The sequence below is a fragment of the Magnolia sinica genome, chromosome 14 (genome assembly GCF_029962835.1).
Source record: "Magnolia sinica isolate HGM2019 chromosome 14, MsV1, whole genome shotgun sequence".
Lineage (NCBI taxonomy): Eukaryota > Viridiplantae > Streptophyta > Magnoliopsida > Magnoliales > Magnoliaceae > Magnolia > Magnolia sinica.
In genome coordinates, this window is record NC_080586.1 from 73,116,151 (window position 1) to 73,188,239 (window position 72,089).

General features: G+C 40.3%; 1 protein-coding gene across 2 annotated transcripts; it reads left to right on the plus strand.

The window, feature by feature from the left end:
- The first annotated feature begins 25,225 nt into the window (after nt 1–25,225).
- LOC131226170 (alpha carbonic anhydrase 7-like) lies at nt 25,226–30,620 on the plus strand. Of its 2 annotated transcripts, none has more exons than XM_058221899.1 (7): nt 25,226–25,440; nt 27,143–27,360; nt 27,633–27,739; nt 27,967–28,069; nt 29,266–29,433; nt 29,535–29,623; nt 30,312–30,620. In XM_058221899.1, exons 1-6 carry the CDS (start codon nt 25,353–25,355, stop codon nt 29,604–29,606), a joined length of 756 nt encoding a protein of 251 aa, XP_058077882.1. In that variant the 5' UTR covers nt 25,226–25,352; the 3' UTR covers nt 29,607–29,623; nt 30,312–30,620. The 2 variants fall into 2 exon arrangements, with proteins under 2 accessions (XP_058077882.1, XP_058077881.1); XM_058221898.1 differs by having other exon boundaries at nt 25,228–25,440; nt 29,535–29,588.
- The last annotated feature ends 41,469 nt before the right edge of the window (nt 30,621–72,089 follow it).

Here is a 72,089-nt window from a genome sequence, read left to right on the forward strand (position 1 = left end):
GAGCGGGGCAAACTGAAAATTGAGCGGGGCAAACTGAAAATTGAGCGGGACAAACATGAAATTGAGTGCAAACTAGAAATTGAGCGGGGCAAACATGAAATTGAGCAGGAAAAACATGAAATTGAGCGGGGCAAACTAGAAATTGAGCGGGGCAAACATGAAATTGAGCGAGGCAAACTAGAAATTGAGCGGGGCAAACATGAAATTTATTGGGGCAAACTCGAAATTAAGTGGGGCAAACCGAAAATTGAGCGGGGCAAACATGAAATTGAGCGGGGAAAACTGAAAATTGAGCTGGGCAAACTGAAAATTGAGCGGGGTAAACTAGAAATTGAAGAATAAGACACATACCAGAACATAGATTCATTGTTAATAATGGGGCAACCACCATGTGAGTGAAGAAGAGATCGGCTCCATGCTCACCCTGTAACCTGAACCCTTGCTAGGTGGGGTGGTGTCGATGTTGTTTAAGGTAAAGGCGTGTGTCTCTTTTTTTTCCTGTATGCATTTTTTCTTTTTGGTCGGCTAACTTCTTGTTGTTCCCTCTTTGCAGGGTATCATTAGAGTTCTCACCTCCCACAAAGCTTTCCTCAAGATGAGGGGTCACGTCGAGCAGGCAGGTCGGAGGCTCGAGACAGCTAAGGCCGAGATCCAGGCCCAAGCTGCGGAGCCGGAAGTGGCTACGACAACCTGTGCTGAGGTCGAGACCTTACAGATGGCCCTAAGGGTCTCCCTCTCATTTTTGTTAATTCAGGTTTCTTTATTATTGCTTTGATTTCTTATAGCTCCATGTTATTTCACTTTTTCCCTTCAATTTGAACACTAAAAGGAAACAATTTGTTTGTCTCACATTTGATAACTTTTCAACGTAAGAGAGATGTTTAGTTCATAAAATTAGTTCTTGCATTGACTATCGGAAAATGATGTCTGTAAAGTTTCTATTCCCTCACTTATAGGTCAATTAAACATCCATTCTTTGCTAATAATGACAGTTTGCCCCACTGAATGCAAACGATTGCACAAGCAGAGAGAATGCAAACGATTTGCTATGTCTTATCCTATAAGTGAAAAGCCACCCAATTTTCAAGAGTATATTAGGTGCACCCCAGTCTCACCCAGAGTGATGCAGCCCTTACCATGAGGCATTTTCATAAACACCTGAACTACAATGGTTTTACAGGTATTTTATCAAACACCTTCTAAGTAACATAAAAATAAAAAAATAAAAAGAGAGAAAAAAGGTATTTGTTTAATGTACATGTTTGCCCCGCTCAATTTTTTGTTTGCTCCACTGAATTTCTAGTTTGCCCCGCTGAATTTCTCGTTGGCCCCGCTCAATTTCATGTTTGCCCCGCTCAATTTCATGTTTGCCTAGCTGAATTTCATGTTTACCCCGCTCAATTTCTAGTTTGCCCCACTCAATTTCATGTTTGCCCCGCTTAATTTCATGTTTGTCCTACTCAATTTCATATTTGCCCCACTGAATTTCTACTTTGCCCCTCTCAATTTAATGTTTGCCTCGCTGAATTTCATGTTTGCCCTGCTCAATTTCTAGTTTGCCCCGCTGAAATTCATGTTTGCCCCGCTGAATTTTTAGTTTGCCTTGCTCAATTTCATGTTTGCTCAACTCAATTTCATATTTGCCCTGCTGAATTTTTAGTTTGCCAGCTCAATTTAATATTTGCCTCGCTAAATTCCATGTTTGCCCAGCTCAATTTCTAATTTGACCCGCTCAATTTCATGTTTGCCTTGCTCAATTTCTTTTTTCCACCGCTGAATTTCCAGTTTGACCGCGAAGTGATTGAAATTGACCACGAAGTGAATAAAATGGATTTTCGACTATCGACCCAATAGAATCTTGGAAAATAACTAGGTTTGTAGGCTAAATTAGCTTCTCCTACCCTAAAAATCATATATGGTACGTTAAGTAAATCATTCTAGATTAGGAGATATGCTTGTTGAATAAATAGACAAAGAAATGAATTAAAAGAGCGAATTTTTTTTTTATGCTGATATATACATATTTATATAAATATGTATTAAAGAAAATTGTAGGTAGAATAAAGTTCTCCATGTAAAAAAATAAAAATAAAATAAAATAATGAAAAATAAAATATTTTTTGCATAGAGTGGCACGAACTAAAGTTATGGCTACAATTATAATCCGTAGCTATAGGTAAAATCACCTTCGATACATATCAAATACTTTTCGATATATATTGAAAATTGTAGGATTTTGGAGGCAAACTCGCTGGACAGTTCTGCACCTTTTTCGATCATATTGAAAGACTTTTGATATATCGAAGTATATATTGAAATTCCTTTGATACATATCAAAAGATATATTGAAAAAGCAAGAGCTACAGCTATAGCTACGGTTATAATCCGTAGCCAAATAAAACACAGTAGGCATAGGCTCCTATTTTTTTATTTTATTTTATTTTATTTTGTTGTTGTAATCCCCACGGCCTTTTGGGGGTCCCATCATGAGGTCTGTGTTATATCCAAATTGTCCATCTATTTGGCGAGCTCATATTAAGCTTGAGACGAAAAATAAGATAGATCTAACTATCAAGTGGACCACACTATAAAAGGCACTGGGGAATTGAACGTCTACCATTGAAACCCTTTTAGGGGTTACAGAAGTTTTGGATCATTGTGATTTATTTATTTTTTTCCTCTTCATCCAGGCCTTTGTGACCTTATGAATAGATTGGATGGAAAATAAATGTTATGATGGGCTCTACAAAATTTTTAGCGGTGAAAATCCATTTTCCCGCTGCTCTTTGTGGTGTGGTCCAGTTGATCTTTGGATATGATATTTTTCTTTTTGGATAATGCTCGGAAATGATCTCAAAATATGGATGAACATTGTGGATATAATAAATACATAGCTGTGGGGCCATGAAACTCTGATCTCTTTTGAGCCGTTCCTACAACTCTCAGTAGGAGGAGCGTCAGCGCTCGTCCTCGAAAGGAAGGGAGGGGTATTTTCTTCCCGAAATTGGGTCTCCGCACGTGCAGGTCCAAGTTCTCAAACTAAGTTTGTATTGTCTCATAAAAACAGCTGGATAAAAGGCGGGGTCCATAGTCCCGAATTTATCTAGAAGCTATTTCAGCTGACATAAAATAAGGACGGCTGCATTAAGAAATCCTGGTCTATATTCAACATGTCTCCACGTAACTAACCTTTTGAAAACATTATTTTATGTTCATTTATGGAAAGGGCTATACCAGCCAACGTGAGTCCCTCTGTATGCCAGGGCACTAGCACCTTATTTTATTTTATTTTATATTTTATATATTTATTATTATTTTTGCCATACAAGGTGTACGCTGCTTCGGTGGATCACCTGATAGGTGGGTGGATGCCTGACTGTGGGGCCACCATGATTTATTTTCCTTACATCCACGCCGTCCATCCTTTTTGACCGCTAATTTTGAGCCTTTTCATTTTATTTATTTTTTATTTTTTTTCCGTTTAGAAATGTGGTAGCACATCACTCACCTGTAAGTATGTGGATTTTGGTAAATAAGTGTACAAGCATTCAGGTGGGTACCATAAAAAGGGATCAGGCATTACATCCATGCATGGATGTCCATCCATTTTGATAGTTTATTTTAGGTCATAATCAAAAAATTAAAAATGAAGCAGATCTAAATCTTAAGTGGATCAAACCACATAAACAATGGTGATTGAATAGCCACCATTAAAAATTTATTAGGGGAAATAAGAATGTTTATTTTTCATCCAACCTGTTGATAAGGTTACAGAAAACTGGATGAAGGGATCACAGAAATATCAGCTTGATCCAAAACTTTTGTGGCCCATAAAAAGTTTTTAATGGTCAATCACCTATGTTTCCTGTGGTGTAGTACACCTGAGATTTTTATCTACTTATTTTTCGGAATTATAATCTAAAATTAGCTTTCAAAATGGATGAATGGAATGGATGTAAGCCACATACATCACTGTCGGCCCCACAGTCAGGGATCCACCGAAGCCGCGTCCCACTGTCCTCCAGCCGGACGCGGATTTTCTGCGAAAGCCTCCGCGGAAGCCAGGTGGGGCCCACTGTGATGTTTGTGAGAAATCATCTCTATCCATCCATTTTTTGAGTTCATTTTAGGATGAACCATATCCAATCTTAAGTAGGCCGAAAACATAATAATTATACATCCACAATTGAAATATTTGTGGGCCGCGGAAGTTTTGAATCATGCGAATATTTTTGTTTTCAGTTCATCCCAGTCGGAATGACGTTATTAACGGTACGATGGCAGGTAAACATCATCGTTGAATCTAGGGAGGTTTCAACGGTAGGAATTTTCCTCACCACATTTTCCTTTACTACAGCCCAATTGAGCTTTGTATACGGTTTATTCTCTGCATGATGTCCTAAAATGAACTCAAAAAACGGATGGACGGGAGTGATTTCTCATAAATATCACAGTGGGCCCCACCTAGGTTCCCAGCGCAGGAACTTCCTGCCAAAGGCTTTCCCAGGAAATCCGCGTCCCTTCCAGCCGAACGCGTGCACGACGCGGATTGCATGCAGACCTTGCCAGTAGCGACGTCTGGACGGTGCTCTGTTGGCCTCATCGTGATGTATATATATTTTTTTATCTACGCTGACCATTCATTTTCGGATAGGAGGCAGATGCAAATCTCAGGTGGACCACATTATACAGGAAAACAAAACAGTTGGTGATTGAACGCCCACAAGAGTTTTGGATCAGGCTGATATTTTAGATTTCCCTTCATCCCGGTCTGAGTGGCCTTATCAACAGGTTCGATAACAAATAAACATTGTAGTGGCCCCTAGAAACCTTTCAACGGTGGATGTCATTGTCCTCACTCTTTCCAACGGTGTGGTCCACTTGACCTTTGAATCTTCTTGTTTTTGGGTACATGCCCTAAAATGAGCTTACAAAACAGATGGACAACATAAATATAAAACACGTACATTAAGTTGGGCCCCACCGCGCCCAACGCGTGATGTTGGCAACACCATCTAATCGGCTTCCTCAATGATGGGAGTTGTTAAGTGGGCCCCGCATAAAAGTAAAATTATCAGAAGGTCAAAATCCATCGGTCGCCTTTGAAGGTTAAATAATTAGAGTTGGTAAGCCATGGCTGGCTTAAGTTGCTTTTTTTTTTTTATTCGTTGCTTTTTACTAAACACGTTGGTTGTAACTAACAACTGTATAAATATACCCATTCAATCTGAAAATTCAAACACCCATCTCAGCTTTTCTATCATCTCTTTTCCAAAAGAATCGATCGTGCGTTCCATCATTTCCTAACACATTGCTCTTCTCGTTTTGTTGGAAGCATGAAGAATCCAAACACTAGTATCTTCTTTTGTACATTTCTTCTCCTCCTCATCTTTCATTCACGCCAAACAACATCACAAGAAGTTGGTAAGTCATTCCCAAAATCTCTCTCTCTCTCTCTCTCTCTCTCTCTCTCTCTCATTGTGATATCTCCATGACATCCACCTGTCCATCAGATGGTCCCTGGCTCGTTTGTACTCCAGGGTCTCAAAACTTAGTTCAATTCAAAACTCAGGTGGGCCGCACGAAGGAAACGGTTGGAGGGGGTACACGCACCCTTGATTTCAAATGAGCCCACTGTGCTAGTGTTGAATGCCATCCAACCCATTTACCTAAAGCATCTGCTCTAAATTAATGGATCCCACAGCCATCAATCAGCTTTGACACCTGGGTGGGCCCCATTTGAAATCAATGTTGGGCGTCCCTTTTTCACTGTTCCCTAAGAGTTGGCCCACCTGAGTCACGGATCGGTATGATGGTGTTTGTATGACATCCCATCCATCCACCATGGTGCTGTGAGATGCGACGCACTAAATTAGGTCAATCCAACCATTAGATGGTACAAGGCTGTTGTGTGGCCCCACCATCCTTCCTGCTACCACCGCTCTAAATGATGGTACAAGGCTGTTGTGGGGTCCATGGACTTTGCATGACTGGACCCACCGTAGTGCATGCATGATATCCAAACCGAAAATCAGGTGTATCCCTACATGTTATGCCCATGGCCCAAATATCAGGCCAATCTGTACCTCATGTGGACCAGGCCAAGGGAAACAGTTTGTGTTTGTGGTTCCAGTCATGCTGTGTATATGAAGTCCTGGCCATTCATCCAGTTCATCTAACCTGGATCAAGAGTCAAATAAAAAACCGGGCTGTTTTATAGCGCAAATGGGCCCTAGTGCAATCAAGTGCGGACGTTCCCTCCCAATTTTTCCCCGTGTTGTGCGCCACTCGACTTACGGAATAGCTTGATTTTTGGGTTTTAAGTCTAAATTATAAGGACCCACCTGATGGTCGGATTGGATATCATCTGCACATCATGGTGGGACCCACACAGCTCAATTGAATCTTAAGCTACCATGCAGTGGACACTGCTGGATCGTATGTGTGAGTAGTGTAGTATAGTCACTGTAACATGGTTTCAACGCTCTCAATTCATGTTGCAGAGGATGAGAGTGAGTTTGATTATATTCAAGGGAGTGAAAAGGGACCTGAACATTGGGGAGAAATGCATGAGGAATGGGCCATGTGCAAGAACGGTGATATGCAGTCTCCTATTGATTTATGGCACGAAAGGGTTGAAGTGGTCCCGAATTTAGGAAGATTAAAAAGGAGTTACAAGCCCTCAAACGCAACATTGAAGAATAGAGGACATGATATTATGGTAAGAAGATATTACTAGCATTTCCTTTCACCTGTAAAATTCCTATCAATGGTCAAGAACCTATTTCCTATAGCCGAAAATCACCCATCTCGGTGGTCCACATTTAACATAGATCGTGATCATTCGGCATTGGAAAAGGGCTTGATGATTTCATTGTAATTCTTATGCTTCGTGATTTATTTATTTATTTATTTATTAATGGATGCAGTTGAAGTGGATCGACAGCGCGGGCTCGATTTACCTCAACGGAACTGAATACATCCTCCGGCAATGTCATTGGCATTCACCATCGGAGCATACAATCAATGGCCGAAGGTGAAGTGTCTCGTCTCGTCATTTCATGATTTAAGAAATATTTAGGTGCGTGACCAGCTAGATAATGCTAGAAATTGAATAGAAACATGCAACCCTTTCCGAGCATGCATTAAATGAAATGCAATATGGTAGTGCTCTTTTGATTATACAAAAGAGATCGCCACACACACACACACACACATAAGGCAATCTTAACAACATTGGTAATTTGTTTCATTGCCACAGGTATGCCTTAGAGGTGCACCTGGTACACGAGAGCTTGGACAAAAGGATTGCCGTGGTAGGAGTCATGTATAAAATTGGACGACCTGACACATTTCTTTTGGAGGTAAGGTTTCTCCACTACTCCCTGAATTTCAAATGTGACTAAAGGGAAAAACATACAAAAATATATTAATTTTTAACTTTTTAGAAATAAAATTACTTTGAATGCATAACGACAATCATTTTCTTTGTTGAATGAAATAGATATAGAGATGAAGCAAAACCCACCTGAGATGCAGATACTAAATTATAAGGAAAGAAAATACTATATACACTAGGATCTCTAGATATGGTGATTAATTAGCGTTTCTAGAATGGAAGGTATTTCTTTAGGTTTATGGCTAGAGAAGAGAGAAAAATCTCAAATCAAAGCCTTGCACTTATATATAAACCCCTGACGCAGGGAAGGATGTGATGAGGTCGAACACTGTCTTCCCCAAGGATAACTACTCCGAATCTATGTTGTTTCTCTGGACTCATCACAGAGATTCCTCGAATCCAGGAAGGAAGAAAATAGAAAATAATTTCTAATAATTATGAAAATAAATTGATTGATAATAAAAACGAGTTTAGGACATAGGAAGAAGTTTCAGAATTAAACCCTCTCTTATCTGATTGACTGAGTAAATGCTGCTCTCCATGTACATATATTCACTGACTGGGCTGGATCGGCATACCTTAGCCTCATATTCGATTATTACACTAGAATTGGGTTGTGGTTGGTAAGCTGGATCAGACCAGCCGGACGGGTCAGGTCAGGCTTGGGCTTGATAAATTTGAGTGGATTAGGTCTGGGTGAAGGGTAATGAGTCATGGGTTGGGTTAATTAGGCTACCATTTTGGGCCCATTTAATAACAAAACTGGCTCAGGCTCTTCTACGCTAGCTCGAACCCGATCCACTGCCACCCCTACTTGTCAGAATTGAAGTGGATTATACATAACATACAAAGGTTGGGGCTGCATGTCCTTGAATTCTTCTCTCTCAAGAACTTTTGATTGATTGTATTTACCACTACACTCTCGAATGAGAGTACTAAATTTATAAGATCTGTATATAATTTTCTAAACGGAATTTAAAGAGTTTTCCAAAAACAAAATCCTAAATTGAAGAAATACAGTAAATGTGCTACTTAAGATACAATTACTGATAATGAAATGAGTTATGACTGAATCTCTTGCCATATCTAGAGGATTGCTGACAAGAATACTTAACAAACATGTTGCTGATTTGTTCCTGCAGCTGATGGAGCAGATAGGATCTATTGCTGATAGCCATGATTTAGAAAGAAAAGTGGGGGTCGTTGATCCAAGGCATTTAAAGATGGGAAGCAGGAAATATTATAGGTACATGGGATCTCTCACCGTCCCTCCTTGTACGCAAGGTGTTGTTTGGACGCTTCTGAAAAAGGTCTGCTCTCTAAACCATCATCCGTTTACCTTCTCTTCTTCTCTTCCATTCTCAATTACTCCAACCAACTAAGCTCCTTCATCTTAAACTCATATCATTCACAGGTGAGGACTGTCTCAAGGGAACAAGTGAGATTGCTAAGGACGGCAGTGATGGATGTGAGTTCTTTGCATTGATACTACTCCAAAAATATGTGCAGTGCCCCCTTTTTTCTTTTAGGAACCGGGCATAGTTCAGTAATGATCTAGACCATTGGTATAATGGGCCCAACCATCTATCCTTTTCTTGGAAGAGGTCTTGATCATTTAACGATGGCCCCACTTTTACAAACTTAATATCTGGGCAGCCCGTGTATAATTTCTCTCTAGCACTTGAAAGTGGATTGCGTCCTGGGCACTATGGGGCCCACCATGATGTATGGGTTTTATCCGCACCTTTCATTAATTTTTCCAGATCATTTTACGTTAGGATACCAAAAATGAGAAAGATCCAAGGCTCAAGTGGACCACGCAGTGGGTGTTGAACACCCATCATTAAAAACTTCTTGGGGGCCACAAAAGTTTTGGATCAAGCTTAAATTTCTGTTTTCCTTTCATCCAGTTCTATGTGACCTTATGAACAGGTTGGATGAAAAGTAAACATCACAGTGGGCCCTAGGAAGGTTCCAATTGTGGGTGTCATTATCACCAATGCTTCCAATGGTGTGGTCCATTTGAAGCTTGGATCTTCCTAATTTTTCAATTCAAAAATTAAAATTATCTTTAAAAAAAGGGTGAACGGAGTGGATAAAATCTATACATCACGGTGGGCCCCATACAGACCCTGCCTGCACCGATTTCCATCCAGGCAGCGGCAGCACGCAAGCCACTTCCAAACCACTTTGATCGTACGCTTTTGATGATGAGTTAATATAACATCCACAGCTGACACGGCATTGACTCCTTGCTTGACAGTATGCAGAGAAGAATGCGAGGCCCACACAACCAATCAATACACGTGCCGTGCATCTGTACAGTCCATCGACATGAGTTCATCATGAGAAATGCTCAGTTTTGACAGAAGCGTTACTTAAAAACTCTCTTATGTTACCAAAACGAGTGAAGCGTATTGAAATGAGTTGTTTATATTCGATAGTATTTTTTATTCTTGTACCTGTTAGAACTTGAATGATATGAAAAGGCATTAGGCCTTTTGAAAGTGATCACAACCTTTAGGATCAACGTGTCCAGGAATTCTGGAAGGTATATATATATATATATATATTGGCTGATCAACTGTAACGGGTAGGATCCACCTATTCAGTGATCGAGATCATTAATCTGATGGACCCCACTGGGATGAGCCATGCCACCTAAGTGATTTCCATGGATCATAACCATCCAAGTAGTGGGGTGGAATGGATGATTCTTTTTATAGCTGGGGCTGAATGGAGAAAATCCATGCCGTCCATTGCACGTACTAAGGACAATGTGCATGTTGATTCGGACTTTTCATCAGGTGGGGCCGACTCTATGTCATGGGTCTCACTCTTTGGTTCAGACTTTTCATCAGGTGGGACCCACTCTATGTTATGGGCCTCACTCTTTGAATAGGTCATGTTGTAGTCGCAAGAAATACAATAACGTAATGTCAGCTGTGCAATGGCTGAAGCAAATTGCATGTAGAAACACAAAATAAATAAATAAATTACATGTAAGAGTTATACACCCTTGAGCCAATAAAGCAGTAGGCCAAGCAAATTATACACCGTAGATCCAATAAAACGCTCTTTAGTGCTAGGATAGAGGAATTATACAATCCAACGGATCAAACACAGATTATCACTAACCACTTGAGGCATTCCATAATTATGAAAGAAAATGAGGGATTTTTGGGCTCACAGTTTCAACCTATGGTGTGGTCCACTTGTCCTTTAGATCTCCTTCATTTTTGGGCTCATGGCCTAAAATGAGCGGCGAAATGGATGGATGACATCAATTAAACACATTTGTCATGGTGGACCCCATCGAAACTTCCACACAGCCAATATCATGCATCGTAAAAATTCGTCACAAAAGACTTTGCGACGATTATTGCTCATGGTCAATTTTGTCGCAAATATAGTGTCACAATGAATTAATTATTTGCAGCGACTTAATAATTTGTCGTAAAATATAGTTAATTAGCGACGAGTTAAGATGTGACGCAGGAGAGGACGTGAGGTCAAGCACCGTCTTCCTCAAGAGGATAACTATTCCGAATCCACGGAACTTCTCTGGACTCCTCACAGAGACTTCTCGAATCCACGAGGAAAGAAAGCAGAAAATAGAAATAAATTCTAATAAATTCGAAATTGATTAATGAATAATTAAAAACGAGTTCACAACCCTTTAAATAAGGGTATCAAGCAATGGGAAAGAAATCATAATCAAACTACAACTCAAACTCCTAGAATCCGCGACTTACTATAAATAGTAAACTTACTATTTATATACGGTCGTGATGTCTACTAGTGCGCAAGGTTTTCGGCCAAAAATAGTAAGTGTCCTATTTGGCTTCACCAAACCGTTCCCCTAATTATTCTAAGCTCTTTTCACGTTGGGCGCAACTCCTAAAGCCCGACGGATGAAGAGTTATAATCAAACTAAAACTTACTATTTATAGTAAAAACGGAATTAAAATAGGGAAACGACCATCGATCAAGGGGTTTTTCGCAATTCTGGGCTGCGCAACCCGGCATAGCGGGTTGGGTGGCTAAAGTAGCTCGTTCTACCCCAAAATCATATATTTTACATCCGATAACTCATTCCGGATTGCGAGATACACCCGATTTAAGGTCTGACAGTCTGGATCACTTCTGTCGTCGACCGGGCCTTTTCTGATCCATCTTGGCTATGAAACTGTCTGCGACCCGCTCTACATCAAGATGTCATCTTTATATATTGCAAAACAAAACACATCTCTAATAAAGCCTTTAGTGATGATTCCACTTGTCGCTAAAAATTCCAAACCCGTCACCAAAGGCGTTGCCACGAGTATTACTCATCGCCTGTTTTGTCGCAAATATGACGCCACAAGTTTCATTTAGTGACGAAAACTCCAACTCATCGCCAATGAGTTAATTATTTGCGGTGACCTAATAATTTGTTACAAAATATAGTTAATTAGCGATGAGTTAACATGTCGCCATTACATAACATAAAACATCACTAAATATGAAACTCATCGCTAATAAAGCTTTTTGCGACAAATCCACTCGTCTTTAAAAATCCCAAACTCGTTCCCAAAGACTTGCTGCAATGAGTGTTGCTCGTCACGAATTTTATTTATTTATTTATTAGCGACAAGTAAAATTCGTCACCAAAAGAAATATTTTTTTAAAATTTTTATTTTTTTAAAAATGTTTTTTCTTGTTTGAACCAATTAATCCAACAAAATAACATGTTTCAATTAATATTCATCATCATCTATTGAAATATAAAAATAATTTAATTGAATTTAAACTAAATTTATAATTATCTTAAATATAAAAATATGTATACATGTCTAAATTATCCAACAAAAATCAATTAGAAAAAAGAAACGTGCGTCCTCTATAATGCGGTGGGGCACAGGAAGATAGCACTAATATACAGGAAAATTGACAAAATAATTAAAATAAATTATGATTAGTGACTATTCTACACTACTTATATAATTTAAATGTGACGTATATTCAACTTACCACTGAGGGTATAATTGGGATAACTAGGACATCAGAGCATGCACTATCTCTTCCAATTGAGCCTATCGTGTCTGCATATCATCCATCCCCCCTTGCATGACCTGCACCTTAGTCCCAAGCCCAGTTGTCGTTGCTTCTGCCTGCTCGGCCCTCCTTGTAGTCTCATCTGCATCAGCATGGCTATGATGGGTCGATGCATGTACCTCCCCATGCCCAAGACCACAGATGTAGCTAGATTTAGAGCTAAGGACTGTAAAACATGCCTCGTCTACTATCAACAATGTCCTTTGACTCGAATTGAGTTTGGAATTGTAGCATATCATTCTGCAATATTAACAAAATATTATAAATATGAAATGAATAAGTAATAAAAAAAAAATTAAAATAAGTTAAAATGATTTTTACATATAATCCTCACAAGTATTTTATTAACTTTTTTTCAACTAATAAAACCTCATCATCTGGAGAGGAAAAAACACCCTTTAAACCTCATTTATGCTTTTCAATGATCATTGAACCACTATAGTCTTTAAAATGAATGATGGTGATTGGACAATCAAAACCATTTAAGATGGTTGTGATTTTTATACGGCTAATGTTAAAATCAATGTTTTAAGAACAATTCTTCCTACAAATGGAAAGAAAACGAATTGAACATTGACTTCAAGTAAAATCATTGTTATGGTTGAGGCGGAAAAATATAAAATAAATCACTTAAAGATATGCTTAAGGTGCGTTGCGCTGTCGCTATCTTTAAGGCAATATTCGCACCTTACTGGTGATTAAACTAATTTGTAAGAGGGTTACAGAAAATCCGCCTCCAGGATACAATAAGCCTCTTCTCCAAGATCGGAGAAATGTGAGTTTCGGCCTGCAAAACCAAAAAATCGCATCCTGAACATACTTTTACAACGTACGCCCCTAACTTCTGTATTGTTATAATTTACCCCTTGAAAACTATTTGCAATTTACTGCTTGGAAAACTATTTGCGGTTTAGCGCCTTAAACTATAACTTTTCAAAAACCATCTAAAAACGAAAATAGAGAAGAAGAAGAAGATGTAGAGGAGATTGTTGGAATTTGTTATTTCGGATTGACCCAAAGATGGGTTTATATAGAATCATAAGAGATGCTTAAAACCCTTTTCATGAAAAGACATTTTTTCCATGGTGTCTTTTCAACAATGGTGGTGTCTTTTCAACAATGGCTTCCCTCTATTTCGAATTCAAATGATGCACCCTTTACCAAGAGGCACCACCATTCACAAATGAATGGTCACCAACAATCACCAAAGCCACCACCCTTTTCCCAAAAATCCTTTAAAAATTAAAATTTCTTTTCTTCTTATTTTGAAAAAACCCAACAATCATTGGTTAACTGTACATATGTCCCTTCACCAGTGAATTTCCCATCTTTACTTACTGTTAAAATGTGCAGTTAGTCAATGAAGTCACGTACCATTAGCATTAGCAATTTTGTTTTTTATATCTTCCTGCTTTTACATATTTTCCATGGTTGGGCTTTGTATATCCACCCACTTTTATTTATTTATTTATTTATTTATCAAGGAACTGCTGGTTTTTAGAGGTTTAACTGGTAAAAAATATGTATCCATTAACAATTCTATTTTTTATATCTTCCTACTTATTGAAAAGATAGAATCTTTTAACCCATTTTGAGTTTCTTATTCTTCTTCTTCTTCTTCTTCTTCTTCTTCTTCTTCTTCTTTTTTTTGTGGTTTTGGGTACTAGAGGTTTTTTGGTTAAATGATTCGGGGGTTTGGAATGTTGCATGGATTTTCTTTGTTGGGTTATGTGGATTGGAGTTTAAGAGGTTTCAAGGAAGTATTGTTGGTAAGAGATGTGTCCTTTTGTATTGGAAAAGATGAAATCTTTTTCCCCATTTCAAGTGGTTTTTGTGTTGGGTCTGTTTTCAAATTTTATTTTATTTATTTTATTTTTTACTTTTTTAATTTTATTCTTTTAGGTATTATGAGAAATTGGTTTCTAATGTAGAATTTGCTTGGCCAGTTCGAATAGTTTAAACAAAAACATAGTTAATTGCATAAGCATACATTTGTACACATGGCCGCACATTTAAAATTAAAAAAGGAGAAAAAACACATTGCATAACACGATGTCAAAATTTCATATTCAGAAATAAACCAGCAAAGCAATTAACAAAGATTTGGTTAGGAATATAACATTAACTATTCAAAAAAATGGTAAAAAAAAATTCCTATCTATGAAAAAAAAAATCACAAATAACTCATTATTCTTTTAGAAATTCAAAGAATCATTAATTGACGTCTTAAGTCTGTAAATCAACATGTCCGTCAATGATAGTTCATTGCCATTAAGCGGGTTTTGATACCATCGAAGTCCAACTCGATGCCATCATAAAAATTCAAAATTTATCGAGTTGGTTGTTAGAAACTTTAGGTGCCCTGTTCAATACCATCGAAGGCTGGTCAATTCCATCGAAGGTTGTTTGATGACATTGAAAGCCTCCTCGGTGACATCGGTAAAATCTGAGAAAATCATGTTTAGTCATTGTAACGTTTTATCGTTAGTTCGATGCCATATATCGAAGTCGGTCCAATGTCATCAACAATTTGTCGATGCCATCGAAGTCCCATCGAAGGTTCCATCGAATAAATGCACAGAGTTACGTAGAGTTGCGATTCGTGGGATTTATTTTTTATTTTGATTATGACTCTCCTTAAGGCTATATATAGGGGTGTAATCAGAATTGGGGTGTATCTCATAGCTTTCTAATTCGTTTCTGGGATTTTGAAGGGCTTGGAAAGGGGGATTCGAGGCTTGTTCGAATCAGGTATTCTCTCTATCTCTTGTAATTTATGCTTTCATAGTGATATTTGTCAGTTTGTGCCGTACCTTTTTCCCAAAAATGATTTTTCCACATTAAATTTGGAGTCTTTGTGATTTTGCTTGATTGTGTGATTGGAATACTTTGCTTGATTCATCTCTGTGTGCTTTCACGATCCGTATGATATTCATGATATATTTTTCTTCAAAAGTGAAAACAATATACCCAAACCAAAATCAATAAGAAATAACTTCTTCTCATAGAAAAGAAATACCCAAACCAAGTAAAAAATTCTCTAGCTTCACATCTCCATGCATGTACCTAAGCATAAAAGAGAAACTACATATATACAAATCCATAGAAGTTAATGCAAAACTGAACACAATACAGGAAAAGATAGAAAATATTAATCAGAGGTACCCTTTCGAGTGAAGCTTCTCAAGAATCGATATAGCCTCCACAGCAATGCCTGCCACCATACTTGGTGACATCCTATTAATTACAGGTATTAGATAATCAATCTACCTGACATAACACACTAGAAGAAATAAATGAAATAAGATGTGTCTGTTTCTTACGCCTGGCCTACAGAATTCCAGACATCCCAAAGACTGGGCCCAAGCATGTCCATATTACCTGAAATAATCATTTCAATTAATTTAATTAGCAAAGGTAAGTTGAGGAAACCTACACAACCTTGAAAGTTGTGGTTTGATAATCTCATTCATGGTCTTGGTTTGCATCAACACAACACAATTAAATCAATCAAAAAAAAATTGGAGCTCTTTTCCATCATATAGCTTTGATACCAATTGTTGTGTGAGGCGCAAGAGCTTGGATCCTAGCTAATCACTCAGTCAACTATCTTGCAATGATGCAATATTAGTTTCATTGTGATTTCTTATCATTACTTGCAAATCCAGCTATGATTTTGGATGTAAGCACTGAGTCCAACAAATAGGCCCATGAACATCCTCTGAAGTGGAGCCGTAGGATGTATCCCGTGAAATGTGGACCATGGAACATGATTATCCTCATATGCAGAATTTCATCCAAAATAAGAATGGATTGATAATGGGTTGGACCTGTTAGCATTTCACTCTCATTCTAGGCTGTGGATGGATTCCTCTGTCCACATTTTTAGGTACACCCGAACTGGCCCTTGGCCAAGAGACATTTTTAGGCACTCGCATGTGACATAGTTGGGCCTTGTCCAAAGTTCTGCAAAATGAGAAAGTCCTCAAGTATAATTAATATAAATGTAAAATGAAAACAAGGATCATCACTAGGAGGTAAAATAATTGGTCACGTTGATAGGACTACAATACCTTAATTTTATATCCTTTGAAATCTCTCTAAAAGCAACATAGGATTTCCAAAAGGTTTTCTGGGAATCCTTACTCTTGCCCGGGTGGTAGACTCTGGGGAGTTTCAACTCCCGGTCAAGGGTTCGAGTACCCATAGGTGGTGAAATTCCACCAGCGTGAGTGTGTGGGGGTGTGTGTGCGTGTGTGTAAAAATAAATAAAAAAAATTAAAAAAAAACATAGGATTCCCAAAAGGTTTTCTATCCCCAAGTGCAAATGAGACTGCAATGCAAAACTAGAGAGAAATAAGCTTTTCACCAAGGTTTTAATGGAAAATACCTGTGACCCAAAATTAGAGAGAAAACAAAATGAGGAACAATGTGAGGATATTAGCATAGAAAGCGAAGCTTATATGGTAACTGAATTACAGTAAATCTCTTCTTCTTCTTCTTCTTTTTTTTTTTTGCAACTACACCCAATTCGTCACAAAATGTGACTATTAGTGACAGCCATTGAAACGTGTTGCAAAAAGTCTTTACCGCCATATAATTTTTTGTGAAAAAATTTGCGCAACAAGTTTTGCAATGACAACTACAGCTCGTCGTAAAAAAGTTGACTATTGGCAATGATTTAAAATACCATCGTAAATAGTCAATTTTTTGTGATGACTTAGAATATCATCATAAAAATTGACTTTCACGATGAAATTAAACTTGTTGATAAATTTTTAAAAAAAAATTGTTACAAAAAATCTAAATTGTTGTAGTGACGCCACCAATTGAAATAGGGTATAATCCTAAAAACAGCAGGTGGAGCAAATCTGAAATTTTTGCACATTCGCAGTACTTTCTGATCATGCATTGTCAATCAAAATCTATGTAGGCAGTTTTAGGTCCATAGCTCAAAGGGAGGGCAATTAATTAATGGAAAAATCCCTTTATATAAACTACAATCCCTTATTACCCAAGCCGAATTAGCGTGATTCGCGAATTAAACTCTGTGGCAAACATGTCCAATGGGGCATAATTGTTGTCCATAATCTAGAAAATCCCACACAAATGACCCTCCATTCAAATTGTCAGGTCTTTCTACTCATGAGACAGTTCTTTCATGCCAAGAATGCTATTTTAAATTATTTTAAAATAAATTAGTGTTTCAAAATATTCATTGGGACAAGCTGTGGCCATGGCTATAGGTGTGCACGTGCCCTACGAATGTGTCTTTTCAACAAGTCCAAAAGGGTTGTACCCTTTCATATTTTTTGTTTTAAAAGGTTAACTTCTTAGGCATAAAGGTCGCACCAATTAAGTTTAAACCCAATAGTTACAATCCTTTTTAAAAGAGTGTCTTCCCAACGTCTATAAATAGACTTATCCTTTTCAGTTTTAAAAAATTAGAAGGTCAGGTTTTGTTTTAAAATTGTGTTTAATTATTTCTGGTTCGAGTTAAGACCACAAATAGTTTGAGCCTGTGTACAGTGAGTGAACCGTTGGAACTAAGTCATAGTTGTTGTATCCTGGAGGTTGATTATTTTGGAAACCTGTTGCACTTGAGACGTTGTCTAAGGGAAGCAAATTCGATTTCAAGCCGAGTGACTCACGTCACGCCTACAAATTGATAAGTTTTCTAACTTTCTTATTTTAATTTTATATATTTAAATAGTTTTTCAAAATCCAATTTCCAACAAAGAACGCCTCTTCCATGCTCTGAACTCACCTATAAAAGAGAACATGGACAATTGCTTTTCCATCCCAATCTCTGGCTGGCTAGCTGCAATGGAGTCTCCTTCCTACATGCTCATTAGGCTAGTTTTAATAGCACTTACTCTTGGTGCACAAACAATGTCAACTCCTGCTCACATCCCACCCACGCAACCTGCTTTGGTTGCACATCTCGGCCATATTCCTCTACCATTCAAAGCCACGGCAAGTTGAAAAGTGCAAGCTGGTGTTCAGCCGCCTACCTCCTTCACCAAAACCAAATTAAGCCAGGCCACCAGAGACATGCCGGCCTCCTGATTTTCTAGAAGAAGAAAAAAATGAAGTTGGTTTTATGTGGAATTCTATGCGATGTTTGTGTCTTTCATGTAGCATCTTGTCGTCCTTTTCACTCTCTCACGACAAAGGTTGAAATAATGAATAAATCTTGAACTATACTATTCAAGATATTTTTGGTCATTTGTCTCCAAAATGAAGTTATTTTCTTAACGAAGTCGTTGTTTATAGGGCTGCCAAAGGGAGTGTTTAAGTCAGTATCAGCATTGCTTTGCTCTGACACAATCCAAAATCCCAATTAAAGGAATACAAATCAGGTACTTTCGATTTGGATATGGGTATTTGATGTAGAACGTGTCACAGATACGTTCCCAGCATGGTTGACCCAAAAGAAGATGGACCGTGAATTAACCATAACTTCTGATCCGGGTATCGTTATGGGGTATACAACTTATCAATCTTTACTGAAACGGGCCATCCGAGGTGAACCAACCCACAAAGTGTGTCGCATCTGTCCGTTTCATCAGAAAACGTGCGCTTTCAGCTCAAAAACGAATTTTTAGAAAAAATTTACTATTTTTAATAATTCTAATTTTTTTAATATTTTTTAGAGTTTTAGATTTCTTTCATTTTAGAAATAACTTTTAGTTATAATAGGACTCTTCTAGAGAAAGTTTATTTGCAATTTTCATTTTTAGAAATTAGGCCTTAGAAGAGTTTTATTAGAATTAGGATTTTTATTAGAGTTAGAATTTTGCTATTTTTAGTAATTACGAATTTTAGTTTATTTTTTTCTATATTAATGGTGTAAGGAGACACCTGAAAAAATTATCAATGATGAATTAATCAATTTCGAATTTCTTAGAATTTGTGTCTATTTTCTGCTTTCTTTCCTCGTGAATTCGAGAAGTCTCTATGAGGAGTCCAGAGAAGCTCCGTGGATTCAGAGTAGTTATCCTCATCAAGTTCATCCCTGCATCAATTGGTATCAAAGCGAGGATTTTCCTCGGGCCGACGGCAAACAATGAAGGTATGAATCAAAATCCTATAGACGGTGATCCAGGGATTTGTTATCTTTTAGAAAGAATGGAAGCTTTCCACCGGGAGAGTCAGTTGACCATGCAAGGGCTGCAGGTAACCTTCAACCGTATTGCGGATGCACTAATTCTGCCCCAAGCTCAAAGTGATGTTCAACCGCTTGTGGCCATTGTACGACACAACCCCAATTTCTACAAAGCACCATCAGATGATGGTAAATCACAGGTCACTACTTCGATTATGAGGAAGTCGTTATACATGCCAAAGGTAGAAATAGAATTACAGCGAGATAACATCTTTCGAATAAGGTGCACTGCATACAAAAAAGTCTGCAATGTGATCATCGATATCAGGAGCGATGAGAATTTCGTGTCGAAAATAATGGTGGAAAAGTTACAACTGAAAACAGAAAGACACCCATTCCATACATGATTGGATGGATCAAGGAGGTCAACAAAACAGAGGCTTTTGTCAAACAATCTGAGGAAACAAGACATATATATCCATTAGTTGAAAAGAAAGAATATATGGAGCCTGTGAATATCCCAAAAGATTTGAAGCCAATTTTGCAGGAATTCAATGAGATTGTACTCGATGAACCCCCCGATAAATTGCCTCCCATACGAGATATACAAAATCACATTGATCTCGTCTCAGGGGCAAGTCCGCCTAATTGCCCACATTATCAGAAAAAATATGAGATCTTGAAGACAGATGTGAAGGAACTAATCAATATTAGTCAAGTCAAGGAAAACATGAGTACATGTATTGTGTCAGCTCAAAAGCTTAATGCCAAGTACAAAAAAGGGGCAAATGAACATCGGCGTCAGTAGTTATCTCAGACTCATATGCCAAGTCTCTTGCGTAACTTGAGGACGAGTTTTTTTCAAGTGGAGGGGTCTGATGTAGAACGTGTCACAGATACGTTCCCAGCATGGTTGAGCCAAAAGAAAATGGACCGTGAATTAACCATAACTTTTGATCTGGGTATCGTTATGGGGCGTTCAATCTATCAATCTTTACTAAAACGGGCCATCCGAGGTGAACGAACCCACAAAGTGTGTCGCATCTGTCCGTTTCGTCAGAAAATGTGCGCTTTCAGCTCAAAAACGAATTTTTAGAAAAATTTTACTATTTTTAGTAATTTCGATTTTTTAAATATTTTTTAGAGTTTTAGATTTTCTTTCCTTTTAGAAATAACTTTTAGTTATATTAGGACTCTTCTAGAGAAAGTTTATTTGTAATTTTTATTTTTAGAAATTAGGTCTTAGAAGAGTTTTATTATAATTAGGATTTTTATTAAAGTTAGAATTTTGCTATTTTTGGTAATTACGAATTTTAGTTTATTTTTTTCTATATTAATGGTGTAAGGAGACACCTGAAAAAATTATCAATGATGAATTAATCAATTTCGAATTTCTTAGAATTTATTTCTATTTTCTGCTTTCTTTCCTCGTGAATTCGAGAAGTCTCTGTGAGGAGTCCAGAGAAGCTCCGTGGATTTCGAGTAGTTATTCTCATCACGTTCATCCCTGCGTCAGTATTAAGTATGAGGTACTAGATTCAAATCCTTTCTGATTCAGTGATATGTACATGGATTGTTGCATCTAGTTTGATCACAAACAAGAATTCAGAAAATGTGCTCCCCTCCAACACCTGTTTTACATATACACGGTGGGCTCACAGAGTGCATTTCATATCTAGAACATGTTGGGCCCACATAGGTTGGGTGTTCCCCTCCAACACTTGTCGGATTTAGTTGTCATGCTACAACTATTGGGGTGATTGGTCTCAAATATTCACTATGCCAAAATTTACAGACGGTTTATAACTGTCTTTAAAACAAAGGATTTTGCAGACGGTCCTGAAAATACGTCTTTTTTCCCACATTTTCACCCAGTGATTCATTTGTTGAAAGCTTACGAGAAACTGCCGACAAACACAAACTACAGAATCTATATTGCACGTTCCACGCTACTTCAGCTGACAATCGTCACAGCTCAGTGAAATAGAGGGCTCCATCAACTAATCTTGGTCTATAATCAACTTTATTTTAGTTTATTTTATTTTCTGGGTCTATAATCAACTTGTCTCTCCGTAACTAACCTCTTGAAAACATTATTTTATGTCCAATATTAATGGCAAGGGCTACCAGCCAACGTGAGCCCTTACGTATGCCAGTGCACTAGGACCTTTTTTTATTTTTTTATTTTTTATATTTATTATTTTTCCGTGCAAGGTGTACGCTGCTTCGGTGGATCACTAGAGGTGGGTGGATCCCTGACTGTGGGGCCTACCATGATGTATTTTCCTTACATCCACACCGTTCATCCATTTCGACAGCTAATTTCAAGCCTTTTCATTTTATTTTATTTTTTTCTTTTAGAAATGTGGTAGCACATCACTCACCTGTAAGTACGTTGATTTTGGTAAATAACTGTACAAGCATTCAGGTGGGTACCATAAAAGAGATCAGGAGTTACATCCATGCCATCCATCCATTTTGATAGCTGATTTTAGGCCATAATCACAAAATTGACAATGAAGAAGATCTAAACCTTAAAATGAAGGAGGTCTAAATCTTAAGTGGATCAGACCACACAAACAGTGGTGATTGAATAGCCACCACTAAAAATTTAGTTGGGGAATAAGAATGTTTATTTTTCATCCAACCTGTTGATAAGGTTATAGAAAACTGAATGAAGGGATCACAAAATTATCAGCTTGATCCAAAACTTTTGTCGCCCATAAAAAGCTTTTAATGGTCAATCACCTCTGTTTCCAGTGGTGCAGTCCTGCGATTTTTTTTTTTTTTTGGATCATGCCCTAAAATGAGCTTTCAAAATGGATGGAAATAATAGATGTAAGCCACGTACATCACTGTCAGTCCCGCAATTAGGGATCCATGGAAGCCGCGTCCCACCATCCTCCAGTCGGACGCGAATTTCCTGCCAAATCCTCTGCATAAAGTTCCTGCGCTGGGAACCAGGTAGGGCTCAGTGTAATGTTCATGAAAAATCCTCTTCATCCATCCGTTTTTTGAGTTCATTTTAGGACATGATGTCAAAATGAACCATATCCAATGCTCGAGTGGGCCGAAAATATGATAATTGAACATCCACAGTTGAAATATTCGTAGGCCACAGAAGTTTTGAATCATGCTAATATTTGTGTTTTCAGTTCATCCCAGTAAGAATGACGTTATTAACGGAATGGATGGCATGTAAACATCGCCGTCGAATCCAAGGAGGTTTCAACAATAGGAATTTCCCTAACCACGTTTTCCTTTAGTACGGCCCACTTTAGCTTTGGATACGGTTAATTTTTGACGTAATGTCTTAAATGAACTCAAAAAATAGATGGACAAGAATGATTTCTTGCAAATATCACAGTGGGCCCCACCTGGGTACCCAGCGCAGGAACTTCCTGCCATAAGCTTTGGAAGGAAATCCATGTCACCTCGGATTGTATCCCACCCTTTGGGGCCAACGGTGATGTAATTTTTTTAAATCCATGCTGCTCATCGATTTTCTCAGATCATTTAAAGTAATGATTCTAAAAATGAAGTATGTCTACGGCTCCAGTGGACCACACTAAAGGAAGCTGATGTTATAATTGCACCCACCGTTGAAACCTTTCTTAGGGACACCGTGATGTTTTTTTTTACCATCCAACCTATTAATAAGGTCATGTAGACGTGGATGAATTGAAAAAATAAATATCAGCTTGATTCGGAACTTCTCCAGCTCCCGAGAAGTTTTTAACGGTGGACGTTCAATCCCCACTCTATAGTCCACTTAAGCCATGTATCATACCATAAAATGATCTGATAAAAACTATTAACAGCGTGGATAAAATATTTACATCACGCTGGGACCCACAGAGCTCTTCCCGGACGGATTACTGTCCGGGCCGGGGGTAGGACGCAATCCGCGTCCGTCCCCTCCAGCCGAGCGCGTGCACAGTCGACGCGGACCTTGCCAGTAGCAACTAGGCTGCTGGACGGTGCTCTGTTGGCCCCGTCATGATGTATATTTTTATGCACGTGTCTATCCATTTTCACCGATCGTTTTTGAATACGAGGCAAATGCAAATCTCAGGTGGACTGCACTACAGGAAAACAAAACAGTGGTGATTGAACGCCCACGAGAGTTTTGGATCAGGCTGATAACAAATAAACATTGTAGTGGGCCCTAGAAATGCTTCAACGGTGGATATCATTATCCTTGCTCTTTCCTGTGGTGTGGTCCGTTTAACCTTTGAATATACTTCATTTTTGGTCTCATCTCATAAAATGAGCTTTCAAAATGAATGGTCAGAATAGATGTAAGCCGCATACATTACTGTCGGCCCCACAGTCAGGGATCCACGGAAGCCGCGCCCACTCTCCAGCCGGATGCGGATTTCCCGCCAAAGCCTCTGGAGGAAGTTCCTGCGCCGGGAACCCAGGTGGGGCCTAAGGTGATGTTTGCAGTGGGGTCCAATGTGATGTTTACGAGAAATCCTCCCCGTTCATCTGTTTTTTGAGTTCATTTTAGAACGTGATGCTAAAAAATGAACCATATCCAATTTTTTAAGTGGGCTGAAAATGTGATAATTGAACGTCCACAGTTGAAATATTCGTTTGCCGCATAAGTTTTGAATTATGCAAATATTTGTATTTTCAGTTTATCCCAATAAGAATGACGTTATTAACTGTATGGATGGCATTTAAATATCATTGTTGAACCCAATTGAGCTTTAGATACCGTTTATTTTTAACATAATATCCTAAAAAACTCACAGAACGGATGAACAGGCAGATTTCTCAAAAACGTCATAGTGGGCCCTGTCACAGGCTTTCGCGGAAACTTCCTGCGAAAGGCTTTCGCAGAAAATCCCCGCCACCTAGGGCGGAGCGCGTGCACAGGCGGCGCGGATTACATCCAGACGTTGCCAGTAGCAACGTAGCTGCTGGACGGTGCTCCGTTGGCCCCACCATGATGTATTTTTTTTATCCACGCTGTCCATCCATTTTGCCTGATCATTTTTGAATATGAGGCAGATGCAAATCTCAGGTGGACCACACTACAGGAAAACAAAACAGTGGTTATTGAACTCCCACAGTTACAAACTTTTTGATGCCCACAGGAGTTTTGGATCAAGCTGATATTTGTGATTTTCCTTTATCCAGGTCTGAGTGACCTTATCAACAGGTTGGATGACAAATAAACATTATGGTGGGCCCTAGAAATATTTCAACGGTAGATGTCATTATTCTCACTCCTTCTCATGATGTGGTCCACTTCACCTTTGAATCTTCTTCATTTTTTTGTTCATGCCCTAAAATGAGCTTAAAAAACAGATAGACAGCATGAATATCAAGCACATATATCAAGTTGGCCCCACAGCGCCCAACGCGTCAACACACCACCTATGGGGGTGATGCTGGCAACACCATCTAATTCGCGTCCTCAATGATGGCAGTTGTTAAGTGGGCCCCTCATAAAAGTAAAATCAGAATGTCAAAATCCAACGGTCACCTTTGAAAGTTAAATAATTAAAGTTGTAAAGCTGGCTGGGTTAAGTTGCTTTTTTAATTCGTTGCTTTTTACTAAACGCGTTGGTTAGTAACTAAAAACTGCATAAATATACCCACTCAATCAGAAAATTCAAACACACCCATCTCAGCTTTTCTATCATCTCTTTTCGAAAAGAATCGATCGTGCGTTCCATCATTTCCTAACACAGGCAAGAAAAGACGAGCACTTGCTCTTCTCGATTTGTTGGAAGCATGAAGAATCCAAACACTCATATCTTCTTTTATGCGTTTCTCCTCCTCCTCATCTTTCATTCACGCCAAACAACATCACAAGAAGTTGGTAAGTCTCTCTCTCTCTCTCTCTCTCTCTCTCTCTCTCTCTACCATAAAAATGTTTTGAGCGGGACCCATTGTGATATATCCGTGACATCCACCCGTCCATCAGATGGTCCGTTGGGCCGCATGAAGGAAATGGTTGGAAGGAGATACGCACCCTTCATTTCAAATGGGCCCGCCATACATGTTATGTTGATGTCATCCAACCCATTCACCTAAAGCATTTGCCCTAGATTAATAGATCCTACGGTCATCAGGAAGTTTTGACCCTCAGGTGGGGCCCATTTGAAATCAATGTTGGGCGTCCATTTTTCACTGTAGCCTAACATCTGGTCCACCTGAGCCATCGATCTGCATTATTTCTGGGCACATGCCCAAACAAGGGGTGACACATTTTATGGTCGGAGTTGATGCCATCGATGGATTATGGTGGGACCCATAAATGATCTAGTAAAGTTTTCATTCAATCATTCCACATGTATTTATATATGGAAGCTCACACAGAACTAGTTACTCGTCCAACAAGTTGATGTGCGGAGTCAAACGGTGGTGTTTATATGACATCCCATCCATCCACTATGATACCTCACAATGAAAATGGGACGCACTAAAAATCAGGTCAATCTAACCGTTAAATGAAACCCATTTGAATATGAAGGCTTTTCAGCAGTTGTTCGTTGTTTTTTAATGATGTGGCCCACCTGATTGCTGGATCGACCTTCTTTTTGGGCATCCTATTTTAATGGTAGGACTACGTTGCTAGATGGGTCGGATGTAATACAGATACCATGGTGGGCATCACACAACTAGTTGTGTTTGGGCATATGTCCTTACTGCAGCCACCATTATCAGTGATAGTACAAGGCTGTTGTGGGGTCCACATGGACTTTGCATGATGTCCAACCCGTCTGAAAGGTATGCCCCCCGTGATGTGAATCTAGATCTAAAACCACTCGAAGCGAATCATTATGTGGGCCAAACCATTAAACAATGATGAATGGCCTGAAAACACCAAATTTCAAGTGGTGGGGTGCATGTGGTATCTATATAGCATCAAAGCCATCGAAAAAAGGTGTTCCGTACAGTCACAATGTCACCCCCTAAAAAATCACGTCATTCCAGTCTATATGGCTACCCATGGCAGGAAAGACCGCGCAGATGACTGCTGTGCTGTGGGACCCACATTAGTGCATGCATAATATCGAAACCGAACATCAGGTGTATCCCGACATGTTAGGTCCATATCCCAAATATCAGACCAATCCGTACCTCATGTGAACCAGACGAATGGAAACAGTTTGGAAGGGACACCCACCACTGGTTATATGTGGGTCCAGTCATGCTGTGTATATGAAGCCCTGGCCATTCATCCAGTTCATCTAACCTGGATGAAGAGTCAAACCAAAACCGGGCTGTTTTATAGCGCAAGTGGGCCCTAGTGCAATCAAGTGCGGACGTTCCCTCCCAACATTTTCCCTGTGTTGTGTGCCACTCGATTACAGAATAGCTTGATTTTTGGATCCTAGGTCTAAATTATAAGGACCCACCGGATGGTCGGATTGGATATCATCTTCACATCATGGTGGGACCCACACAGCTCAATTGAATCTTAAGCTACCATGCAGTGGACACTGCTGGATCGTATGTGTGAGTAGTGTAGTATAGTCACTGTAACATGGTTTCAACGCTCTCTATTCATGATGCAGAGGATGAGAGTGAGTTTGATTATATTCAAGGGAGTGAAAGGGGACCTGAACATTGGGGAGAAATGCATGAGGAATGGGCCATGTGCAAGAACGGTGATATGCAGTCTCCTATTGATTTATGGCACGAAAGAGTTGAAGTGGTCCCGAATTTAGGAAGATTAAAAAGGAGTTACAAGCCCTCAAATGCAACATTGAAGAATAGAGGACATGATATTATGGTAAGAAGATTATACTAGTGCTGGCATTTCCTTTCAGCTGTAAAATTCCTATCAATGGGTACCTATTTCCTATAGCCGAAAATCACCCGTATGGATTCTCCAAGGCATGTGTGCATGATCCAGACCGTTCATGGACTGCAATGATTCTTAGACATTGCCTAGCGGTCCACGTTTAACATAGATCGTGATCATTCGGCATTGGAATAGGGTGCGATGATTTCATTATGATTTCTATGCTTTGTGATTTTTATTTATTTATTTTATGGATGCAGTTGAAGTGGATCAACAGTGCGGGCTCGATTTACCTCAACGGAACCGAATACATGCTCAATCAATGTCATTGGCATTCACCATCGGAGCATACCATCAATGGCCGAAGGTGAAGTGTCTCGTCTCATCCTTGCATGATATAAGAAATATTTAGGTGCACAAATATCTGCTAGATAATGCTAGAAATTGAATAGAAACATACATCCCCTCTCCGAGCATGCGCTAACAGTAGAGTCATAAATGAAATGCAATATGGTAGTGCTGTTTTGATCATGTGTGTGTGTGTGTGTGTATAGCCAATCTTAACAATATTGGTAATTTGTTTCATTGCCACAGGTATGCCTTAGAGGTGCACCTGGTACACGAGAGCTTGGACAAAAGGATTGCCGTGGTAGGAGTCATGTACAAAATTGGAAGACCTGACACATTTCTTTCGGAGGTAAGGTTTCTCCACCACTCCCTAAATTTCAAATGTGCCACCTAAAAAATAATAAATAAATAATAAATAAATAAAGATTCATTTTTAACTTTTTAGAAATAAAATTACTTTGAATGTATAATGACCACCATTTTCTTTGTTGAATGAAACAGACATAGAGATAAAGCAAAACCTACTAGAGATGCAAGGGAAGAAAATACTATATACACTAGGATCTCTAGACATGGTGATTAGGGTTTCTAGAATGGAAGGTATTTCTCTAGGTTTAAGGCAAGAGAAGAGAGAAAAATCTTAAATTAAAGCCTTACACTAATATCTATAAACCTCAGACGCAGGGAAGCACGTGGTGAGGTCAAACACCATCTTTGTCAAGGATAACTACTCCGAATCCACGGAGTTTCTCTGGACTCCTCACAAAATTCCTCAAATCCACGAGGAAAGAAAATAGAAAATAATTTCTAATAATTTCAAAAATAAATTGATTGATAATAAAAATGAGTTTACATCCTGTAAATAGTGATATCAAAGGTAAGAAGAAGTTTCAGAATCAACTCCCTCTCTTCTTCGATTGCCTGAGTAAACGCTGCTCTCCATGTACATATATTCACTGACTGGGCTGGATGGGCATACGTAGCCTCATATTTGATTATTACACTAGAATTGGGTTGTGGTTGGTACGCTGGATCAGACCAGCCCGACAGGTCAGGTCAGGCTTGGGCTTGATAAATTTAAGTGGATTAGGTCTGGGTGAGGGGTAATGAGTCATGGATTGGTTTTAGGCTACTGTTTTGGGCCCATTTAATAACAAAACCGGCTCAGGCTCTTCTACTATAACTCGAACCTGATCCACTGCATGCCACCCTTGTCAGAATTGAAGTGGATTATACATAACATACAAAGGTTGGGGCCACATGTCCTTGAATTCTTCTCTCTCAGAGAACTTTTGATTGATTGTATTCACCACTACACTTTCGAAGGAGAAGAGTACTAAATTTATAAGATCTATATATAATTTTCTAAATGAAATTTAGAGACAGTTTTCTAAAAACAAAATCTTAAATTGAAGAAATACAGTGAATGTGCTACTGAAGAGAGAATTACTGATAATGAAATGAGTTATGACTGAATCTCTTCCCATATCTAGATGATTGCTGACAACAATCCTTAACACGCATGTTGCTGATTTGTTCCCACAGCTGATGGAGCAGATAGGATCTATTGCTGATAGCCACGAATTAGAAACAAAAGTGGGGGTGGTTGATCCAAGGCATTTAAAGATGGGAAGCAGGAAATATTATAGGTACATGGGCTCTCTCACCGTCCCTCCTTGTACGCAAGGTGTTGTTTGGACACTTCTGAAAAAGGTCCGCTTTCCAAACCATCATCAGTTTACCGTCTCTTCTCTTCCATTCTCAATTACTCCAACCAACAAAAGTCCTTCATCTTAAACTCATATCATTCACAGGTGAGGACTGTTTCAAGGGAACAAGTGAGATTGCTAAGGATGGCAGTTATGGATGTGAGTTCTTTGCATTGATACTACTCCATAAATATGTGTGGCGTCCTTTTTTTTTTTTTTAAAGGAAACGGGCATAGTTCAGTGATCATCTAGACCATTGGTATAATGGGCCCAACCATCTATCCTTTTCATGGAAGAGTTCTTGATCATTGAACCATGGGACCCACTTTTACAAACTTAAGATCTGGGCAGCCCGTGTATAATTTCTCTCTAGAAGCACTTGGAAGGGGATTTCATCCTGGGCTCTATGGGGCCCACCATGATGTACGGGTTTTATCCAAACCGTTCATCAATTTTTCCAGATCATTTTAGTATATGATAAAAAAATGAAGAAGATAAAAGGCTCAAGTGGACTACGCAGTGGGGATTGAACACCCATTATTAAAAACTTCTTGTGGGCCACGAAAGTTTAACATCACAGTGGGCCCTACGAAGGTTCCAATCGTGGGTGTCATTATCACCACTGCTTCCGATGGTGTGGTCCATTTTAAGCTTGGATCTTCCTAATTTTTGGGTTAAAGCAGTAAAATGATATTTAAAAAAGGATGAACGGAGTGGATAAAACCCATACATCACAGTGGGCCCCACACATCCCCTGCTTGCACCGATTTCCTTCCCGGCAGCGGCAGCACGCAATCCGCTTCCAAACCACTTTGATCATACGCTTTTGATGAGTTAATCTAACATCCACGACTTATACGGCATTGACTCCTTGCTTGGCAGTATGCAGAGAAGAATGCGAGGCCCACACAACCAATCAATACACGTGCCGTGCTTCTGTACAGTCCATCGACTTGAGTTCATCGTGAGAAATATACAGTTTTGACAGATGCATTACTTAAAAACTCTCTTATGCTTCCAAAATGAGTGAAGGGTATTGAAATGAGTTCTTTATATTTGATAGTATTTTTTATTCTTTGTACTTGTTAGAACTCGAATGATATGAAAAGGCATCACAGCCATAATCAGTACCACTCACAGCAGGCTTGTGGGCCTAATCCTCTTTGGGTCATACCATTGCAAGTATGTAGTTTGGGCCATTTTTATATATAAAAGTAGGGCACCTCCCAATGAAATATTTGGGGCTCCCTTTATATTAGTGCTGTACACGAGCCAAGCTAGCTTGAAAAGCTTGCTTGGCTTGGCTTAACTCGACTTGAACGAATGATTCGACGCGAGCCAAGCTTCTATGACCTACCTTGTTTTGAAAACAAGCCAAGTTCAAACGTAGTAGAGCTTGGCTCGACTCGAATCGAACCCAGTTCGGCTTAAAGCACAGCTCAACTCGAATATATATTATACTATATTATATTATATTTAAAAATTAAAAATAAAAATAAAACTTAAACCATACCGTACTCGTCCGTCCCTTTTTTACAATTTTCCTTACCTAACTCGCTGCGCTCGAGCTCCTCTCTCTCTCTCTCTCTCTCTCTCTCTCTCTCTCTCTCTCTCTCTCTCTCTCTCTCTCTATATATATATATATATATATATATATATATATAAAATTTAATATTTGATTTGGGGGTTGGGTTAGTTGGGTCGGGTTGCTGGATTGAGTCAGGTGCGGATTGAGTACTGGGTTGGGTCGGATTGGGAGCAGACTCAACTAGATTCGAGGTAAGCTCGCCTCGACTCGATTCACTAGCTCGACTTGAAAGGTTTGGCAAGCAAGCCAGGCTCCAATGGTAAGCTCGAGGTTGAGCTCGAGCTTGAGCTCAAATTCAAGGAGCACACGGACAAGCCAAGCCAAGCTTGACCCACCTTGACTCGACTCAGCTCAATGTACAACCCTACTTTATATTCCTTTTTTTTTTTTTCTTGCCTAATTCTTTTCTTTAGCTTAAAAATCGTTTCTATATTTTAGAAAAGTGTATTTGTAATTTCTTATGGGAAAATTCAAAGGTCAATTGGTTAGTTGGATTAAGATTTGTAGGCCCAAACAAGGTGGATTTGGGATGATCCTTTTAGAAATTTCAACCAAAGAGCGTCTGGTTAATTAATTAAGCAATTCTTGAGGATTTTGAAAGGAATCACAACCTTTAGGATCAATGTGTCCAGGAATTCTGGCAGGTATTTTTTTTTTTTTGACTGATCAACTGTAAGGGCTAGGATTCAATCAGTGATTGAGATCATTAATCCGATGGACCCCACTGGGATGGGCCATGCCACCTTCCATGGATCATGACCATCCAAGTAGTGGGGAATGGATGATTTTTTTTTTTTTAATAGCTGAGGCTGAATGGAGAAAATCCATGCTGTCCATTGCACGTACTAAGGACAATGTGCATGTTGATTCAAAATTTTCATCAGGTGGGGCCCACTCTATGTCATGGGCCTCACTCTTTGATTCAGACTTTTCATCAGGTGGGACCCACTCTATGTCATGGGCCTCACTCTTTGAATAGGTCATGTTGTAGTGGCAAGAAATACAATAACGGGGATGATCCCTTTAGAAATTTCAAGCAAAGAGCGTCCGCTTAATTAACTAAGCAATTTTTGAGGATTTTGAAAGGGATCACAACCTTTAGGATCAATGTGTCCAGGAATTCTGGAAGGTAATTTTATTTTTTGGCTAATCAGCTGTAACGACTAGGATCCACTTATCCCGTAATCCAGATCATTAATTTGATAGGCCCTACTGGGATGGGCCATGCTACACAAGTGAGTTTCATAGATTATAACCATCTAAGTAGTGGGGTGAAATGGATGGTTTTTTAGCTGGAGCTTATAGATATCCTACTCCAGTAAAACGTGCACCTATCTTGAATCCGAATGGATGACTTTTGCACTTGGAACCCTTGGAAAGCTTATCCAACCAATCCGAAATCCAAATCCTTAATAAGGACCAAGGTTCTGAGAGCCACTGAATTTCACTTAAAAATCTAAGAGGCAAACCCTACCTAGGTGGTAATATGATCTTGCCACCTAAGGCTATTTTGACAGCTAGAGGACAACAGATTATCAAATTGTCTTAACTTGTTCCATGGACAAAAGTACATGTGGGTGACAATAATATTGTTGTCCAATACCATTTCAGCAAGCTTGAGTGTGCATAAGGTCACCCCAGGGGTCGCTGAGCTAAAAAAAATTATAAAAATTATGTAGAGCCGGCAATAATATTGGTGCTCAAATCTTTACAAATTGGAAAAGATCGTAGAATTTTGCCAAAGATCTTCATGGATAAAATAATCATTTTACCTCCCAAAGAGGTCAATTAGTTGTTTTACTACTTATAAAAGTAAATCCGTGATGTCACGTGGCCCTAGGCAATCAGATCATTCCACATGCTATGATTACCTTCCAAGTTGTTACCATTATTAAAAAATCAAGCCAACCTCTATATATAGAGGCTCACCCTTCTCATGTCACAAGATAACAAGAGCACGAACCAAACGTAGAATAGAGTAGGATTGAGTGTAGAGGGTGAGAGTAAAATTAGAGTAAGAGTAAAGCTAAGGGTGAGAGTGTGGCACATTCATCTAGACCCTCCAGCCTACTCTACACTAGCATCCAAATCATCTCTATGGTTCAAGATCAATGGAATATGATCAGGATCCGAGATCTACAATCTACTCCCAAAAGGAGTATCCTAGCTTTCATTTCCTCCAACATTTCTATCCAAGTGTCAATTTTATTTTATTCTATCGTACATTTGTATGTTCTTCCTCTCATCCACCCTCTGGCTTATAATTTAAGCAACTTTTAATTGTATGCTCTACTCATTGTTGAACTTTTGAATCCATAAGTCAAGTCTTGCTTGAATATTCTTATCTTTATTTAATTATTGGCATATCACATTTGTCCCCTTTTTTTTTTTTTCCAACAACTACTATCTCCTCAAATCCAACTCAGGTGAGACATCGCAATCTCCTTGGTGTTAGTTTGAATGAGTAATGGTTTATTGGCAAGTTGCTAACATTGTAGCAACTAACTAGTTGGTTAATAAATATATATTTTTTTAATTTTATATATATATATATATATAAGATCATTTAAAGCTATGAAAAAAAATTTAAAATCTTAAATTATGTGAAGTAGCTAGAAACTGCACGTGAGTGAAAGGTACCTAATTCCTTTCTTCTCTGTATCGAAATTCTTCTTTAGAATATCCAATCACAGACCTTATTTAGGGAACATCTTAATTGGAGAGTATCTTATTTCTTAACACAAGGAAATTCTACAAGTTTAGTTGATATATTGTAGATTATAGGCTTCTATTGGCGAACCGGGCCATAAGTATTTTAAATATACTATTCTGAGTTAACACCATACCCATACAAAAATTAAGTTGCCTATAACGAGACACATCATCTTACAAAAATCAAGTCACCAGTAGCTGGCCTACAATGATGAAAATTCCATGGCATTTGGTGGGTCCCACATATATTCAAGCTGTTCATATGGTAGGCTAATTTACCCTTGACTCGAGAGAATTTCACCGAGTCGAGTCAGCAAAGTCCCCGCGTCTTTCCATGCTCTCCCTCGCACACATGATAATATGCATTACCATTTAGACTTTTCATAGGTGGGCCCCACTCTATATCATGGGCGTCACTCTTTGAATATATTGTGTTGTAGTCGCAAGAAATACAATGTAATGTCAGTGCAATGGCCAAAGCAAATTACATATAAGAATTATACACCATTGATCCAACAAAGCAGTGGACCAAGCAAATTATACACCATAGATCCAACAAAATGCTCTTTACTGCTAGGATACAAGAATTATATAATCCAATTGATGTAGGGCGGGTTGCAAATAATTTCATGATCAAGATGAATCAAAAAGGCCCGGTCGATGACAAAAGTGATCTAGACTATCAGAACTTAAAATGAACATATCTCACAAACTAGAATTAGCCATCGGATGTATCATATATGATTTTGGGGTAGGACAAGCTACTTTATCTACCTAACCCCGCTACATTGGGTTACCCACACCAAATTTATGAAATGCCATCAGATTGACTGTTGAATTCCTATTTTAGTTTCATTTTTAGTAAGTTTTAGTTTGAGTATAACTTTCGTCCGTTGGGCGCAACATTTGGGCTCTAGGAGTTGTGCCCAACATGAAAAGTGCTTAGAATAGTTAGGGGAAAATGATGGTTCGACCAAATAGGACACTTACTATTTTTGGCAGAAAATCATGTGTACTAGTAGGAATCACGACCGTCTATAAATAGTAATTTTAGTATTTATAGTAAGTCACGGTTTCTAAGAGTTTTAGTCATAGTTTAATTCCGAAACTTCTTCCTAGGGTTTATGTTATTATTTAAAAGGTTGTAAGCTCGTTTTTCAGAATTAATCAATTTATTACGAATTTTCTAGAATTATTCTATTTTCTTATTTTTCCTCGTAGATTTGAGGCATCCCTACGAGGAGTCCAAAGAAGTTCCGTGGATTTGGAATGGTAATTCCTCCCGAGAAAGACGGTGCTCAACCTCACGTCCTTCCATGCATCACCAATGGTTCAAACACAAGTTATCACTAATTAATTGAGGCATTCCATATTTATGAAATAAAAAGAGAGATTTTTGGGCTCATTATTTCAGTGGTGGGTGTTCAATCACCATTATTTCCTCTGGTGTGGTCCACCTACACTTCAAATCTGCTTCATTTTTTGGGCTCACGATCTATAAGCTGGTAAAATGGATGGATGGCGTCCATCAAACACATACATCATAGTGGGCCCACCAAAAATTTTACATTCCTAGCATCACGTAACCTGCTGAACTGGGGTATTCTCGAAAATAGGAGGATATGAGGAGCAAACCTGACTTTTTCAAACATTTAGGGTGCGTCCCTTCATGCATCATCAGTCAAAAGCCGAAACAGCTTCTTGTTTTTTTAAACCGTATATACAAAAATAGGTGGTTTACTTTAAATATTTTAAAAGCAGTGTGTTTTAAGTCCATAGCTCAAAGTGAAGGCAGTTAAATGGTACAAGTACTGTTGCCGATTAATCTGGAAAATCCCACACAGACGACCCTTCATTCAAATTGTCAGGCCTTCCTACTCATGAAACAGTTTTCTCATGCCAAGAACACCTCTTCCATGCTCTGAGCTCTCCTATAAAACAGACCATCGACAATTGCTTTATCATCCCTTCTCTCGCTGGATGCAATGGAGTCTCCTTCCTACATGCTCATACGGCTGGTTTTGGCAGCACTTTTATTTTTTATTTTTTATTTTTTTTTGGCAGCACTTATTCTCATTTCTCAAACATGTGCAACTCATGCTCGCATTCCACCCACGCAATCTGCTTTGGTTTCCACGTCTCGGCCATATTCCTCTACCATTCAAAGCCATGGCAACAGTTGAAAAGCGCAAGCAGGTGTTCAGCTGCGTACCTCCTTCACTGAAACAAAATCAAGCTGGGCCACCAGAGACGCGGGGTCCCCCATTTTTCTATGAGAAAAGAAAATTGAAGTTAGTTTTATGTGGAGTTTCATGTGGTGTTTCTGTCTTTCACGTTGCATTTTGTCGTCCTTAGTTTTAAGTAATCAAGTTCACTCTTTCAAGTAAGGGTGTAAATAATGAATAAATCTTGAACTATATTATTGGGACTTTGACAAAGTAGTATTATGGTATTGCCAAATACCCCAAATATCGGTAGAGTTAAACTAATGCCCCAGCTAGCCACTTGATACATTTAAAAATATATATATATATTGGAATAAAATTGCCTTTGGCTGCCTTTTGCGTTGAGCCCAGCTCATGACTGTGGGAGGGATTCCGATGAGTAAATTCTGTGGGACCTCCTATGATGTTTGTGAGAAATCCACGCTGCTCACATGTTTTGCCAGATCATTTTATGACATGAGCCAAAAAATGAGGTAGATTCAAAGCTCAAGTGGGCCACACAACAAAAAATAATGGAGATCGTACTCCCATGGTTGAAACATTATACTGCAAAAGCTTTGGATTGGGCTAATATTTTTATTCTTTCACTACTACATTCCCATGGTAAGGAGTTTATAAGCATTTGGGCTACTTTATGAATAGTTTGGATTGTATATAAACATTACAGTGGAGCCTAGAAAGGTTTGAATGGTAGGCAACCACTTTCCATTATTTCCAGTCATTTGGCCTACTCAAGTTTGGGATCTATCCAATTTTTTGTCTCATGTCTCAACATGATCTTTCAAAATGGATGAATGGAGTGGATTTCCCACAAACATCATGGTGGGCCCAACATAGCTTTTAGTAGCAGCAACTGCCACGTGATGCAAATTGGGTAGTAGGACTTAGAGATGGATGGTCCCGTGGGGCCCACTCTATATATATATATATATATATATATATATATATATATATATATATATATATATATATATATATATATATATATATATATATATATATATATATATGCCATCCATCCATTTTGAAAGATCATTTTAGAGCATGAGTCCAAAAATGAGGCATATCAAAGGATCAAGTGGACCACACCACATAAAGTAATGAGATTTAAAACTTATTATTGAAAATTTCTTGGGGCATAGAATTTTCGGATGTAACTCATTCTTTGGCCCGTGACCTTAAATTAAATTCTAAATCCAATAGACGAAGCGGATTCGACACATATCCCATAATGAGCAACACAACCCTTAATACATGACAACATATACCCTTACCACATGACAACCACGACCTCAAGCGTTATAACATGACAACTATGATATAGGGCTTGACAACCTCGACCCTTAACATATGACAACTTTGACCCTTAATATATGATAACCATGACCCAGACCCTTAACACATGATAACTTCGACCCTTAAAACATGATAACCACGAACCAAACCTTTAACACACAACCTAGACCCTTAACAAATTATATACGTTCATATCTTCCAAGGTAATACATTATAAAATCTAAATAATTCTATCTCATTCATTGTCTTCCACATGACAATCACAATCATCCATCTTCACCTCAAATTTCTTCTGATAATCACTTCTCCCAACGATAACATCCATGACCATCTCTCTCTATTCACAAGCAAAAGTGACTTTCATATCTAAAAAAAGATTATTATATAATAAAATTAAATTAAAAATTCATTAAAAATGCTTTCCACCTATGAGTGGCTTCCTTCTCTAAGAAATGTGGTCATCGGAGTAAAAACAACACTCGTTTTAGGATTGTAAAAGTTATTGGTAGTGCCTATTATTGGGGGCCGTTACACAAAACCTTAGGATCTCCCAAAACACTAGAATTATGGGATAATAAAGCAATGAAATAAATCAAAGTATAAACCACACGATACAAGAGATTTTTACGTGGAAAACCCTCAAAGAGGTGAAAACCACAGGACCTCATCCAGATCAACAATCCACTATGAAGTAAATCGTTATAACCAATCATAAGCACACACTGCTTGGATCAAACTTTCTTCACTCACGTAGGAGTGGATAAACAATAAGAGAATAAAGAAAAACGGAGAGATCTCAACGATTACGATGACGTAAAAGTGCTAAGATGTCAAGTGCACAGTAGATCACCTCTACGAGCAGAACCTCCCTTTCACAAGCTTCCTCTCTCTCTTTCTCTCTTTCTCTCATACCTTTGATAGCCCTAAATCTTGTAGCAAACCCTTGCAAAGCTTTAGGAAACACCCTTATATTCCTTAGAAAAGCCCTAGGGACTCTCATTTATAGTTTAGGCAACGCCCTTTCGCACCTCTTGTGAAACCGCCTCAAATTTACGCAGTTCGCACAAAATCTGGTTATAAATCTGCATAACCTCGACTGGTTGAGCAGAGTCCTCGACCGGTCGAGCGGCCCACTCCACCGATTGAGCACCTCCCTCGACTGGTCGAGCACCACGAAAAATTTTAAACCAAACTCGCTGGAGTTCGAATCAAGCCAGTCCTCGACTGGTCGACCAGCACCCTCGACCGGTCGAGCCATGAGGAGAAATCCCCATCAAATCTCTCCCTTTTCGACTTAAAAGGAATCCGCCATCTTCAAGCTAGCCAAGTTTCTACAAACCTCAAACTTGCCCTTGAGCAATGCCTTGGTCATCATGTCTGACCCATTATCGTCCGTGTGGACCTTCTCAAGCTGTAACACCTTCTGTTCCAAAGTATCCCTGATCTAGTGATACCGAATCTCTATGTGCTTCGACTTGGAGTGTTGACTTGGATTCTTGCTCAATTGTAGAGCACTTTGACTATCGTAATAGACCATGTGCTGCTCCTGCTTCAAGCTAAGTTCCTTTAAGAACCTCTTCATCTAAAACATCTCTTTACATGCATATGTGATTGCTATGTACTCGGCGTCTGTTGTCGACAATCCTACGACCTTCTATAGCTTTGTCTGCTAAAAGACCGCTCCCCCTGCAAATGTGAACATGAACCCCAATGTTGACTTCCTGGAGTCTATGTCACCTGCCATATCTGCATCTGTGTAGCCCTCTAAGATAAGTTTTTCATCACCATAACATAGGCTTAACTTGAATGAGCCTCTTAGATACCGTAGTATCTACTTCACCGCTGTCCAATGTTCTTTGCCAAGATTGGCAAGATATCGGTTGAAGACACTAACCACATATGTTATGTCTAGGTGTGTACACACCATAGTATATGTTAAAATTCCTACTACTGACACGTAGGGTATCTTCTGCATCTCATCTACCTCTACGTTCGTCTTAGGACACTGCCTGTCACTTAATCTGAAGTGGTCATCCAGTGAAGTACTGATCGGTTTCGCTACATTCATATTGAACTGTTCTAGAACTTTCTCAATATACCACTCTAGCGATAGCCAAAGCTTCCTGCTGCTTTTGTCACAGGTTATCTCCATTCTTAGGATCGTCTTAGCTGGGCCCAAGTCTTTCATTGCGAACAACTTGCCCAACTCCTATTTCAGCCTGTCATTCTTCTTGATGTCTTTTCCCATGATGAGCATATCATCAACGTATAACAATAGAATTAACAAATCACCATCTGAGAACTTACGTGTGAACACATAGTGGTCTAAATCCGTTCTATCATATCCATGCTTCAACATGAACTAGTTGAACTTCTTGTACCATTGCCTTGGAGCTTATTTTAGCCCATACAAGCTCTTCCTCAGCCTACACACCATATGCTCTTTGCTTTTGACTTCGAACCCCTCTGGTTGGTGTATGTAAATCTCTTCTTCCATGTCACCGTGGAGAAATGTAATTTTAACATCTAACTGCTCTATCTCCAGATCCATGCTAGCCGCCAACCCAGGCAACACCCGCATGGATGTTATCTTTACCACTGGTGAGAATATCTTCTCGAAGTCTATACCTTTCCTCTGACCAAACCCTTTCACCACAAGTCTGGCCTTGAACCTCGTTTGTGAATTCTTCTGCTCAATCTTCTTTCTGAACACCCACTTGTTGCTCAGAGTTTTCTTACCCTTAGGCAATTTCACCATATCATAGGAATGGTTCTTATGCAAGGATTCCATCTCCTCTTGCATAACTTTCAACCACTCCCCTTATGCTCATCGGCTAGGGACTCAGAATAATCTTCTGGCTCTCCCCCATCAGTGAGCATAATATACTTATGCGGCGAGTACATCTTGGACGGATGTCTGTCCCTAGACGACCTCCTCACCTATGGCTCAACAGGTGGATCAAGTGGGGGCTGCTCCCTAGGTCCATCTTCTATAGGAACTTCCTCATCCTCTACACCTTATTGTACTCATCCGTCATTAGGCACCACGAGAGGAATAACCAGATCCATGTCCTCTATCTCACCTGAACTAGGCTGATTCTTCTCTGGCTTACAAATGTCTTCTATACATTGATCTTCAAAGAATACCACATCTCTGCTCCTGACGACCTTCTTCTAGGTTGGATCCCACGATTTATAACCAAACTTTTCATCACCGTACCCCAAGAACATACACTTCCTGATCTTCATATCGAGCTTGGACCTCTCGTCCTTTATTACGTGAGCGGATGCCTTGCATCCAAACACCTTGAGATGACAGTACGATGGATCCTGTCCAGTCAACACCTTCTCAATTACTTCTCCATTCAACAGGGCTGATAGGGGCCTATTTATCAAATACACTGCCATGTGCATTGCTTTTCTTCATAACGTCTTGGGCAACTTCGCATGGGATAACATGCATCTGATTGTCACGCCTCAAACCCGAAAATCGGATTTACAGGGATCCCGATCGCCGAATCCAGTGCCGATAGCCTCCGTAGTACCCCATTCTCAGCTTATAGCATCCATACGCCAGGTTCCGATCCTGGGATCCTACAAGGAGGATTTTTTTAAAAAAAAAAAAATTGTACATTTAACTCGTAATAAGCATAACCACAAGATTACCCAATTCACAAGGGCAACATCATCATCACATATCTACTAATATAATCACTTGAGTACAATGCTAAAAAGGAAATACGTAAATCGAAAATCAAGCTCCAGAAGACCGCTGCACGCTCCAAGCTAAACACTGCTGCAACTTAACATCACCTGCATGCATCTATCGTGCATAAGCTTATAGAAAGCTTAGAGGGTGGTGTAAGTGTGTGTACAAGGTAAGTGCCAAGTATTCAACGCAATGTCATAATCATACAATGTCGAAATAGGCGCAAGGTCATGAATCATATGTTATCAGAGTAAGCGAAAATACTGACAAGTCCATGAGTCAAGCAATATCAGAATACGCAATACAGATCAACTATACAAATGAGGAACAATATCAGAATACACGATATAGATCAACTATACAAATGAGGAACAATATCAGAATACACGATACAGATCAACTATACAAATGAGGAGTCATATATCAGATGCCGTATCTAAACCATATAAATGCAGAAATATAATAAATCCCAAAATGCTATATATATGCGGATGTAATGCAATATGCGATGCGAATGAAATGACCAAGCTGGAGTGTGAAGTTGGGATGATAGTACATATTATCGCAGGTTACGGGGTCCACCACAAGGGACTTCTATCTAAACCAGTCTCATACCTAAATTTGGATAGTCAGACTCAATGTGATAAACTCCTGATCTTAGGTTAGTCGCGCGCCCAACCGAAATCCTAACCATTGCGAAGGTACACATAACAAATAGTTACGCACCACCAGCCCGAGTGGATAGTGAATGAATGAATGAATGAGTATGCAACTCCCGCTTAATAAGTCCACATATCAGTACGGTTCCTCTCTGAAAAATCACCGGGGTCTATTACACTCTAAACCAGATTACCGCCCCATCGCGCCCAACAAGGTGAGTGGAAGAGACCTCACTATCCGCCTGCCAATATCGGGCCCGACTCATCGATAGCGGACCCATTCCTCGAGCTGGTCAGACTCAGCCTAGCATTGCCCCCTCCTCTAGGGCAGGTAAGGCCACACCCCCTTCCAACCGACCACGACACAGTGGGAGACGCAACTTAACGGTATACGGCCCTCATGCGCTCATGCATCCACTCGTCTAGACGTTGGAGCAACCTCTGGAACCAAGAGGGTTTAAGGACTTTCACCCAGGGATATCTATAGCACCCTATGTAGAACAGATTTTAGGTGTCCCATTTGGCCATCCACGAAATACCTGTGGAAGCTACAGCCCTGATGTCGTTAAGGCGTACAGTAATTACAACACGCAATGCAAGATGCATGAGTCATAGAATCTAGCCATGCATCAATCCTGCATATAACGTATACTCATGGGAGACAATCTCCGCCTATCAGGGAGTCTCATAACAACATGCCTAATGACATATGCAATAGTCAACCATATCTCATAACAAACATGCAGATGATGCGTATGGCATGTATCGTGATGCTATGCTGTAACATACCTATAATCGGTATTAATAACCGGCCTCGACAATCGGCCTTGATAATGTAGACATTTAACCAACATTGCCACCAAGGAGTGGCCCATATAGAGCCTAACATATAGTGGACCCTTGGCCTCACATAAGGGCCTAATACACATCACGATGGGCCTCAAATATGGGCTGCATATATGTCATACTGGGCCTCAAATACGGGTCGCATATACATCATATAGGTCTCGATAATTGGCCTTGACAATCGAAATTGGCCTCAACAATCGGAATCGACCTCGATATTCGGCCTATACAATCGGCCTCGACAATCAGAATTAGCCTCGAGCTCGGATTCGACAATCGGCCACGATAATCGGCCTCGATTGCTAATCGGTCAATCGGCCATGACAATCGAAATCGGCAATCAGCCACGACAATCAGAATCAATAAATAATCGACCTCGATAATCGAGATCGGCAATCGGTCACGACAATCGAAATCGATCGATAATCAGAATCTGCAAATCAGACATGTCAATCAGAGTTGACAATCGGTCATGACAATCCGGATCAATCGATAGTCAAAATTGGCAAATCGGTCACGTCGGTCGGCAATCGGTCACGATAATCGAAATCTATCGATAATCAGAATCAGTAAATCGGTCATGTCAATTAACGTCAGCAATCGGTCACGACAATCGAGATTAATCGATAGTCAGAATCGACAAATCGGTCACAACAATCTAAATCAATCGATAAATAGAATCGACAAATCGGTCATGTCAATCAGAGTCGGCAATCGGTCACGACAATCAGGATTGATTGATAGTTAAAATTGACAAATCAGTCACAACAATCTAAATCGATCGATAATCAGAATTGGCAAATCGGTCATGTCAATCAGAGTCCGCAATCGGTCATGTCAATCAGAGTCCGCAATCGGTCACGACAATCAGGATTGATCGATCAAGGCTTAAGGGAAGGTCACAATGTAGACATTAAACCATCATTGCCCATCAATGTGGACATCCAACAACATTGCTCCCAAGGAGTGGCCCACATAGAACCAAACACATAGTGGGCCCACGGTCTCGCATAAGGACCTAAAATACATCATCATGGGCCCACACATCACATTGTGCCTCACTCAAATGGGCCGCAATAGATCACATTGGGCCTCCGCAAATGCAAGAAGTTGGGACTCTTATATATTACATTGGGCCTTATCAAATGAGCCCTAAGTACATCCCATCGGCCGCACCAAATGGGCCCCCAATATGTCAAATGGGCCGAAAATACATCACAATGGGCTGTAGGACATGAGCCTTGAATATATTATATTGGGCCACTAATACATCACAATGGTGGGCCCCACTTGCCTAGTAAACGGATGGACAACAGGATATAAAACACATATGTCAAGGTGGGCCCACATGATTGGATGGCGTGGCTGAAACAATTACATCAAGGTGTGTCCCACACCACCCATCCAGATGGACGGCGTGGATTATAATAAATCCAGGTGGGTCCCACTGTCCTGATGAAGTGGACGGTGTGGGGTAAAACACATTCATTAATATTATAGTGGGGTCCACACCATCGTCCAGGGATAGATGGTCAGGGTGGATATTCAATACATACACCAAGGTGGATCCCATGCTGCCAAGACTGACGGACAACATGGATAAAACGTTCATCACAGTGGTGCCCCACATCCACCATTCAGATGATGGACGGTCTGGATGGTTTACATACCATCAAGGTGGGTCCCACGCTGCATGCATACAGCACACGTGCAGGGTGGGTGGCATGAGTAAAACACTTACATCATGGTGTAGTCCACTGCACGGACGGTGCAGATGAAACCCATGCATCATGCCTGGCCCATAGCAGATGGATGGTCAGGATATGATACCTATGAACAGAGCCACAGACACGTGCGGAATCCACATGTGAATGGACAGTTTGGATATAACAATACCTCATGGTGGGACCCACCATCCACGTGGCTGGACGGTGTGGATCTCACGTCTCTGGCCCACCACGTGGAAATGGATGGATGGTATACAATGCATCTCTCTAGTGGGCCCACCTCCACATGTGCAGCACATGTGGAGTGGTCCCACATGAGCAGTTAGAATATAATACATACCTCATGTCAGGCTTCAAAACAGAGCCTGTAAAGCTGGTGGAGGTACTCCAGCGTCAATCCTCCTCCAACGTCCAAGTGGACGGTGTGGATGAACAGGCACCATGGTGGGTCCACACGCTCACACACCAGGCGGGCCACACAGATGCACGGTCTGAATTTAACATAGATAGCAGGTGGCTCCCACCATCTAGACAGTCGGACGGTGCACTCCACCAGAGATTTGGATCTACTACATGCGCCCATGACCTGGGAGTTGGATACCGGTATAGGTCCACTCGTGTAGCAAGGTGGGGCCCACGAGAGTGGCCCACCAGCAAATGAATAAGCTGATATTTGTGTTTTCACATCGTCCAGGCCAGCTAGACGGCCCGGATAAAACATGTGGATGGCACTGATTACATACATCAAAGGTAGGCCCAACACGTATAACTGCTGGACGTGTGGAAGTACAACACATACATCACACGTGCAGCCGCTGGACGTGTGGAGTTACAATACATACATCAATGTAGGCTCTCGTCCAACCAATGGACGGTGCAGGTGCAACGCACCAAATCAAGGCAGCCCAACATGAACGGTTGGATGAAAACTTACATCAAGTATGGCCTAGTGGCCCACCGTCTAGATGGACGGTTTGGATGCCAGAGATGCGTCCCACACTGCATGGATGCAGCACACGTGCTGGGTGGGTGGCAGGAACACATACATGACGGTGGAATCCCACCAAATGGATGACGGTGTGGTATACATACATACATCAGTGGGTCCCACGTGGGGCCCACCATAACGTTTACCTACCATCCAAAATGTTCATAAGGTCACACAGACCCTAACGGAGAGGAGGAACAAATTTCAAATTGATCCAGAACTTATGTGGAACCCAACAGGTTTCAATGACAAACGTTCAATCCTTACTGCTTCCTGTGATGTGGGCCACCTGAGTTCTGTATACGGATGATTTTTGGGCTGGCCTATTTTCCTAAGGGACCCCACCAAATGCAAGGTGTTGATGTTCTAAACACATCACTGTGGGGCCCACGGCTGGGACCCACAGTCCCTGGCCACCGTCGCACATAGCAGCGTCCTACTGGCTTCCTCTGACAGCAACAACACCTGATGCTTATTAAAATTTATTTTTATTTAAAAAAAAAAGAGAGTTTTCCTGTGGTTTTTCACAGGTGGGGCCCGCATCAGAAGAATCCACCCCATCCATTGGATTCTACAGTCCATAACAAATCCATCAAGCCCAATATTGAGTATATTTCGGTGTATAGAAATATTGGAGTGAATTTCAACGGTAAAGCCACAGTCTTCTACGTTATGGCCCGCAAAATAATCGGATTGGCTTTATTTTTCAGTTCAACGCCTAAAATGGACTGCAAAATGGAATGGACGGTGTGGATTTGATTCATACATCAAGATGGGGCTTGTATGGGTGGCCCACCTAAAACTTTGAAGCAAGTTGACATTTTTTTTTTCTTTTCAAGTGCAACGTCCAGAGGCCATTAGCACGTCCCACGGTCTACTAACACTTCACAGACGACATGAATCAAGGTGGGTCCCACTTAGACTTGGCCCACTTGATCAAAATCAGTCTGATATTTGTGTTTTCCCATCACCCAGAAAGTAGGGCCCACATGGCTTGGACGGCCATGGGGTTCATTTAATGGACGGTTGGACATCACATAACTCATTGAATAAGCCACAAAATAAAGGAGGGAGAGAGAGAGAGAGAAACACCCACCTTTGATCTCCTCTTCCTTCTTCCGCCAATGCGATCTAGAGCTCCAAAGGACGAACTTCAACGGTTGAGATTGTTTTTGGAGGGTGGGGATGGGAGATAGGAAGTGGGCCACACAAAGCCTCTCATGGAGCTAGGAATTTTCTTGGACGTTGGCTTCTCTTGGGAGTTGCTTGAGTGAAGAGAGAATGAGAGAGAGAGAGAGATGATGGGAGAGGAGTGATGGGAGAGAGGGATGGAGTGACATGAGTGGTAAGGTGCTTGTTGACTTTTCTTGGGGTTGCTTTTGTACTTGGGCATGGGGAGAGTAATGGGTTGAGTGATGGGTGTACTTTTGACAAGTGAAGTGATTGATGTGATGGATTTGATAGATTCTCATGGAATTTGCAACGCGCGGTATTTTCCTCAAACTGAACGCTGGCCCACATCTCCTAGCCCAGGTATCGCCTTGGCGCGTGAGACACGACATCGGAACCTCAGCGACGGCGCGGTCGTGATGGTACAAGTTTCGACTCGAGCCGACTCAGATATACAGAACAAGACTCAGGATCGCATGCAAATGCCGGTAACAGATCGCGAGTTGCCAAAATTCGACCAAGAGGACCGCGGAAGCATATGTAATGGTATGGTCTATGATACGGGTCTTTCACTGATTCTCTCTATAATTATGCGATTTATTTGCTCAGATACACCATTATACTAGGGGGTCTTGGGAACCGTCTGTTCATGCTGTATACCCAAGGACTTACAATACTCATGAAAGTCATCAATGTATTCACCACCATTTTTAGTGCAGATGTACTTCAATGATTTACCTGTCTCTCTCTCGACCATAGCATGAAACAATTTAAACACACCAAATACCTTGTCCTTGGATTTCAAAGCATAAACTCAAACCCTCCTAGATGCATCATCTATAAAAGTGACAAAATACAATGTCCCACCTAAGGTTTTTGTCCTCAGAGGACCACCAACATCAAAATAAACCAAATCTAATGCATGCACTTTATTAACATGAGAAGCAAATTTAACAAGTGAAACTCTATGTTGTTTCCCTGATAAATAATCAATATAGGTTTTGAAAAGTTTACCTGTCACGTCTGGAAGGAGCTACTTCCTTGCTAGTAGTTGAAGCTTTTTTCCACTCATGTGGCCTAGACGCATGTGCCATATGTCAATAACTAAATCTTTCGCTGCGTTCAACCCACCCTTTCACACACTGACACTTGCCTTGTAAATGGTACAACACTTCTTTCCTCTGGATGCGATCAATGAACCTTTGATGAGCTTCTAGCGCCCACCAAAAAATTAACTTTTATAGCCATCAACATCTAACCTTTCCGTCGACATCAAGTTGAGACGAAAGTCAAGAATGTGCCTCACATCCCTAAGAACCAATGTACAGCCCACATTGGTCTTCATGCAAATATCACTGACCCCTACGATCTTCGATATGCCACAATTTTTCATCTTCACCATCCCAAAATCACTTGACTTGTAGCTTGTAAAGAAACCCCTACGTGGAGTCACATGAAACGAGGTTCCTGAGTCTATCACCCAGTCGGTGTCCTGACTCATAACCGTGAGACAAATGTCATGATCTGCTAAAATAATAAGTACAACGTCGCCATCTGAAGAGACCGTACTAGAGTCTGATTCATCTTCCTTCTCCTTTCCTTTTCCTTTCTTGTCATTCTTCTTCTTAAAACATTCATGCTTATAATGACCCTTCTTGCCATAATTTCAGCATTCAACATTATTCCTGACACTTGACTTGCCTCTTGATTTATCTTGAACCTTACTGCCCTTTTTGTTCTTTCCTCTCCCCCGATCTTATGTCACAAGGGCCTCTTGTTGAGTAGACCCCTAAGACTTCTTCCTTGTCTCATCATTAAAGAGACAACTAGTTACCTGTTCCATGGAGACCTTTCCTTCTGGCGCGGAGTTACTCAGAGACACCACCAATGTCTCCCAACTGTCAGGCAATGACCTAAGCAATAGCTAAACCCGTAATTCATCATTTAGGACCATCTTTATAGCGAAGAGCTGATTCAATATGTTGCTGACCTCATTCATGTGCTTAGCCACAGAACCACCATCTTTGAACTTGAGATTCACAAGTCGTCTGATCAGAAAAATCTTATTGCCGGCTATCTTCGTCTCATACAACCCTTACAATTTCAGCCATAAGCTAGCGGCTAAGGTCTCCCTAGACATATGGTGGAATACGGAATCGTCCAGCCATTGTCTAATAAACCCCACCACCTTCCAGTCCAACTTCTTCCAATCATCATCTGACATATCCTTTGTCTTTGCTGATATGCGTAGAATTGGAGTACACAAGTCCTTGCAATAAAGCAAGTCCTCCATCTTAGCCTTCCATATGGTCCAGTTAAAACCATTGAGACTGATCATCCTTGATGAGCCACCTTCCATAATTCAGAACTGATCTCACTCCATTTAACCAACCTGAAAGCTCTGATACCACTTTGTTGGGAGTGTTGCACAAAAACCTTAGGATCTTGCCTTCCAAAAAATACTAGAATTATGGGATATAATAAAGTTATGAAATAAATCAAAGCACAAACCACACGACACTAGAGATTTTACATGGAAAACCCTTGAAGAGGTAAAAACCACGGGACCTAGTCCAAATCAACAATTCACTATGAAAGTAGAACGTTACAACCGATCACAAGCACACACCGCTTGGATCAAACCTTCTTTACTCACACAAGAGTGGATGACCAATAAGAGAATAAAGAAAAATAAAGAGATCTCACTGATTACAAGGACATAGAAGCGTTGAGATGTCAAGTGCACAGTAGATCACCTTTACAAGAAGAACCTCCCTTCCACAAGCTTCCTCTCTCTCTTTCTCTCTTTCTCTCACACCTTTGATAACCCTAAATCCTTTAGCAAACCCTTGCAAAGCTTTAGGAAACACCCTTGCATTCCCTAGAAAAGCCCTAAGGAACTCTATTTATAGTTTAGGCAACTCTCTTTCGCACCTCCTACGAAACCGCCTCAAATTTAAGCAGTCCGCATAAAATCCGGACATAAATCTGCGTAACCTCGACTAGTCGAGCAGAGTCCTCGACCATTTGAGCACCTCCCTCGACCGGTCGAGTACCACAGAAAATTTCAAACCAAACTCGCTGAAGTTTGAGTCGAGTCAGTCCTTGACCGGTCGACCAGCACCCTCGACCAGTCGAGCCATGAGGAGAAATCTCCATCACCTATACACTGGAAAGGTTGATGACGGTGATCAAACACCGAAAAATGCAATCAAAGGGGTTGGTAATGGGTCCTTGGATGACATAAAAAAAAAAATTTAAAAAGAAGAAGAATAAGAAGAAGAAGAAGAGAAGGCACTAGCCTCCAAGCAAGGGCAACTTGGTCTCATTTTTTTTTTTTAGGTGTCAAGTAGGTAGCCAGGGCATTTGTTTCAACCTATTGATTTTTTGGGCGTTTGGCAATACACAATGTAATTTTGGTCAAAATCCCTATATTATTCAAGATATTGTTGATCATTTGTCTCCAAAATGAAGTCATTTCCTGTCTTGTTTGAAATGATATGATTCATGCGGTGTATATATCCTTTTTTTAGCATTATTTACTTGCAACAGGGATTTATGCTGGAAGGGAGGCTCTGACGATGACAGCAACAACGTTTGGGTTAAAAAAACGACTTTCTGGTACTACCATGATATATGTGTTTTATATACACCATCCATTCTATTTTCCAAATCATTCTAGGGAATGAACCCAAAAATGAGGCAGATCCAAAGCTAAAGTGTACCACACCATCGAAAGATCATTTAAATGGTTATCATTCAATCCCCATTGTTTTCTCTGGTGTGGTTCACTTGAGCTTTGAATCTGCCTCATTTTTGGGTCCATGAATTAAAATGTTTTGAACTATTGAATGAACGGCATGGATATATAACATATATCATGGTGGGCCATGGAGTTTTGGCTTGGAAATGGAATCATGTGAAATTGGTTCAATCTTCCGGGTGCAACTACTCTCTTTCAAACAGCATTGAAAGCTAATAATTAATTACATTATTAGTTTCTCCTCAAGTGTCGATTAATTATTAGTGTAATTAATTCCTTTGTGTAATTGTTAAATTAATATTGAGTCATGTGTAGTCGAGTCTTGAGTCAAACTTACTCCGTTAGATATCAAGTCGAAGTTTTTAAGCTATGATATAGAGCATGGTCCAAAAATCTCCTTGACGGTGTTACGCGGAATATAAAGGAGACCACCATGTATAGACTATGGTCCAAATATCATATTGGCAGTGTTGTGCATGAAATATGAAACAGGTTGAGAAGTGTGGCACTTCAACAATGTCAATGATGGGACAACAAAAGAGAACCACAATGGTCGAGTGGTCAATTAGTCTCAATCCAGCCACAATGAGATGAAAGAATCTTTGATTCCTTGTATCCAGCGGCAGAGATAGAAATCAGAGGGATTGATTTTAATCAACCAACTACATGAATGCATGCATGGTAAGAAGGGGAGTAGATTAATTTTAATCTTTACCAAATAGAAGTATCATTAAATTTCATCCATGATTGATCATTCTGATTTTGTGCAAAATTTCATGATATTCCATGATATTAGGCACAAATTGACGCCGGGGAAGATGTGAGGTTGAGCACCGTCTTCCTCAAGAGGATAACTATTCCGAATCCATGGTACTTCTCTGGACTCCTCACAAAGAATTCTCGAATCCACGAGGAAAGAAAGCAGAAAATAGAAATAAATTCTAATAAATTCAAAATTGATTGATGAATAATTAAAAATAAGTTCACAACCCTTTAAATAAGGATATCAAGCAATTGGAAAGAAATCAGAATCAAACTACAACTCAAACTCCTAGAATCCGCGACTTACTATAAATAGTAAACTTACTATTTATAGACGGTCGTGATGTCTACTAGTGCGTAAGGTTTTCGGCCAAAAATAGTAAGTGTCCTATTTGGCTTCACCAAACCGTTCTCCTAATTATTCTAAGCTCTTTTCACGTTGGGTGCAACTCCTAAAGCCCGACAGATGAAGAGTTATAATCAAATTAAAACTTACTATTTATAGTAAAAACGAAATTAAAATAGGGAAACGACCGTCGATCAAGGGGTTTTTCGCAATTTCGGGCTGCACAACCCGGCATAGCTGGTTGGTTGGCTAAAGTAGCTCGTTCTACCCCAAAATCATATATTTTACGTCAGATAACTCCTTCCGGATTGCAAGATACGCCCGATCTAAGGTCCGATGGTCCGGATCATTTTTGTCGTCGACCGGGCCTTTTCTGATCCATCTTTGCCATGAAACTGTCCGCGACCCACTCTACATCACAAATGAGTGTGGATTGCCTGTGACATGGACCACAAGAAATTCCTACTGTCAAACGCTAGGTGGGCCCCACTGTGACATTTGTGAGAATCCCACCCTGTCTGTTTTTCAAGCTCATGTTACAACATGAGCCTAAAAATGAGACGCGTAGAAACTTCGAGCGGGCCACATGACAGGAAAATGTGGATAGGTAAATGCGTACCGTTGAAACACATAAATATCTGGCCTGAGACAACTTTTGTAGCCCCATTAATGTTTCAACGGTGGATATTCCCTCCTCACTTTTTCCTGTCATGCCGCTTACTTGAGTTTTGGATCTGCCTCATTTTTTAGTTCTTATACTAACATGAGCCGGCAAAATAGACAAGATGAATTTCTCACAAACATCATGGTGGACCCACCCAGCTTCGAACCACAAGTTCTTACGGTTGTGGGGCTTGGGGAGCCCTGCATCCAGCACCGCAACTTCATTAATTAAAATGAGATTAACTCAATTTTAAGTGGCTCCTTAAATATTAGGTTCACGGTTTAGAGAAGCTTGACTTAAACATTCCAGTGGAATAATAAAACTAGGGTTGTGATTCAAATAGGGGCCCTGACGTCAAGAGAATGGACCATTCATCATCAGATAGAGATAGAGTACACGGAGCATTTCATGCATGGGCATCAGATAATGTCCGTCTGCTACTTAGACAGATTATAAGGGAAAAAGAGCTTCTTAGATAAAGAGTCCAACGGTCAAATTTCAGAAACCTACTAGATTTTTTTAGCGTATGGAATGTTCTAAGTGTGCACTGCCTGATGAATGGCATGAATCTCTGATACGTTAGCTCTTTGACGATCTCGGACATGTGTTCCACTTACTCGCGTGAGCTGCCACTGGTTCAAGTGGACGCAGATTGCCTGCGATCCTCATGAAGTTCCTATAGTCATAAGCTAGGTGTGCCCAACCGTGATGTTCGTAAGAAATCCACCCATCCATCCATTTTTTTTTCCTTCTCATACGAAGCATGAGCTCAAAAATGAAGTAGATTCAAAAATCAAGTGGGTCACGTGGCAGGAAAATGTGCGGATAGAAAATGCTTGAAACCTTCCCAGGTGTACCGTGATGTTTATATGCAATCTAAACAGTTCATAACCTCATTCACACAGGGATGAACTGAAAACACAAAAATATTAGCCGGATCCAAAACTTCTGTGGCCGATGAATGTTTCAATGATGCCATTCAATCCCCATTGTTTTGTATTGTGTTGCATTTGAGCTTTGAATGTGTCTCATTGTTTGGGCTCATGTCCTAACAAGAGTCAGCAAAACAGATGGACCCGGTGGATTTTGTACAAAAATCACGGTGGGCACCACATCCAGCTTATGTGGTGACCCCCTAGCAGGTCTTGAAGTTAGAAGCTAGGTGGGGCCGCCTACCATGATGTTTATAATCCATCCACCCTGTCCATCCATTTTTCCATATTATGTTAGGACATGAGCCTAAAAATGAGAAAAATCCAAAAGCCAAATAGGTCACACAACAAAAAATAATGAGTATTGAACATCCACCATTGAAACATTTATGGAGCTACAAAAGTTTTAGATTTATTTGGTTCAAGTTTGGTTATGCGTGTATATTGGGCGTGCCAAAGCCGGATGTGGTTCAATTCAAACTGAACACCTTGTGACCCCAAGCATCAAGATAAACCGATTAAAATCGGATATGTGAAGATCAGTCATCTATCCAGCCACCAATAGTATGAGATCCGGCGATTTGGAAAGGGAAAGGTTCATTCTTCAAATGGATTCTTTCTCTTAACTTTCAATTGAAATGATTTCAATATTCGTGTGATAACAATCGTAATTCAACGACGGAACAAATGTAGAAATAAAATAAAAACTTAAAGTATTTTATTACTGAATTTACAATATAAACACTCACAATCATCTTTGAGGGACAACGAAATATTCGTCATTTAATCAGTAGATTGAGCTTTGTAGTAGGACAATCGTGAAGTGCGTGATAGTCGTCTATTAATTACTTGATAAAAAACTGAACTTCGTAGTGAGACATTCGATGGAGGGCGGATATTTGATAATTTGTTTGTAATTCAGTTAAAATCAAGCTTCGTGATGAGATGGCTAATGAGGTGACAGTTTGTTCATGATCTTAGTATGCACAAAGCACATACCGAGACGATTGTAACTTGAATATCTGTTCATTGTCTAGTGTGTACCAAACTTTGTGGCAAGATGGTTGATGATATTAACTAGAATGTAGCAAGAAAACCTTGCAGCCTTCCATTCAAAACTAGACAATTTTCCTTGCAATCCAATATAATGCCATGGATGAAGAGTAGAAAGATAAACTAAAAATAAAAACTACAATCCCATGCCATGAGTAGTGTTGTGTTGGCAAGCAACAGAGTGCTAAAGGAAAATAAAGTAAATAAATAAGTGTCCATGGTGGACGGATAGATAAAATGGCTAGCGTTGCCTTATATTGATTGGTTGTTCTTATGAGGGCCTAGAGCTCTTCTTCGTGTATTGCCTTTATAAACTCGGAGAGGCAATGGCCTCATGTAGCATACGACAGCGTGAGAGATTAAACTAATTGTCGTGCAAGTCATCTTGAGTTTCCACATAAGAGTAACCTATTATATTATGCACAAAGATCATGTTTCTAACAAGTAATGTGATTGAGCATCCTATTTTAAGGAGAATACTTTCTCGAGCAGGTCACTTTTGTACACTTTCCTAAGCCATTAGGAATACCTAATTCTCTTGCAAGTCACATAAATATTGTTCATACTTCCCTAAATGATTACCTTAGCTATGGCCAATCTTGTCTTGTAATGTGTTACATGAATATGCTTTGCCAAAGAATTACTTTTAGTGGAGAGTTGCTTTAGCTGGAGGTTTCATTTTCTTAGACTCTTGCATTTGATGCTTTGAAATATAAATAAGCCATAATTAATTTATTGGTTTGAAATTCATCTTCACCACGCTGTGTACAAGGCTATCATGTAGCATCTTCTAAGGTGTCTAATCGGATTATAATAAGCCAGGCGTAAACAGGATCAGGCTAATATTTTGTGTTATAAATTCATCCCATTAGAAATGACCCTATGAAAAGTAGGGATAGCAGATAAACATCAGGGTGGACTCTGCGGAGCTTTCAACATTATGCATATCCCTATTCAGGTTTTCTCATCGGGCAACTCACTTGTGTTTTGCATCTACCCAAGTTTATGATTGGCAAAACACGGAGATCAAGTAGATTTTTCACAAACATCACGTCGGCAATCCCTACCCACTTTTTCTTATCATATGGGCCACTGGAATTTTAGATCCACATATTTTTATAGCCCATGTCCTATCTAGCAAAATAGAGAAACTAGGCAGATTTCTTACAGACACCACGGTGGCCCTCACCTAGATGGGAGCAGATTAGGTGAGACCTAGATCCACCAAGGTGGGTGGGACCCTTGATTGTAGGGCCCACTATGATGTATGTGGCTACATCCACGTTGTCTATCAGTATTGAAAGCTCATTTTGGGACATGATATATATATATATATATAATGGAACTGTTACAAATCCCGAATGGACCATAGTACGGAAAATAGTAGTGATTGGCCATTAAAAACTTCTTGTGGGCCATAAAAGCTTTGGATGAAGATGATATTTGTGCGGTGTCTTCATCTAGGTGTTTGTGACCTTATCATGAATAGGTTGGATGGCAAATAAACATTCATGTTGAATTCATGAAGTTTTAATGGAGGAGATTCAATCAAGATTGTTTCATCACGTGGTCCACCTAAGATTTGAGTCAGCTTCATTTTTGGGATTTTGCCCTAAATGAGCTTTCAAAACGGTTGGACAGCGTGGATTTAAGGCACAAACATCATTGTGAGCCCCACAGTAAGGGATCCCACCCATCTAGGCCGTGGGGATACTATGATGTATTTGATACATCCATGCCATTCATCTTAACTGAAAGCTCATTTTAGGGTATGATTTAAATTTTAAAATTTAAATAATAATAATAATAATAATAAATCCAAATCCCAGATGGAATATATTACATGAAACAGTAGTGGATTGACCAGTAAAAACTGCCTGTGGGCCACAAAGGCTTCGGATTCATATGATATTTGTGTGGTCTCTTCATCTATCTAGGTTTTTTATTTTATTTTTTTTAAACCTTATCAACAATTTGGATGATAAATAAACATTCCCATGGAATCCATGAAGATTTTAATGGTGGGGATTCAATCAAAACTGTTTCCTATGGGGTGGTTCACCTAACATTTGAGTCTACTCCATTGTTTTTTTAGATCACGCTCTAAAATGAGCTTTTAAAATGGTTGGACAGTGTGGATTTAAGGCACATAAATCATTGTGAGCCCCACAGCCAGGGGTCTCACCCATTTCGATGAAAGGGTACGGTGTACGATGAAAGGATTTGGCGGGCGAATTCGGAATGCGGACTGAGTTACACAGTACCCTTTCATCCTACTGAGTAAACTCTGTTGGGCCCACGTGAATGTATTTGGTTTATCCACGCTGTCAATCAGTTTTTACAAATCATTTCATGAAATTGGTCCAAAATCGAAATACATCCAAAGCTCAGGTGGAACACACCACAGGAAACAGTGGGAATAATTATTTCCACGGTTGAAACTGTGCTAGAGCCTGCAGTGATGTTTATTTGTCATCCAACCTGTTCATAAGGAAAAAAAAATTTTTACATGGATAAAAGGAAAAGAGAAAAAAACAAATATCAGCTTGATCAAAAACTTATGTAGCACCCAAGAATTCTTTACCAATAGATGTTTAATTAACATTGTTTCCTGTTGTGTGGTCCACTTACGCATTTTATATTTTTTATTTTTGGGTTCAGCCATAAAATTATCTGTTAAAATGGATGGATGGAGCAGATAAAATACATAAATAACAGTGGACCCCACAGAATTCACTCAGTACGCAATCCGCGTCCGGTCAAAGGAAAGTGACAGGAAATAGCTGTCCATCCGTGAATTGGTTTGTCGCGTGCGGCGAAGTCCAACGCGCCATGCATTTTTTACCACATGGTCTTTATATAATACTAATTAATCCGTGGACAGCTGAAATTTTTATAAGTCATCAAGTGGACTGAAAGACTTGTATATTACCGGCATCGACCGACCGGGACTCTCGCATGAAATTACGGTTTTCTTTGTAGCACACACATATCATCTTAGTGTAGATTATGAATATCATGGCAATTAATCTGGTGGATCCCACACAGAAAATCCCTTCCTAAAAAATGCAGACCTCCTTACTTACGAAACGATTCACATGTATATGACTAGATTTAACGGCTAGAAAAAACGTGGCCTAACGTGCACTTGTTGGTCACTCAATGAGTGAAACAGATTGGATGGAGGAATGATCATGATGAGCCCCACCTGATGAACAGCTCGGATCTAGCACACATGAGTTTAACGTGTGCACGTGAGAAAACATCATTCTCAGTGAATCTCCTTCCCATGCGCCATTTGTTATTCGTTTTACCTACCAAAAACGCGTCTTCCTAGGGTGTGGATTTGCGGTGACGCAGGTAACACCGTAGTGCATCTTTCCCTAACCGTAGGGAACACATTAATGTATTTTTTGTATATCCACGCCGTCCATTCCTTTTTTTAAGATCATTTTAGGGCATACACGAAATATTAAGCAGATCTAAATCTCAGATAGACCACACCATAGGAAATAGTGGTTATTGACCATTAAAAACTTATTGGAGGCCAAATAAGTTTTGAATCAAGCTTATATTTTATTTTTATTTTCCCTTCATCCAGTTATACATGACATTATCAACAGTTTGGATGGCAAATAAACATTACAGTAGCCCCTAGAAAACTTTTAATGGTGGGCGTTCAATGACCACTGTTTCCTATTGTGTCGTCCACTGAGATTTAGAAATGCCTTTTTTTTTTCTACTAATGCCTAAAATGATCTTTAAAAACGGATGGACGGCATGGATATACAACATATACATCAAGGTGGGCCGCACAGTCAGGGAAACCCTAGTACGATGTTACCCGTATAACACCTGATCCACTCCCCGCTTCCATGCCCTGAGTCCTCTCATAAAAGAGAGCATGGACGATTGCTCTGACACCACATCTTACTAAATACAATGGAGTCTCCTTCTTACATTCTCATTAGGTTGGTTTTGGCGGCACTTATTCTCAGCGTTCAAACGGGTGGAAGCTATGCTCGCATGCTATCCACGCAGGCCACCTTGGATGCACGTGTGGGCTATATACCATTCAAAGAAACGGTAACAGTTGAAGAGAGCAAGCGGGTGTTTGTTCAAGTACCACCTGCACCCAAGCCGAATTATAATCCTCGAGGGAAGATTGGCCCCCCAGAGACCCCTCCACCTCCAATGGTGCCGACCGCCTGAAGATCGAAATCTTTTTCTTTTCTTTTTTTACACAGACCCACCACAATGGATACTCGACCGAAATCTCTTGTTGATGTTAATTGGCTACTATAAGCAATGGAAAGTTGGTTTTCTATCTAATTCTACTGTGATTTTTCTACGTGTTTATCTCTTCATATTTCTCTTTGACATTCCTTAATTTCACGGTTAATCGAGTTTGTTCTCAATGCTAGTCTTGGTTTTTTGACTTGAGATAACGGATAATTTTTTACTCACATGATTCAAGATATTGATGAGTTTAGCTTCTACAGGAATCATTTTTGTAAGGGATTTTTCTCATAAGCTGCCTCTACGTCAAAGATCTAGGTTTTCATGCGTTACGGGTCAAGGTTGTCATATAACGGGTCGAGGTTAACACATGCTAACTTTGACCTTTGACACATGACAACCTCAACCCTTAACACATGACAACCTTAACCCTTAACACATGAAAACCTCAATCCCAACAACCTTAACCATTAACACAAACAACCTTGACCTTGACAACATCAATCCTTAATACATGATAACCTCGACCCTCAACACGTGACAACCTCGATCCTTAACACATGATAACCTCGACTCCTAACACATGACAACCTTGACGTTGACGACTTTAACCCTTAATGCATGACAACCTCGACCCTTAACACGTGTTTCGATCAGAAACATGCCATAGAAATTGGAATATTTACATTTGATAATAATAGAAGGAATCTGAATCAAGAATATTTGTCATCAATAATTTAATTAATTTAGGTTCTTATTACATTCATCGCCTTGCCCTTGATTCTAACACAAAGTACAATTAATTGTGCAAATATTAAATGACATGAGAATATAAATAACAACAATTTTGGCAACATTCCGGCTTGTAGAATGTCCGTTGTAATGACAGAAGAGTTATATGGGTTTGGAACCCTAACATCACACCAATATGCATAGGATGATAAATCCATGATGAATCCACATAAGATATACATTAGATGACGAATTGAGGATAAATCCACATGAAAACATAACACTTTGGTCTTGCAAGACTTGTGTTGTACAGTCACACAAATAGTCCATGTTGCGTGGTCGCACAATAGGCCTATTGTCGGACAACTTCTTCATATTCCTTCTTCCTTCTTCCTTCTTCCCGCTCCATGACCCACTTGATACCTGAATTTTACAAATCTTCAACTCTTAAAGCTCTCAAATTTTTCCAATGTGCAAATGAGAGGGGTGAATGGGTATTTATAGGCCTTCGCACGTGTGAAGCCCCATATTCCCACCACATAACTTAATTTATTATGCGGGTGTGCAACATTCCTTCATTGCGTTGGCAGGCAACACTCCTCTCTTATGCGAATTCCATACTAGTTCAATTGTGTCGATAACCTCTCTTCCACTCTACTTCTTTTCCCCCTCTGCCTCTTTCTTTAATTGCGCAGCCGCACAACACACTGCTTTGCATGATCGCACAATACATTCCTATTGAACGGATGTGCAATAAACTTTATGCTCAAACAACATGAAAACCTCAACCTTGACAACCTTGACCCTTAACATATAAAAACATCGACCCTTAATTAACACATGACAACATCGACCTTCACAACCTCAACCCTGACAACCATGACCCTTAACACATGACAACCTCAACCTTGACCCTTAATACGACAAGGATGCCGTCTTAGGGGCCCACTATCAAGTAAGTGTTAAGGGACAAGATTGTCATGTGTTAAGGGTCTAAGTTTTCATGCGTTAAAGTTGTTGGACCTACCATTGGATATGTGTTGAAGATCTGCTACATCCCTTAGATTCAGAATTTAATTTGTCACGGGCTAAAGAATAAGTTACATCCAAAAATTTTGTGGCCTTCAAGAAGTTTTCAATGGTAAGTTTTTAGTCCCACTGCTTTCTATGGTCAAAGAATGAGTTACATCCACAGATAAGGTAGACCCCACCACAAGGAACTAGTTAGGAGTGAATAAACACTGACCACTATTATTGGTTATTGTGAGGCATCATGATGTATATAATTTATCCATGTTCACTGAACAATTTAGAGCATGAGCCCAAAAGGAAGCAGACAAAAGGCTTAAATGAACTACACCACAAGAAACAATGGTGATTGAACTCCTACTATTGAAAACTTCATAAATGGACTACACTACTAGAAAACTTCTTAGGGTGTTCATATACTATCTGTGAGGTCCACCATCACATACGTGTGGAATTTACTGCATCAATTAACTTTGGAATTTCATGAAAGGCCATGGTTGGAAGCATGATCAACATCCGCCAGCTACATGTACCACATCACAAGCAAATAGTTCGTATTGAACGAACACCACTACAGGTTATTACGTTTTGTGGGCCACATAGAAAACATGTTAGCAAGAAATTAACATCTTCCCCTATAAATAGAGGGCTACAGAGAAAATGAACGAATTGGATATAGGTTCCAATAAGCCCAATAACAAATCTCATCTACATTACTTCATTAAGATTGGATACTAGGTGACTTCTTCTTCACTTAAAATCCATGCAGCTGTTTATCCAAGGAATAGGGCAATTTAGTCTGAAAAACTTTTAAAAAACCTGGTAAACAAGTTGTCCTCGTAATATTTTAAACTTCTATTTATTTTCAGAATTTTGACCATACTACAAGGTTTACGGTTAAAACTCTCTGTTCTTTTCATTTATGACCTTATATAACACTAAAAAAACATTTTGGTATTCCCACATGCCCCAAATATTAAAAGGATTAAACAAATGTCCTACATGGTCACCTGACATCTTTTTAAAAAAGGTGGGGATAAAATTACCCCTATCAGCCTTTTGCGTTAAGCCAGCGTGTGACAGTGGCGGGAGGGATTCAGATGGGGTAAACACTATGGGGCCACTATGGTGTTTGGGAGAAATGCACACCACTCACATGTTTTATCAAATCATTTTATGACATGAGCCCAAAAATTAGGTAGATCCAAAGCTTAAGTGGGCCACACAACATAAAACAGTGGAGATCGTATGCCCACAATTGAAACATTCATGGGGCGGCAGATGTAACAACCTGAAATTTTGGGTGTGAGTTTACCTATGCATAAGGATGTACGATTACACTTGTTCAACTGTACACTTGTAGATCCATTAATATTTATGTAGTTTAACATGAATCAAACTATAGGGAGCACGTTTTAACCATTGATTGATAGGACAAACCATTAAATACCCTAGTATTCTTACCCGTACATTAAAACTAACCATTGATATAACCTATCACCATTGGATGAAGATATCTATCCATCCATTTTGAATTTGGACCACCTGATCAAAGTAAACTAATTACCAAATCTTCACATCCACTTGTTCGCACATCAAATTAAACTTTGAATTTGCTCATTTTATTTATCACTTATAAAAATGCTTAACTTACCATCAAAACTATGATATAAGCATTTTACACCAATGAACCAATCACTTGAATCTAACGGTATACATTTCTAACATGGATCACATGCAAAAACTACTTTATATGTATCCGTTTACAAAACTGACCGTACAATAACCCGTAAGTATGATTAATATCCTAACCATCCAATTACTTAAATTTTAGCCATTCATCTTGTCGTCTATCATGTTTATATCCGCCAAATGAACCATTAAAATATCAAAATAAACTCTCTTTAAAAAAAAAAAAAAAAAAAGAAAGAAATGGTGGAACGAGGCCACCAAAGATTTATTGATATCAAAGGCGACAAGATGTATAATCCTTCGAGCGGTCTCCAACAAAAAGCAAGGGAGCCCACCTATCATATAACGGCCTACACACTGGACAAGAACCAATTGAAACAAAGCGAGCTAAGGAAAGGCCATGCAGAGGAGACACACGGGCCGATCTGATTGACAACAACAAAAGAACCAACGAAATCCAGAAAAATCAAACTCTCAGACTCCCCAGGCCTGCCTTATCAAGGACCAGGGAACCCCTTATTCGCCTAGGCAGTTCTGATCTACATCGGAAGAAAATGTTAGCACAACCTTCAATTGCTGCTCTAACCAACGCATCTGCCACAACATTACCCTCGCGGAAGATGTGCCTGAAGGTGAGGCACATTAAAATATCAAAATAAACTATTCATTTGAAAAATCATAGGATATACATTTCAATTACCGGTCAGTTTTCATATGGGACATTAATACACGTTGATTTGAATTATAGGTAGATGTGAGTCATTAAAAAGGCATTTTGACCATCTTGGTGAGATCAAGGCTCAAACTTTACCTGTTGATAGAGCAAACAAAATGACCAGCCATGGTAAAGTTTCAGCCAAAACTTACTATGTGAATGAAAGTTTTTTGCATTTAAAAAAAAATTTCCAAAAACTAAGAGATGTGGGACTTCCTGTCTATACAACTTATCCTAATATAATATATTATATAAATTTAAAAAAAAAGTAAAAAGTAAAGATACCAACAATGTATAGTGGTATCACACGATATCTCTCAACTCCTTTAGTTAGGAAACGGAAGTGGATCTTGACCAGCGGAACACATCACCCTTTCATCATGCTGGGATATCTCTCAACTCCTTTAGTTAGGAAACGGAAGTGGATCTTGACTAGCGAAACACATCACCCTTTCATCATGTTGGGACCCACTGAGAAGATCCAAACCATCGTCAGGTCTGGCCACAGGGAAAACTCCAATAATAGGCAGGTTCAAGCTGATTTTCAAACATTGTGGCATACATGATTACCAAATAAGCTCCATTTTTAGCCCCATAAGTTAACAAGATCCGAGAAGTTGAATGAACGGGGTGGATTTTCCTAGTGATCTACACCGTCCCAATTACATCCCAATTACATGATCTACATCGTCCCAATTATGTAACGCCAACACACAGATGATTTTCTTCCTTGATATGATTTATTCCAAAAAAAAAAACCTGCCTACAATCCAGATTGACATTTCTCTCTGATTATAAAGAGAAAAACAAAGAGAGAAAAGATAAGGGAGAGGGATTAGATAAAGTGGAAGAACGGCTTGCAAGGTTAGTATTTATTTTAATTTATTTTATTTTTTATTTTAATTATATCATTATGCTTTAGGCTTCCATAATGGACGGGATGGATTTACCATGGGGGCAACGAATGTGCACATATATCAACAAGTACGCGTAAAAAAAGGAAACATGTATGTACTTTTTTTTTAAAATTGAATTACGTGTTAGGCTTATTTTGCATGTGGGCCTAATCAATTCGGTCCATTAGGTTTTGAGGACCAAAATATGGCAAACCTCAAAATTTAGGCCAAATTAATATTTTGGTAGACCATAATATGCAAAATAGAATTCATGGCGCATTCACCGTTGGCATATCTATCGGGGCCGCAGGGACTTCCAATGAAGATATTAATTATTTTGACCATTAAAAAATAATTTGGTGAACCAATAAACAACTCGGATCTTAGATAGACAGTTAGGAGGTCCGAGATAAGGAATGTATATGCTTTAATGGTGGAAGAACAGTTAGTGTTGTTCATGATGGTACGGCCCACCAGAATCACGAATCTGGTTCATTTTGTACCACTGTCCTAAAACGATATTGGTAAGTTGGTGAAGGGAATAGATTTAATACACACATATATTTTTGTACGCCTCGAAAATATATATATATATATATATATATATATATATATATATATATATATATATATATATATATATATATATATATATATATATATATATATATTTAACAATATAGTATAAAAACACTCCAGCGTGCAAAACAAAAATTTAGGTAATTACGGAATCGAAATTTATCCGGATTAGTGGGCCTTCTATGTGGGGCTTTCTTGGTGTAAGTGGCAAATCCATATCGTCTAATGATTTTGTTACTTAATAAGATGCTTATGGTTGAAAAATATACTCGAAAAAAAAAAATTATGTGGGCCACAATGCATTAAATAGTGAGAAATGAATGGTTACCATTGAGCATTCATGTGGGCCACAAAAGTATTATTTTGAGGAGATTTTTGGGCTCACCCTTTATGTGGGGATTATCCATTACACCCATAACTCAGATTGTCATGGGATCCATTTAAAAACTAAATGAATAAATAAATAAATACAAATAAAAAAGGTTTAGTTTCTGCGTTTGAAAGCAGGTGCAGTTTAAATGTTTGAGACCATCTTGGGCTATGAGATTATAGACCCATAGTGATATATGTATTGTATCCACCCCATCCATTTGATTTGGAATGCTACTTTGGGCTAGGAGTGTAAATTTATGACATATCCAAAATTTGTGTGGGCTTATACAATAAGAAAATAATGATGGTTGTACGATAATCTTTTAAGTTATTACGAGTCCCACAGATTTCGGATTGTATTGAAATTTCTTCCCAATAGTCAATACGGTGATGGTGACCTTGTAATCAGTCCAGACCCTTGTAGTAGGACCCACATTAAAAAAAATGTGTTATATATATATATATATATATATAATTTAATATATTTCTACCATTCAAATGCATGGTAAAACTTATCTAAGCTACAGAACAAAACATCCACCCGCTAAAATATCTATCATCATGGCATATTATTACAAGATCCAAGCCATCCATGTGGTGGGTCATCTTATAAGATATGTAGCCTGCCCTTTTTGACTGGGATAGATAAGATAAACCCAGTCCATTAGGTACATTATCTTGTAGAACCTAAGCATCACTCCCATTTATGGCCTTAGTAATCAAAACAAATCAAGGGCTTGATGAACTTGATATTTTTTATCCATTCATTTTAATATTATGGTGTACTGCATATGGATTATAGGTATTCTATAATCTGCTCTATCAGATTTCTCCCAACTTTCCTCATCAAATCATTAGGTGAATAATCCCAACATGTTTCATCTCCATATGATTAAAATAAATTATTGTATTGATATTAGAAGTGTACACGAGTCGAACAGGGTCGAGCTTGGCACAGCTCGACTTGGCTCGGCCAATAGCTGACCCCAGCTCAAACTCGACTTGGCTCGGCCAATAGCTGACCCCAGCTCAAACTCGACTTGGCTTGATCCTCGAGCCTGACTGGCCAGCTCGGCTTGGTTCGGTCAACAGCTCGGGTTAATTCGAGCCACGATTGAGCCAAACGCCTGTGCATCATTTTCACAAACACATCAACTACACCTTCAAATTCTCATTATATATAAAACAACAACAACAATGGTTTTATAGGTATTTCATCAAGCACCTTTATTTTTGACCTAAACACTTTTTTTTTAAAAAGAAATTTTTTACTGAACAACGGTCAGGACCAGCTTTACAATTCGGGAGGGCCAATAACAAAAAGGGAAAAACCCTCCTATCATATGGACAACGAACAAGGAAGGAGGGGGAGGAGCACTAGGATTGACACAGGGCGCCAAGACCTACTTTGTCCAAGAACAAGAGGCCCTTGATGTGGCCAGGAAGATCGACTCGATTCATAAAAATTTCGTTGGACTGGGCCATGCTGCCCAGACGAGCAAGACCGTCCGCCATGGAGATGGCTTCCCTTAGCATATGGATAATTTTGAGATGAAGGGCGTGGGCGAGATGGGAGACTCTTGTCTTTCAGTACCAGATTGGCCAGGAGAAAGTAGCCGAATGCACGAGGGCTTTCACCACGATCAAGGAGTCGCTAACCAGAATAATGTTGGAGTACCCCAACTGATGCGCCAACGTGAGGGCATCCAAAGCTGCTCTCGATTCTGCCCTAGTGTTAGTGCTAGTCCCATATCCATGGGCAAATCCAAAGATGAAATTACTAGCCTCATCTCTCCCAACACCCCCGCCACCCAAGGGACCTGGGTTGCCCCGAGCAGACCCATCCACGTTCAGCTTGATCCATCCCGTCAGGGGCCTGCACCACTTAACAATGGATATCTTCGGTTGTCATAATTGAGGAGTCGGAAGGTTCCAGCAATTGGTCATGGAAACCACCGATCTGAGGATCTTTTTAGGAGCAGGCAATAAAAGGCTTAGATGATGCGCCCAATGGAGGATACGAGTGACAATGGTAGCAATCCCGATGGGAGAGTTTTCGAAGCGGTTGGAGTTTCTGGCTTGCCACAACTCCCAGAAGATCAAGATGGGGATCAAATCTTTGAGGGGTGAGGTCGACGACGTGGAAGCGTTCCACCAATGGATCGCACGAGCAAAAGGCAAGTGAGGTAAAGGCTGGGGGATCCCTCAATCCTGACAAAAGCGCTCCCGCACCTGGCTGGTGAGGGACCCAATGGCAAAAAGGTGGGACATCAATTCACAGTCCGGGCGGGCAGGCGGGGAGCAGCAGGAGCACATAGAAGCCACGTTAATCCCTTTGGCTTGAATATTAACATCCACTGGAACTACATCGTGGAGGATCTTCCAAGTAAAGAGGGAGAGTTTGGGAGGGAGTTTGGGAAACCATACCCAGGTAGCCCAACTGGACTTAGAAGCGATGGGTCTGATGCATTTCCAAGCCGAGGCAGCCGTAAGTTCACCATTCCTCGCTGCAAGCCATATACGTCTATCATCAGTATCCGACGTGCAAAAGCCTTCGGCTGAGACATGGTCAACCACTGCCTGAGGGAGGGCACACAAAGCTTTAGGATGGTCAAGCCAGCCCGAGGGACCAATCCAATCCTAGACGGAGGCAAAGATAGGTTCCAACTGGTACAGGGGCAGATCCCACAAAGGCCCGAGGCCCGACCAATCTTCCCTCCATAAATTAATTAAGCCACGCCCGATCAACCATCTGGATTTACTCCTCAGCAGGGGAAATAGGGACCTATTTTTTTTCATATCAACTCTAGCTGGTGGGTTGATCTGCACTTCCTAAAAATCTACAGCATATTTTGCTCTTACCAACTTGCACCAGCTGCTTGAATCTCCCTGGAACAGAGTCGTCCAAGCCAGCTTAAGACAGGACGCGTGCATCACCGATTTTAATAACCTCAGACCCAGGCCACCTTCCAATTTGGGCAGGAGGAGGCTTTTCCATCTTCGCCAATGGCATTTGTTTTTCGGCCTAGCCGAACCCCAGAAGAAGTTAGCAAACATTTTTTCCAACTGAGCTAAGACACCAGAAGGGACCTCCGTAGTGCCCCAATGTAAGGATTGGGATGTTGTTAAGAACATGCGTGATGAGGGTGAGTCTTCCAGCCTGGGAAAGAATTCGATTTTGCCACAAATGAATCCTGGCTTGGATCTTCTCAATTAACCCCTGGAAGTAGCTTTTCTTCAGCTTCCCCTGGAAAATGGGGACACCCAAATGGGAGAATGGGGGTAACAATTTGGTGAAGCCGAGAATTCTCTCCGCTTGCCTGCATCTAGAAACGGGCATGGAGGTTGGGGCAATGAAGAAACTTTTTGAAGCATTGATTTTCTGACCTGAGCATCTTTCGTAGTTGTCCAAGAACTTCTTAAGGTGCAGCAGCAACCTAGAGGAGTCATTGACGAAGAGAATCGTGTCGTCAGTGAACTGGAGGTGGGAAATGAGTGGACAGTTCGGTCGCGTCTTATAGGGCTGGCACACCCCCGAGGACAACAACCGGTGGAAGCCACGGCTGAGCCCCTCAGCCGCGAGAATGAAAAGGCCTGGGGAGATCGGGTCTCCCTGTCTCAAGCCTCTAGTGGAGTGAAAGAAGCCAACTACCTCGCCAATTATAAGAACCGAAAACCATCATTCAGACCAACACCTCTCAACTAGCAAGATCCAGTTGCTGTAGAAGCCGAACCGCTTAAGGACCTCTCTTAGAAAATTTCAATTAAGCTTATCGTAGGCCTTTTCCATGTCTAATTTGATGAGCAAGTTGCCTCCCCTGACTTTCTTGTTGATATCTCTGAAAGTTTCTTGCACCAAGACGCAACTTTCTGCCATGGATCAGCTTTGCACAAACGCAGCCTGCTCTATGGAGACTATTCCAGGGAGAATAGCTCCCAGTCTTACAGCAATGATGCGAGAAAAAAATTTATATAAGCAATTGGACAAACTAATTGGAAGAAAATCTAAGAAAAAAGCCGGAGCACTTATCTTAGAGATGACGCAGATCAGCGATGCCGTGAGGGCACGAGGAAGAGCGGCTCCGCTAAAGAAATATTTTGCCGCCATAAGGAGGTCGTGACGTATTATGGGCCAACACGACTAGAAGAAGGCTGCAGTGAATCCGTCTGAGCTAGCTGTGCTATCCGAAGGGATGGCTTTAACGGCCTCCAACAGCTCTTCATAAGAAGGATCTGCCATCAGGAAGGTGTTGTCTTTGGCTGACACCTTGTTTAGGATTGGGTCCAGGAAGTCTCCAAAGCGCTGGTTACCGTCCTCCTACACAAGGAGCTAAAAATGGGCGATTGCCTCTGCTTTGATATCAGGGATGTCGGAAAGCATAGTGCCATCCGCACGCTTGATCGAATGGATTGCCGATCTTCTAGAATTTCCAGCCACAATAAAGTGGAAAAATTTTATGTTGCGGTCCCCATCTTCTAACCAGTGGGCCCGTGATTTTTGCTTCTAGAATATTTCTTCATAGCTTTCCAAGCGAGAGGGAATCTCGGAGCTTCTGAATTTCCTACTGGGCTTCCAGGGATGGAGCGCCAAGTGTCGTTGCTTCAGCGCGGCTGAGGTCTGACACAGTCGATTGGATTTGGCTGAAAATGTTCCCGAATGTGTCCTTGTTCCACTGTTTGAGAGCTTGCTTTACCGCCTTTAGTTTGGCGATGAAAATTTAAATTAGGTTCCCCGCCGCGGGCGCAGACCAAACTTCTTGGATCAGATCCTGAAAGCCATTGTGGGAGCACCACATACGTTGAAAACGGAAGGCCTTAGGACCCTAAGGTTGGGGCTCAAGAAAATTCAGAAGTAGGGGCGGATGATCAAAATTCTGTCTGGGCAGGTGGTTAACATGGAAGGCAAGGAACTGTTGAAGCCATCTAGAATTGCAGCAAACTATATCTAGTCTGGCCCAGACCCTAGGCTGGCCGAATTGGCAGCTTCCCCAAGTGAATCGATTGCCCGAGAACATCACATCAAAGAGGCCAGCGGTAGCCAAAAAATCCACAAAATCAGCCGCACTTCTGGCATCATAAGCTAATGAACCCAGTCTTTCAGATTGCGAAGTGACGGCGTCGAAGTCGCCACAGATAGCCCAAGGGGAGTTACACCCCATACTGAATAGGGATAGGTCCTCCCATAGCTTTTTACGCAGGATTCGAGAGCATTTCGCATACACAAAGGTGATGAGAATATTATCGGATGGTTGGTTGAGGGTGACTTCGAAGGAGAGCATCTAGTCTAATGCGACCAGGGTCTTGGGAGAGAGGAAAGAAGGCCAAAAGGCCCAGATTTTACCTCCTTGAGTGGCGTTGGAGCAGGAGGAATGGAATCCAGCTTCGGTTCAAGAATGACGAACATAACGGGTTTATAGTGCCGAATTAACCTTTTCAGAGTTTTGATCATGGGAGAATTTCCCACCTAGCGCACATTCCACACTATGATGTTAGGCATTGATCACCTTTAGAGAAGTCACGCCCCTTTTCTTCAGTGTACGAAGTCTACCATTCCAGGTCACCTCAGCTACTTTATATGTTCTCTTCACTCGCTGCTTAGGCTGCACTAACGTCGATTCGACCATGTTGTCTGTGCTTGGGATGAGCCCTGCTTCCCACTCTTGGCTTTCAGAAATTTGTGCTTCATGTTCTCGGGGAGAAGACAGTCTGATACCCCTCCAAGACCCAAGAATTGAATCTTTGTAGTTCTGTGCTGAAGATTTGGATGCAGGTAAAAAGGTTGTATCATGGGAAGACAAAGGCTGTTGACAGGGCTGGTGTAGGGTGGAAGGTGGGCTAAAGAGAGGTTGCTGACATGCTAGGCTAATAGGCTGGTGCAACAGCTGGGTTTGGGAGGGAGACTATTGGTGGAAATAAGGGGATAAATCGATTGCTAGGTGGCCCCCTTCGAAAGAGCGTTTTCTAATTTTGGCCGCATTCCATGCATCCACTTGAGCATCGTCTAAGTCTTCTACAAAGTTGGGTCCTTCTTTTAGGGGACTGCAACCCTCAGAGAGGGCTTTCCTGGAATGGAAAATGGCGTGAGGTTGAGGGTTATGAAGCAGGGAATCTAGGTTCTGCTGATAGGGAGTGGGTGGAATGGATATGGGCTAATGCGGGGTTAAGCAGGGAAGGGGATGTGATGCTGATATTAAGGGTTGCATCGCTAGCTGTACCTGGGGTTGCTAAGGGACAGGGTTCAAAGTGGGAAGGCTAGGTGTAGGGGGGGAGAAGGGGTGGAGGTCGGCCTGGAGGAAACCTGATAGGTGGCAGTGGGAAGTTAGAGGGCAGGGAGGGGTCACGGTGTTGGGGGGCATGTAGTGGGAAAGTCTGTTCGACCCATTGCCTAGTGGAAGTCGGATTGGGAAGGGTTAGGGTGGAATGGGCGAGGGGTCAAGAGTGCCAGGGTATGGAACCTCCTCAGCCGAGGGCCAGATGGTGAAGAGATTGCCTGCAACCTGGAGGCCTTTGGGGGACTGAATATCCACCCCTGGCTGGATGAAGACTCTTAGTTTGACTGACTCTTGAGGAGGCCTCGTGAGGGCGTTCCTATCAATTTCTGCCACTTCACCGAACAAGCTTCCCAGGTCCCGGAAGACCAATTCCAGCCAGGCATGGGCTGGGATACCTCTCAGCATGATCCATCTGCTTTGGGACCGGGGGATGGAGGTGGGGGACCAGGGATCAACATTGAGGATGCCAATCTACATATGTAGCTTGGTGTCTGAGAAGAAGGAAATGAGGGCTAATCTATCAGAGAAGCAAAACAAGAACGTATCCTTGAAGATTTTGGAGATAGATACACCTTCCGCTTTGTAGTTAGCTCGTAGGAGAACCTGTTTAAGAGTTGCAATTCGGACATCTGATTGAATAGTCTACGCCACCAAGGCGAGTTTGAGGTCCCTCTATTTTTTTTCCACTTCTAGGCTGTCTGCAATTACTAGCCAGTTGGTATGGCATTTTTACAAACACCTGGTCTACCACCAATGAGATCCATCTGTTGGTGATTAGTTGGGATGGCGAGGCTTGCAGGGGCAGTGTTCTCGTCTGCTATTCTTGCTGACCCAAGAGAGTTGTTGGCACTACGCTAGGAATTCATTGGAGCATTATGTCGAACATCCAATGAGCGGGTTTGCACTGTGCCTCTAACAACCGCAGCATACTTCCTATCATCTCTGCTATTTAGAGTGATGGGGATCGTGGTTGCTGGTCTGTGATTTGGCAGGGTAGGGTGATATTCTGTGACAGATTGGCGCCGCGATTTAGCTTTATGGACTGTGATTATCCTTCCATCCACCCTTTTGTCGTCCAAGATGTCAAGTGCTGCCATTGCATCTGTTTCATACATGAATCTTATGAATTTGTATCCCTTAGATCTTCGCAACCCAGGATTAGAAGGGATAAATGCATCTACGATTTTGTCCTATCTTCCAAAAATCCTTTAAAGATCCTCCACCGTCGTGTCAAACATGAGATTCCCTACGAATAGCATGTGGAGGTGCTTACGGGACTCCTTCGATCGAACCTCTTGCCATCCTCCGTTATCATCGCCATTCACCATTGCCGCATGGAACCTTTGGTGTTTATGTATGGGCCTAAACATGAGTGATTGGAACTAACTTCTATTTCATCAAAACACCTTATAGGCTAGGTCAAAAATCAAAAAAAAAAAGGTATTTGTTTCATATACATACCTTTTTTTGCCACCAACCGACACTTTATTGAGTCATTTCATCAAATACTTGGTGAGCAACATCAATATCAAAAGTAACTGAGTCACCGAACTGGTTCGATCCGAGTTCAATTCGAGTTGAGGTTCGATCCGAGTCGAGTCGAGCTCGGGCAAGCTTGAACTCGATTCGAAATTTTTTCGAACTCAAAAAATCAACTCAACTCAGCTCGAACTCGGTTTTGAACCGAGTTGAAT

What these genes read in the sequence shown, in the direction of transcription:
- LOC131226170 (XM_058221898.1), top strand. Translation starts at nt 25,353, where the DNA reads ATGAAGAATCCAAACACTCATATCTTCTTTTATGCGTTTCTCCTCCTC. An exon ending in CTGACACATTTCTTTCGGAG is followed by an intron (nt 28,070 to 29,265) that starts GTAAGGTTTCTC and finishes TTGTTCCCACAG; the next exon opens with CTGATGGAGCAGATAGGATC. An exon ending in TTTGGACACTTCTGAAAAAG is followed by an intron (nt 29,434 to 29,534) that starts GTCCGCTTTCCA and finishes TATCATTCACAG; the next exon opens with GTGAGGACTGTTTCAAGGGA.